At 50.1% G+C, this 70,536-nt stretch overlaps 1 protein-coding gene across 1 annotated transcript; it reads right to left on the bottom strand.

Moving 5' to 3' along the window:
- Positions 1-11,394: 11,394 nt before the first annotated feature.
- On the bottom strand, positions 11,395-43,041 carry TBX5 (T-box transcription factor 5). Its single transcript, XM_056504398.1, has 8 exons — positions 42,870-43,041; positions 41,316-41,410; positions 38,743-38,862; positions 37,883-38,030; positions 35,809-35,961; positions 28,003-28,094; positions 20,249-20,475; positions 11,395-12,057 (listed from the first exon to the last, which is right to left on the bottom strand). The coding sequence occupies exons 1-8, from the start codon at positions 43,014-43,016 to the stop codon at positions 11,486-11,488; spliced, it is 1,554 nt and encodes a 517-aa protein (XP_056360373.1). The 5' UTR covers positions 43,017-43,041; the 3' UTR covers positions 11,395-11,485.
- Positions 43,042-70,536: the final 27,495 nt, after the last annotated feature.

Raw genomic sequence — 70,536 nt, 5'->3', positions numbered from 1 at the left:
TTTTTTTCGTTTTGGCTTTTAAGTGTCTCATGAAAAACACACTGTTTGTAAAACGCCTGCTTCATTTCAGCTTGTAAAAAAAAAAACACTTAGAGAAAAAAAAAATCTATGAAAGCATTTTTAATTTCTATTTTTGGGAAGAGCTCAGGCTTAGCAGCAGCCTGACACAGCCATGCAGGGCTGGCTGAGGCCCAGCCAGCTGAAGGTCGTGGATGCTTGGAAAACTTCCCAGAGACATCCCCCAAAATTCCCTGAGCTTCTCTGCCTAAATGCAGACAAGGTGATACCAAAAAAACCCCAACCCATTCCTGAGAGAGCTTTGATGATGTTTCACAAAAACAGGTCAAGATGTAATCCAAGGATGCTCCTGGAGAACCCTCCCAGCGCTGGGATGTGCTGGGACATCCCTGTGGCACCAGCCGGGGTCACAGAGCCCTCTGGGCACACAGGCCACTTCCCAGTGACATTTGAAGTGCTTGAGCACAGCCAGGGACCTTCTCCAGGGCTGCACGTGGTCCCCAGGCAGAGCCAGGAGCTTCCCAAATTGCTGAGCCGAGCTGGGAGCAGCCCTGTGCCTCCCCCGCCGTGTAAAGCACAGCAAGTGGCACAAATCAGGGGGGAAAAGCCCTTTTCTGTCCTGTATTTATTGAAGACCAAATGGATGGGTTAAAAGCTGGAAAATTGGCGTTTCTCAGCTTGATTAATTTTTTTTCTGGCTGATAATAAAACCCTGCTGTGCACAAAGTCACATCCCACTGCCCTTCTCTCCCCTGCTCTGAACCAACACTGAAGCTGCCTGAAACCCAAAAATCTGAGCCTGTTTAGGATGTTTGAACAAAGAGGATTTCCTAGAGGAAAAAAAAACCCTATAAATCCTATTTCTAAGCAGCTTTAATAGAGAGCCCAGCTCCTCTGCAGCTGAGCCTGTTGTGTCTGAGGTATCAGGCACTTGAGATAGCCCAGGGAAGTCGTGGTCCCTGCCCTTTTTATATCTATTGCCTAGTTCTGGAAAGCATCCTGTGAGGAGCCACTTGGACTTTAATAGGATGAATCATTGTTAAAACCAGCATGTGCTTCCAAATGTTTACATGAAGGGGCCTGAAATGGAGATACCACGAGGAGAAAAAAAATAAATTCAGCTGGAAGCTGAGGGCAGAGCTGAAAGACACTTGTGTGGAAGGTTTCAGATCTGCTGGTTCCTTGTTTGAAATCAAAGGGCCACCTCAGGTAGAGAATTACTAAAGCCTCAGCATTTGGGGGATCTCCAGAAGTTCCTTCCCCTGCTGATAAATGACCCCAGGGCCAGCAGTGCCTGATGCAGAGGAAGGTAATTCCAAAGGATTGACATCTCCTGGCACTGAGGATTATTCACCTGGTGGGAATAGCTCATGGAAGGACATGAACCTGCAACGTGAAGTTGCCAGAAATCACTGAAAAGCAGGAAAGAGCAGGAAAAGAGCAGCCTGGCAGTGCCTGTCCCCTGAAGAGCATCCAAAGCACAGCAATAACACAAATCTCACTCCAGCAAGTGATATTTTCCTCTGCCACCTCTGCCTTTAGGAGGAATTCCCATCATCCTCAATCATTAATCCACATTTTTCTTGCTTTATCTTTCACTCAAGGCATCACACTGGGCATCTGAGATCAATTCTAGCCTGGGGCCAAAGTTTAGGAAACATTTTGAGGCTGTTTCTTGCAGGCACAGGTGTTATTTTTAACCACCACGTGCACCCAGGGTGTGCCAATAGGCTGGCTATGTTTGAGGGCATGGTAAAAAAAAAGGGTTGGGGCTGAGATTCCCACCAAGTCCAGCAGCTTTGAGATCAAACCCTCCAGGAGATAACCCTCAGGCCCCCTTGCAGACTGCTCTGGGATCTGGGAGCTTTGCCCTTGGCTTTGAGACTTTGAACCAGGGCCAAGCGATTGCAGCTCCTGGTTTAGGGGAAAAGGAAACAGAAAGGGACTCCAGGCTTAAAGGATTAGAAGGAAGAGCTAAAAATAAAGTACCAGCAATGCCAGACCCCCAAATTTACTGCTTTCCTGCAAAGAGGATGGGTTTTCCTGTTGTTTCAGTGAGGGGAATCAGCTTTCTGCGTGACTTGGAGGAGCAGGACACCGATGGAAAGCTGAGTGCTGGTACTCTCCAGGAGCTTGTTCCTGCTCTTCCTTCTTCCTGGAACTCATCCTCTAATCACAAAGAGCAAATGGGTCTTGGGGAGCCTTTCTCAGCTGATTTTAGTGAAGGGTTGCAGCCCTTCACAATTAAAGTCATTGGGCATTTCTGCTTGTGGGGGGTCTGAAGCAGAGGAATATCCCTGCCTTGACTTTTCCTGCAGCTCTGCATTGTCCTTCCAAGCTGGTTGTTCCTGTCTTGGAGCCTGGATAATCTTTCTGGGGTCCTCCAGATCCTGTCTCCCACTCAAACCTTTTCCAGGGACCACAGCTCCAGGAGAACAGGAGCAGGTGCCACCAGGACAGGCAATTGAGGCTCAACCAGGGAATTTTCTGGGAATGAAAGGAAAAGTTGGAGCTCTCTGCTGTTCTGAGCAGACAGTTGGCTCTTGAGAGGAAGCCCAACACTCAGCCCTAAAAACTATACACACACAGATATGTTACATATTTATCCGAGGCAGAAATTGGCCAGGAAATGGCTATAAAACACACATTTTGAATAAAAGGAGGGAGATTTATGGCTCTTTTGTGAATCTGAGTCATATCTTTCTGCATCCCCCAGGCAGGAATACTCTAATCACTAACATACCCCAAACATGGACGCACAGTGGGCCGGGAATTGCTTCCTTCTGGCCACAGCTCCAGCTAAAGACGTGATAGGGATTGAGCTACTTTATCTGACAGTTGGTAAATGAATTGCCAATTCATTCTGAGCTCGGAGGGGGAGTTTTTCCCCTTGAAAAAAAAGGGTCCTTTTATATATGTCTTTGATCAGGCAGGGCTTTGACAAATTATTTTCCAAGGAATTTCTTGAGCCCTAATGCCATGAGAAGGAGAAAGGGGGGGTGGAGGAAAAAAAAAAAAAAAAAAAGTATTTGCTCTCAAAGAGAAGCTTTTATGTCTCCAAAAATCCCAGCCATGTAAGGGATTTTCTGCCATTTCCCCTCATCCCCTTGGCTTCCAGGAAGGGAGGCAGGTAGCCTGGGGGTTTGTCCATGCCATGGAAAGCCAGGAGGAGGAGGATGGGGAGGAAGCAGTGCCAGGATCCCAGGCTGATTGCTCCCCGGTGAGGGGGAGCTGGGTGAACTCCAGCACAGGCTGAACATAAAGGTCAGGGCCATCAGTGACACCGGGAAAGAGCCCCTTCAGCAGCAGCAGGAGCCGTGGGAGCAGGGGACAGCTCAGGGTCGTGGCACCAAGGAGCTGCTCCTTGCCACGAGTGCTTTGCAAAGGTTGGGACTCAAGGAGCATCTCCCTGCCAGGGTCACTCCCAAGTGTGAGGAGAGCAGGCTGGGGGGGTTCCTGGCTTTGCCATTCTGTTCCTTTTATCCTACCATTTAATCCCTCTCCTCCAGGCAAGGATCATGTCCTTGATGGAATCCCAAGGGGGTTGCACAAGCCAGGTCTGGACAATGGCTGTGCTTTCTGTTATCCCTGATGTACAAATCACTTATTCCCCTGTTATCCCACTCTTGTGTCCTGAAGGAGAACAGATCCCCACAGCCCAGCATCCAATTCATACATTTCTGCTACACTGAACTTCATCAGGATGGATTAAGCAAAAAAATAAATTTTAAAAAATCCCACATGACTTTTTTTCTCTGATCTAACTCTGCATGGGCTCATCTATAACTTGTCTAAAAGAATATTCCTGTTGGAATTCCCAGTAGCAGCCCCACTGTGGACAAGACTTCTAGCTAAAGAAGAGTTGGTGCAGAGAGTTAAGAGTAGCTTAATTTCCTAAAGAAATGGGTCACTGCAGTTGTCTTTTGGGACCTCAACGTGCAAAATTCAACCACCTTCAACAAAAAAACCCAGAATAATTTCAGGTTGAATGTTGAGGGTCCTCAGTGAAATGCCACTGAGCTTGGAGAGCTTCCCCAGCCACTTCATTCTTTAAATAGTGCCTGTTCAACTTTTCCTGGCTCCCAAACTCTCCAGCTTGGGCTCCAGATGAAGCCTTAATTTAGGTTATATTTAGCCATCCCAGCCTGCTGCACCTCTCAGGCAGAGCTACCTGTCCCAAAATTCTCCTGGAATTCTGTCCTATTGGAAAGAGCAGGAGCAGGATTCAGCTAATGATCCAAGGGAGTTCTGCCCCCACCCATCAATAACTGATCAAATCATTAAAAAAACTTAAAAGCTGCCACAACCAAGTGAGAAAGGACATCTTGCTTTCCTGTACTTTATTAACAGCTGTGTCAATTGAACAAAAATCCAAGCAAACAACCTTAAAAATAATCCCATATCAGGCTCAGGAATGCCCTGGGATGCTGATAATCCTGCTCAGACCCACAGCTCCCTTCTTTATGGGTAAAAACCTTCCAGTAATGGCATAGATGATCCCCAGTGCCTGGAAGATAGTGGGGAAATACTTGAGACTTCATTGCTATTATAAGTTAATATTATAACACAGCTAAGGATGAATTGACCCCTTTTGGTTCCTGACTTCCCCGTGTTTTATTCCTTCTTTGAATACTCTACAGCTGAGCAACAAGCTGGGATGCAGGGGTGGCCAGCAGCAATATTTTATGCCAAAAACTAAGCAGCTCTGATGTTTCCTCTTCTAGGAGATGCTTTGCATAAAAAAACAATTTATTGTTTCAGGTGATTGGATTAAAAATGGAAGGAAAATAACAATTGCTCATTTGTAAGCAAAGAAATGATGTCATGCAAGCCTAAAAGCAGTGTTTTGGTGCTGGTTAAACACACCCAAAAAGCTCAGGTACCCACATGGATCCAACAGTAGTATTTATTCTCCTTTGCCAAGTGTTTTTGGAGGCTTTGAAGGTCACCCAGCAGTGCAAGGTTGCCTCAGCCTAGAGCTATGAGGTGGTGCTGCCTCCCTGCTTTGCTACACAGCCCAGGTTTCAGTGCAGGGCACTTGGAAGTGTCCCAAACCAGAGTTTTATTATTTGCTGCCCACGCAGGCAAGGGCTGCAGCCCCTGCCAGCCTGGGTTTGTCATCATCACCTCGACTGGCACCTCCCCAGTATCAATATTGGTGCCTGTCCCTCTCTCAGGCTGCAAAGTGCAGAGCCACCTTCTCTCCTGACTCCCTGAGCAGCTCCAGACTGTCCCAGCAGCACAGACAGGATCCCCTGCCTTCAGCTAAAACTCTCCAAGTCTGGATTTACCCCTCCTTCCCTGGCCAGGCAGCACCAAGCTCAGCCAGGGGAGCCAAACCTTCTGGACCAGCAGCAAATTCACCATTCTACTCATCTTTCCAGCCAGGCTTCAGCTGGGCTTGCTTTCTCCAGGTTGTGCCTCACAAAAAAACCATCCTGGGTGTTTGTGGGCCACTTTTTTTCCAATTCAAAGCTCTGATGAAGAAGTTGCACCCAGACATCTCAGGTGTGCAGTGATCCAGAGATGGGAAGTGCAGGGGCACTCTCCAGTCTGAGTTTCTGGAGAACATCAGGACCTGGAGCTGCCTTTAACAGTGATCCCCAAGTCCAGACTGATGAGGTAGGGACTGGTAAATAGAAACAGAAAGTTGGCTGGGTCAGCAGGTGCCAAGGGGGATCTGCAGCAGCCAAAATCCAGGTGGTGGTTGGCTATAAGCAGCACCCTCAACAATCAGTATTGACTCCAATGGTTTGGAATAACTTCATTTATTAAAGACTGGGCTGATGGGACAGGACACCCAGTTCAGGAGTGGGAACAAAACACTAGGAAGCAGAGCTGCTGCTCAGATGGATCCCTAAAAACTGGAGAGCTCCCCAAAGGAGTCCCAAAGTCAATCCCATAAACCAGCTCAGGCTGGGGCTGAAAGAAGCTCTGCAGAACAGGACCTGGGGGTCCTGGTGATCACAAATGGGGCAGGAGCCAACCATGGAGCAAAGATCAGCTGGGCTGGAGGAGCCAAACCCAGCCAGGAATGGGATCTTAAAGGAGTTGTTAGAGCTGCACACACCAAGAGCAGGGAAAGAGGAACTGAGATTCCATCTCATTGCTTTTTCAGGAGAATGGGAGGACCCAGGGGCAGCAAACAAATTCCTGATTCATAGCAGTGCAGGTCTGAGCAGCAGCTGAAGTGAAATCCTGAAGCATTTAGGAGTTGGTGACAGGGATATCACACAGCATCCAGGGGGAGAGGCACTCTCCACATGGCACCTCCCAGAAAACAGAGGAGCAGCAGCAGATTGTTACAACAATAATAATAATAATTAATAATAATGTGGCTTGTTGAGCTTCCACAACAAACCCACATTTATGGGCAGGTACCCCCGAGCCCCAGTCCCTTGCTGTTCAAGGGTTCCCCATGCACTGCTGCAGGTGTTTGCCTCTTCCCCCTCCCAGTTCAGGGCTGTACTTTCTGTTCATAATTCAAGCAACATTTTTTGCCCTGAGGCAGATTACAACTCATTCCTTCAGTGTCTAGGAGAGAAAACACCCCTGAGTGAGAGCAGTGCACAGGTGACATCCACAGTGACCAATTCCTGTATTCTCACCACATCTTTTTTTATTATTTTACTCACTGGTGGGAAACCTTGGGATTGTCTCCAAGGTGAAGTTTGAGCCAGGATGTTCAAACCCTTCTGATGGACTGTGGAAGCTGTTGTATCTTCATTTCTTGCCCTTATTTGTCTCAGGGACTTTGCAAATTTGCTTTTCTGTTGTTGAATCCTTACAGGTGCAGGGTGAAATTTCCAAACCTCACAGCCAGAAGCAGACACTGAGTCTGAAGGATTTGACCAAAAAAAGGAAGTAGGAGATATTGGAGCCCCTGCCTGTGATGGGTTCAAGTGAAACACATCCCTCTGAAATGACTTCAGGTTGAAACATTTCCTTGGAAATTTTGAAGGAGTAAAATCTAAATGTGAAGGAAGTTTCACTCCTCTTTGGGGGTGGGAATTCATTCAAACCACTCTCTGAACATTTGCCATTCACTTCAAACTTTGTCCTTTTTATTACTCAAAAATAATGTAGCAAAGGCATTGTTTTTAACAGACATAAATAATTTTAAAAAGTAAAAATTTTTTTTAAAAACCCCAAAACTAAATAGTTATTGGCCTGTGATGAGTTTTAGCCCCACTTCCCCAAGTCATGTTTTCTCTGCCTCACTTTTCTTTCCAGTAAAATTTCCAACTTTACAGTATGTTCTAAAATCAAACAAAAAATCAAAAACAGGGCAGTGGGGGAAAGTCTAAGAATCCTTTGAGAGCCTCATATATTCACTGGTCTCCAGGAGCTGGAAATTTTAAGAGAAAAAACTAAACCACACTTTTCCAAATCACATGAGACCCATCATAAAATTGTCAGAGTTGACAGCACTGTAAAATCTATGATATTGTGGGCTGGATTTATGGACAAGAATCCTGAGGCTTTGGGATATTTTTTTCCCTCAGCCCTCGAGGCACAAGAGCAATTTTTGGGAGGTTGGCTCTGCCATGGGAGCAGCCTGAGGGGTGACTTTGTCCCTTCCAAAGGTCCCTGCCTGCAGGAAAAGCTTCACCAGCACAGCTTTGGGGGCTGCTGGTGGGCAAAACTCATCTCCCAAACCCACCCAGCATCGTGGCTGGTGAAACTTGAAACGTGGAGTGGCTTCTGGGCACAGACAAAGAGCTCTCTGTGCCTCTCAGGGCACCCAAATCCTCCCTGGGTTCAGCTCTCCAGGACTCTGGTTCCATCACCCCTGTGCCCAGGCCCAGCCCACCCCATAAGCCCTCAGTGGGGTTTATGGAAAACCACCAGAGCCTTGTTTGGGAATGGTCTTCCCCAAGTTTCAATGCTTCTTATTAAAGAATTATGGGATGGTTTGTGTTGGAAGGGACCTTAAAGCCCATCCAGTGCCACCCCTGCCATGGCAGGGATACCTCCCACTGGCCCAGGCTGCTCCCAGCCTCATCCAACCCAGCCTGGGACACTGCCAGGGATGCAGGGGCAGCCACAGCTGCTCTGGGCACCTGTGCCAGGGCCTGCCCACCCTCACAGGGAAGAACTGCCAGTTTAGCTCTGAATAGGGGGAACTTTGCAACCTCCTTTGTCCAATTCCTCCACTGACAAATGTATTTTTTCCCCTAATTTTGCTGTTTGTTATTCTCAGCATTATTATTCTTGGCTAAGAGATAAATCCATAAGAAAAGAAATTACATCAGGTTCTTTGGATCATAAAATCACAATCAGAGGGACAGGACAACCTTCTTCTTGACAGCTCCTGGTGTTGTTTTGGACCTCTTGGGGAAAAGGTAGAACAGGCACATCCACATCCAAGCTGGTATCACCTTTTCCTTTCACATCCTGACTCCCCCTAGTCCTGCCCATGGAAATGGAAATGCCATATGGAAATGCCACGTGGACAAAGTGCCTCAAAAGAGGAGGAAAAGGCTTTTTTGGATCCTCCCACTGCCTTTGCTTTGCCTCCATCCCAGATTTTACTGCTGTGACAACTGATGGCCTCCCTGCTCCTCACACCAGTGTGGCTCCACAAGGCTGCTCTCAGGGATCTGCCTGGTTTTCCAGCCCCAAAACCCATCACACAATCTCAGCATAACCCCAAAGAGCCAAAAACCAAACCTGAGGAGCTCTGAGGAAATGAGTGGAGTTGGAAGCTTGAGGCTTTCCTCCCAAAGCTTAAGATGCAATTTTCCACGGGAGTTTAGTTTTCCTTAATCCTGTTTGAGATGCCTGGCAGGCATTTCTGGGGAGACCTCCTTACTGACAGGGTAACCCCTGCCCATGTAATGACATGGGAATCACCAGTGGGCATTGGATGATTCCATGATCAGCAGTGGGAGCTGGGGAAGCACAGAGTAGATGACAGCTAAATACAGAGTAACTGTTGTGTTCCTTAACTCAAAATGCAATTTACTCATCACTCCTGGAGCCCTGCATGTTCTGTGTGATTTAATGTGACGTTTGGGTGATTCCCTGGGGGTGGCTCCACGCAGACAAAAATCTTTGCAAGAATTGAGCTGTGCCCCTGCATCTCCCTCTGCCCAGTGCTGTTGATACCCAGAGTGATCTCCAGCATCACATTTGGCTGTGCCCAACCCAACACCCATGAAATGCTTTGCAAGCACAAGACAGTAAAAGCAGACACCTGAAAGAAGAAAGTTTTATTGGAGGCAGTGCTGGGAGAGGCTCAGAACACCCCATGCCCTCCATCCCTGGGACAGCAAGGTGGGAATATCCCTGTGGAGTGTCCCTGCTGCCTGTCCCAGGCTGGGGACACATCCTTGGCTCCTTCCATGCTCCCCCTGAGGTGCCCCTGGGCTTCCCAACTGCAATCTCTTCATGGCTCTGGAGCTGATTTTCCCACCTGGTTTCCAGCTCCCAAAGCATCTCTCCTCCTTCACTGAGGCTGGGACACAACCCCTGAGCCAAAAACTTCCCTCCAATCTCATTTCCCTGGGAAAAGGGTGGAGTTCCACCTCACTGGGGCTTCCCAATGCCATCCCAGCATCCAGCAAGGTCATTTGTAAATCTTGATGGGAAAGTGACCCCAAGAGACCCAGGCAGTTGTTGAACAGACCTACAGCCCCAAACTCAGCTCAAGCTCAGCCCATCCCTACCTGCCCCCCTGTGATGCTGCACCTCCTCTGCTAAAAAAAAAAAAAAAAATTCAATTATAGGCATCAAGTAGAAGCAAAAAAAAATCAACTAAAACCACCCCAAATCCAAAAATACATTAAAGATAGGTGGGCACTCCCTTGCTGTTGAGAGCGTGTGGTATTTATTAGCCATAAATTGGCACACAAAAATGGGAGAGCAGAGCTCAGTAGGGATTATTTTCTGATTCTTTTTTTCTCCTTTGCTCCATGGCTTGGGATACTTGTCTGTATTCCCTCCCACATCAGAATTCCCACACATTCCCACCCACCTTCCCAGTGGCTGACACGCAGTTATACCTCTTTAGTTAATTAGAATTACTTTTAATTAAAAATATATGTAAATTATATAGTGTGCACAGCTTGGAGAGGAAAAAAAAAAAGAAAAGAAAGCAAACTTCCATTTCAATAAAAGTTTGAACCTCTTGGAATCAGCTGCTTTTGTGACATCCTTGGAGTTATTGGAACTCCCACGTATAAATAAATAGGACCAGGAAACTTTACACCTGAAATATTCTGCAGTAGACATTTTTTCCTTGCACATATTTGCTTTTCCTTCTCTTTTTACATCCACCACTCCCAGCCTCTCATGATCACTTTCTGCCCCTTTTAAACACATTTATTTAATATCTCACTTCACACACCCAGATTGATATGTTTGGGTTTTTTTTTTGTTTTTTTTTTTTTTTTGGCTTTTTTTTTTTTTTTTTTTTTTTTTTTTGGAGAGGAAGCAAAGGAACACGGGAGAAAATGAAAGCCCGGGATTGCAAACACGCATCATCATCGTTTTGGTGAGCAAACTTTTTCCTCTCAGTTCTGCATCCTCTCCCCCTCTCCCCCCGTGGCAGCTGGCTCAGAGCCTGGCTTTCCACACGCTGCTAAAAATCCAGCAGGACTCAAGCTGGGGATGTTTGCAGGCTTGGAAATAACCCCACACTTCCATCAGAGACAGCTGGGACCAGGAAAGACCAGGGGATGGGAAGGGAAGAGGAGTGAGAGAATTACAAGTAGGAAAGGAGATGAGGATGGTTTATGGAATGGTTCCTGGAGAGAATTTTGGGGAATCTGTAAGGAAACACAGCTCCCTGTGGGAGTAATTCCACTCTTGGTGCAATGCCTGGGTGAGGTAGGTACTGGATTTATTTATTTGTGGGTTCTCAGTACCTCTTTGAGTTGAAAAGTGAAGATAACACTAATTAAAAAAAAAAAAAAATAGAAACACCACTCTAAAATCTACCCTTGGTAAAAGAGCTGGTGTCTTTTTTCTTTTTTTTTTTTTCTGAGAAAATGGAAAGAAAAAAAATATATATTATTATTTATTATATAACATTGTCAACATCAACACCACAAAAAAAAAAAAAAAAAAAAAAAAAAAAGGTAAGATCCTAACTGTTCTTGTTCAAGCATTTTGACCGTGGTGAGAAAGGCAGCAGGAGCTTGGTGTCCCTTGGAGAACAAAAAAGAGCAGAGGGGCAGGGGAGGAAGGAGGGTGGTGGCAGCAACACAAACTGGGTGGGACTGTGGAGGGACAGAAGTGTGCTGGGCTGCTGGCTTTTCTTCTGAAACAAAAGAAATCAAGAGGGGGTCAGGGCAAGTCCCAGCGAGGCCGATGGCTTCTGTCAGTGCCCGTCCCTCGGAGTGCTGAACATTCACCTCAAGGAGTCTTGCAAAACGCTTTGTCATCAACAGGGGGACGCTTTTCCTCTGCCTCCTGCCGCTGGCGGGGTTTGCCCGTGGCTCTGGCACTGCCCTGGGCCTGGTTAGCTGTTCTCGCCCCACTCTGGCACCATGCCCACGCCGTGCACCGAGTGGTACTGGTGCGGCGACAGCGTTCGGGGCACGCCGTGGGGATAGAGGAACTCTGGCGGCTGCAGGCTGCTGGGAGGGGACTGGATGCCCGTTTGAGGTCCGCACTGCCTGACGATGGGCTGGTGGGAGCTCTGGTGCTGGAACATGCCGTGGGTGTCCGCGATCTGGGGCGACGTGTGGTTGGCCACGCTGCCCAGGCGCGGCACCAGCGGCCCCGAGGTGAAGTGGGCAGAGAAATGCTGGTAGGGTAACCTGTCCATGGGCTGCATGGCAGACACTGTGCAACTGCTGTAGGAGGGCACGCTGGGCCACGTGTTGCAGCTGATGTCCTCCAGGCTGGGCTCCGTGGGCGGCGCGGCGCTGGCGTACATGCAGGCCTGGCGCTGCGCCGACTCAGTCCTGTACGGCGTGCTCAGGCCCTGCTGCTGCGGGTAGCTGGGCCTGTAGAAAGGGTCCTCGTCCGCTGGAGAGGTCTCCATGTAGGGCTTCTTGTAGGGATGCTCGGTGGTGGAACATTCCTCGTCTGTTGGGAGAGAAAATCCTGGTAGGCACCAAGGGTAATGTGCACGCAGAGGAACCACCCTGTCTGCAGTGCTGGCTTCGCCCAGGACAATCTGACACTGCCCTCCGTGTGGATCCCCATCATTTCCCTGGAAATCTCAATCCAGCCTCTGGAAACCAAGCCTTGCACTTGGCCCTCTCTGCTGGAAGCTCTGGGGGGGAAGTCCAGATGCTGGAGGGATGCTGAGGTTCATCTTGCTCCCTGTCTCCTTTCTGCTGCCACTTTTACCTGAGGAGTTCCATCTGCCTGTGACCTCTGCACCTACCAGCATCCCCACTCCCCCCCAGGAGGCTCAGAGCTGATGCTGTCAACTCAAATCCTTTCCTTTACAACAAAACATTTCCATGATAAAAAGAGACAAAAAAGGAGATCACAATAAAAATCCTCCCAAGAGAGTGATGGTGTGGCTGGGACAATCAGATTTGGAGTTTGACAGCCCCAGCCTTCAGCTGTGCCAAGGCAGCTGGGCACATAAATCCACACAGGGCCGTGTGCTGGAGCCAAGGGGAACAAAGGAGAAAAGTAAATTTCACAGCTAGAAACAACAAGGCACATCTTGCAGAGCCCTTTGTTTCCTGCAGCATCCCAGGCGAGCAGAGGGAAGGAGATAAACAATTTAGGTGAAATCTCCAGGGTGAGGCCAAATGAATAAATGAATGTGCACTTATTTATTCATTCACAGGGTCATCAAATGAAATCCAGCTCTGCTGGAATGGATGGCAAAATTCCCAGGGATGAGCGCTTCACCAAGAGATTTTAAGGACAGCATGGCAAGGGAAGGGGAGCTGTTCTGACATGGATTAACTTTGCTGCTGCTTCAAAAATAAGATTTCTTGTGCAGGCAGGAAAACATCCCACTTGGTTAGAGCTCCCCTGGCTGCACCCTTTGAACAGGGGTCAGATTTGAAAGAAATTTAGAACAAGTTACCCATTACAAGTTTTCTCAACCAACCTGTTTTGAGGTGTAATTTTTTTCACCCCCCAAATACAGTGGGAAACAAACCCCAAAGAGTTGCAGAGAGAGGAGGATTGAGGACAGCATGTGTCCCACAGGAGGCACAGAGGTGCTGCTGCCAGGCTGCCATGAGGGGAATGCTCGTGTTGCATTCCCCCTCCAGGAGGGGCAGGTGGGCAGTGCAGGCATCTTTTGTTTCTTCTCAATACACACATGCACGTAACCCTTATAGCTCTGAACAGCCACTGGGGCTCTCCTGGGAGCTGTGCCCTCTCTGCATGTAAAATAACCCATTATTCCCACCCAGGGCTCTTCCAAGTCCAGTGGAACAGCTGCTGCTGTTCATCTTGGTCAACAATGCCACAGAGAACAGGTACTGAGGGACACTGTGGGGACATTCCCAAAGTGGCCTTTGGCTCTGTAGTACCATGAATTCAGCTGGGAAGCCACAGTCCCATTTCTTTCTTCCTGACAACCTCAAAGCAACTTTTGAATTTTGTTCTTTCATTGCTCCTTCCCCTCAGCAATGCAGAGCCCTGATAATCAAGCCTCTCCTCTGCCTTCCCTGTAAATTGGGGTGGGAAGCAGGATGAGATAAATGAGCAATTCCATCCCATTTTTAAAACCAGCTGAAACAATGAGCAGGGAGATGCAGGAATGTGTCATCCTCCTTCATCCAGCTCAGGTCCAGCTTAGGTAGGAGCAGGGGAAAGGATGGAGGCCCCTGAGAGCCAAAAGCTGCAGGCACAGCTCTAACCTCCCTCCTGATCTCAGCTCCATGACAAGAGGGACATCTGGAAGACAGCCTGAGCTGGAGCTTTTATGCACAGTGCAAAAAGTTTGGATTCCTGACCCACCGCTGAGTAATAAGAACACTGGGGTGGAAAAACAATGTCTTGTAAAATGCAGCATTGTTCTGCTAATAAAGTTTTCAGCATTAAACCGCATCACTCTGCTGGCACCAGAAATCATTGGCTTGGGGTTTGACTGTTTATTTTATTTTGATTTTTTAAAATATACAACACAAACCAGTCAAACTCTGTTTTTCCATGGTGTAAAACTGCCTTACAACCTGAGCTTGCTGATTTTTCCATTTAGCCCAGGCATTTCACAGCCCAGCTGGGCAGAGCTGCAGTGTCACTGAACCACTTCCAGAATCCATCACAGGTGAAGAGAGAGAAACAAAGCCAACCAGGATTTCAGTGGAAACCCCAAAAGTGCCCTCTGTCCTTCCGTAAGCTCTCAGGATCACTGTGCTGGTCCCTCTAGAGCCAGGTTTGCTGATGTTTTATGTGGAAAAGGATTTTAAGGTGTGTAAGGACTTTGTTCCCATGTCCAAACAGGAGCCAGGCACTAACAAAGGATTCCAGCCTGCCCTAACAGCTTCTGCCTGTCCTCCTGCCCCTCTTCCCAGAGATTTTCCACCTATGGAGCCTCCAAGTGCCAGAGAGGGAAGAGAATGGTCCATGTGCATGCTGAGGTGGATGGTGCAGAGCAGAGAGCCTCAGCTGGTGCTGCCTGAGGGATGTACAGTGGCACAGGTGGTCTGGTCTTGTCCCACCACTCCTCACAGAGGAGCCCAGAGCCAGCACAGAGCAACATCCCCAGGGTGTGTGGAGCAGCTCTAGGGCGACAAAAGGAGCACAAGACAAGCAGGTGTCTCATGCAATGCCAAAGGCTGCAGTTTCCATTCATCCTCACGGGCTCTGGAGCCTGGGCAGTGCAGCTCAAGGCCATAACCCTGTCCCTGGAGTTTCTTTTACCTCAAGGTCAGCAGGAGATAGCAACTGCCTGCTCAGGGTTTGGTTGCTGATGTTCCCTGACAGCAGGTCCTCATCCCTTCCCAGGTGCCACCGAGCCCCCAGAGGAGCTGTTGGCTATCCTGGGAGATATCCTGACCACCCCCCAGTGCTGTTCTGGGAGGCCAAGGGTGGTGATCAGCCCCTCGGTGCTGCACAACCCTCAGAAAGCAGGAGGTGCTGCCAAGCAGGGGAGCTGCCAGCACCAGGGAGAAGCTGCTCTGAAGTGAATCCAAGGAAAACGGAGCCTGAAGAATGGGGTGGAAACTGGCTCCCTCACAAGGAATTTGATGATCTATCTAATGAAGGAGCTGGAGCGAGAGCACGAGCGCGTCCAAGGTTTCCGGTATTTACTGCTTCCAGCTGGGCTGTGAATACCACGCAAATGGCTTTTTAAATGGAATTTTCCCAGTTCCGAGATTCGGGCCACGTAGAATGAAATGCAAACATGGAAAGCCTCTGGACTCCAGGCTGCACTGGGCCTCCCTCTCCCCCCTGGTGTAAATCAGAAGAGTTCCTTCCCCACACAACACTCAGCTCCCCAGGAGGGAAGACAATGAAGAATGGGGCACGACTTGTTTGGTTTTCAGAGCTCACCCACATTTCCAGGGCATTACAGGAGGTGCATCCTGACTTTGTGAGGGAGACACAATGGGTGATTATCACTAACTCCGTTCTTTCATCCAGTCTGGATTCCAGCATGGATCTGGCACGAGCCTGAAGAGCCAATACCAGGGTGCAAGAGGGACAAAGGTTGTCCAAGAAGACAAGAGCAAGGCAGATTCAATAAAATGAACATCTCTAAAGGACAAATAAGTCCTAAATCCTAGGACATGGAACCTAAGACATGCCAGCCATTCCAGCTATTGCACTGTTTGTGATATGGCTGTGCTGTGTGAACACAACAGGGCTGTGGGACAGGGACAACCCAACCCCCAAAAGCTGGAGTCTTTCCCACAGGCAGCAAGCTGCCAGCATTCCCTGCAGGGGCACAGGAGGCACCTCTGACAGGAGAGGGGGATCAGGGAATGGGGCAGGTTGGAAGGACCACAATGGGTTATCTGGTGGGATATACCTCCCTGCTCCAGCAGGGTCATCCCAGAGCACAGGACTGTGTCCAGAAAATTCTGGGTTATCTCCAGTGAGGAGACTGCATACCCTCCTGGGCAGCCTGGCTGGTGCTTGGCCACAGGAAAGTCTTTCCTCATGGGTCAGGTGGAACCTCCCAGGCATCAGCTGCTGCCTGCTGTCCTGTTGCTGGACACCACCTGAGCCTGGCCCATCCCCTGGCACCTCCCTGCAGACAGTGACAGGCATTGATGGGACCCCTTTAATCATGGCCCAGCTCCCTCTGCCTTTCCATCAGGGATATGAAACTGCAGTGACAGGAGCATGAGCTGGGTGCACCCCAGCTCCCTGAACATCTCCTCCCCAGGCAGGGAGTCCCTTCCTCACCCTCAGTGTCCCACAGCCATCCTGCTCTGGCTCCACTGCATCTCTGCAGCACAGCCCAAGCCTTGGCCAACTCATCTCATCCCCAAACATCAGCATCGTGTCCTCCAAGACATCCCATGCCTGGATTCTGTCCTACAGATTCTTTGAGTGAAAAAACCAAGTTGGGTGGGTTCAGTCAACAAAGAGGTCTGTCCACACTGTCAGTGCCTGTTCTTGAGAAGGTGGAAAGGCATTGCTGTACCAGCACCAACTCATCAGAGCAGGAAGGAGAGGGAAGATAAATCCTTCCCCAGGGCTCTGTCCAAGTTAGGGGGCTGAAGGACACAGTCCTCACTGGTTGGAGCCAGTGGATTCTGCCACCTCCCTCTTCTCCCTCAGAGTGCCAACTTGACAACTTTTATAACATCCCCAGGGAGAAGCTGTTCCAGTTGCCTCCTGTTCAGCATCACAAGCATCCCAGAAATCTGCCAAGTGGTTGGGATTGTGTAAGGCTGGGAGGGAGCAGAGGTTTAGAGGGATGACTATTTAGTCCACAGGATATCAGAGAGAGAGGATAATACAAGGGAAAACAAGGCCCAGGATCCTGACTGGGATGTGGGGCTAAATGGAAGACAAGGCAAGCTGCCTGCTGGTGAGTGAGGCCTTTTGGGCTTCTCCAAGCACAACAATGGGAGAGGTGGAGAACAACCAGAAAAAAGACAAAGCTCCAACTGTTCTTTGTGTCAGCCTAAAATCCACATCAAGAGCTGAGGCCACTCCTTGATGAGACCCAGGGCTGGAGGTAGTCAATCCTCTCAAGACCAGTGACTGCCACATGCCCTCAGCAATCCCAGTGTGGAGCTGGGACACGAGGCAGGATGATCCTTGCATTCCCCACTCCTGGAACAGCGACCCCATTGCAGCACACCAGGACATTCCCAGTGCTGTGACCCTGCCCTCCCACCTGCACTCCAGGAGTGGCCAGACTGGGAGCTCTGGGATGTGTCCTTCCTTCCTGCCTTCCTCAGCCAGGAGAGCATCACCTCCCTGAGGCAGGGGAGCCTTCAGAGATAACACCCCCTGGCAGCCCTGCTGCTCTCCCCTAATGCAATTCCATATCAGATCTCCACAGTGAATCCATCTTGCCTTGACAGCTAAGAACAACACTGCCAAGCACAGAGAATAATCCTTGTCTTAGGTCACCAGGAAAGCAGGAGTTGAACAAGGTTCCTTTGGGCTGGGTGAACACAGACCTGTCCCTAACTGAGCCTAACCCAAGGCTTGGCTCTGATTGGAAAGGATGCAGAGAAACATCAGGAGATGTCAAATCTGGAAGGAGACTGGTTTGGAAAACCAGTGGTGGAGTTCACCCCAGAAGATGCAGACAGCAGCTGGTCTCAAGCCCAGCTGAACTGGCCTCTGCCCCCAAGAGCATTTATCCATAACCACAGCCTTGAGAAAGGAAATAATCCGCTTGAGATAAATCCTAGGCTGCCTGAGGAGGAGTCAGTGCTTGGGGAGTGGATAATCCAGCACAATCAATAAGATTTCCAGTCCAGAAAATAGACTGAGGCACAGTAGGAGCAAACAAATGCTTGTTTTTGAGTTTTCTGTAGGAAAGCAGGAGAATTATGAGGGAAAACTCAGAAATGAGAGGCTGGAACAGCAAAAAAAAAAAAAAAAGAGGGATATCATACATATTTTCCTATGCCCACCAAAGATCCTTGCTGGTGCTGGAAGGAAGCTCCATGTTCAGTGACATGAAACCTTGGCCCACACTCTGATTTATCCGACCCAAATCGCTCATCTCTAGTGAATTTTTTTTCCTTTTAATTAATTTCACTTCGCAAAGAGCTGCTTGGCAGCTCAGCCTGGCTCTCTGGTTCCCATTAACTGTGTGTTTCTTTCCTGTAAGCCCTGGTGGCTGTTTTGGATTTGCCAAAGGCACGAGGAGGGGAGGGGAGCGAGGCTGGGCTGCGGGGACACCCAAGCTCACAGAAGAAGCCGTGGTATCGGGCAGGACACTGCTGCTCTTTGATTAAAGCCTTTGGCTGCTCTGATAAAAGGCCCTTAACTGCTTGTGCCACTCCAGCCATGGCAGAGATAAGGAGGGGCCATCGCTCCTGCAGGCCAGGCTGTCCCCCTGTCCCCTGCACTGTGGCCAAGAGGGAGCTTTATTCCAGGGCAGATAGCCGTGTCTTCAGTGACAATAAGAGGAAGTGAGATAATTGGGGGATTGAGGGAAACCACCCATGGAGACACCACTTAGCGGGAATCCCAAAACTGGAAGGAAACCTCTGTTGGTTCCTTATCAGGTTACAATGCGGAGGCGAATGATGAATTGCCCCGCGGGCAGGGACACGCTGCAGCCAGGGATTGTCCCGAGGGCTGGCTGCCATTTGGGACAGCTTGTTTTGGTTAGTTTTGGGAAGGCGGAAGAGGAGAGGTGAGAGCACTGAGGAGCTGGGAAGGACTCCCAGGAGCCGCAGCTGAGGAGGGATGGCAGGCTGGGACCTTCCATCTCCAGCAGTGGGACTGTGCAGCACCCAAAACCTCCCAGCCACAGCAGCACAGGGCTGAAACAGGCCACACTCCCCCTCTGGCCTGGGGGACACTTTGGGTGACCACTGCATCTCTATTCCCTGCCTTACAGCCATCCCCATTTCCAGTCCCTGCTCTGGCAGATCCTATGGTCAGCTGGAGGGGACAGAAAATTCCACCTGTTTTCCACTGTTTACCTCAATCTCAGGAAAATATTAGGATTTCTCAGTTGTTTTTTTGACTTTGCATACCTGCATACAACCCTTGTGCTCCTACAACATCCGAGGGATTTGCCAAGGGCGTGGGAGAGGTTTCCACTGCCCTCCTGCCTCCTGTGCCAGCACTTCCCAGCCTTCCCTACCTTAGACTGTGTGTCTGCACATCCCAGTGCTCCAGGGGTTATGTTGCTAAAAATAATGACATGTGTCTGACTGATAGGGTCGTGCAGGGAAGTGGGAAGGGATCTGCTGTGGGGAGAAATTCCTGCTGCACTCAATGCCCTGGTGCTTGCTGCCTTCTGGTAGCTTTTCCATAGAGTAAATCCTGAGGGGTTGGCAGAAATCAGCCCCTGCCCACCCCTTGTTGCATCCAGCTCTGGAAATCCCCTAGTTGTTTGGGTTTTTTTTTCCCCAAGTAAAACTGATCTAAAGCTTTTGTTATCTCAGTCCTACAAGTGGTGCTGCACTGAAGCACTGCCATTGCTTTGGGAGAGGAGGGCAGAGACCACAAACCCCTCACTCCTGCCCAGAACAATCATCTCATCACTATCAGGGGGCTCTTCATGCCAGGATGAGCCCAGCAGTCAGTGGAAAGCCCTCTCAGTTTGATGCCTAAAGCTCTGTCAAAGCAGGTCAGTGGCAGCAGAAGGGAAGGAACATGGATATCATGGGTTTACATCCCAGGCACCCTTCATTAGCCCCAGCATTTCTGCAGACAAAAACTGTGTCCCAGCTGAGACAGCCCTGAGTCACAAACTGGGCAAAATGCAAACTGTCAAGGTATCTCCACTTGGAGATTAACCCTGTCTGAGGGGCTGCAGATCAGTCACCTTTATCTCCAGCACCAGCTATCTTTCCAAATGTGGATTCACAGTGGGTGGAAGGCACTGCCAGCCCTCCAAACAGCTCATTCCCAACCCTGCAGAAATAGGATTTGAGAGTTTCCCAGCCCAGCCTGGGGGAGCTGCCCACAACTCTCATGCCTCACTCATCCTCCAGCATCATTTGTTGCGTGCTATTTTTGCCAAAAAATCAACTATTGGAGAAGGAAGACAAAGGAAAGTATTTTCTCACTGAATATATAAAATATTCTTTCACTTTGATGTTTTTCTGCCCACAAAGGCAGCTGTCCAAGGGGGAACATCAGGAAACCATGCTGACAGTCGTGTTAGGAGGGGGAAAACACCAAGCAGCCAAGCTCTGACCTTTTCTCTTGGTGCAGTGGTAGATCTGGCCGTGCTCCTGGGAGATGGGGTAGGGGTTGGCAGGAGGCAGCAGGTCCTGGGAGGTGCTGGACACCCCGTTCTCACACTGGTACTGGGAGCCCAGGTTGGAGGAGGCAGACAGGACCCTGCTCTCCCCGCTGAAGGGACTGTGATTCGAGGACACTTTTTGTCTCACTGTGCTCCTGGGGACAACTGGGTACTCCTTACTGCAGGCAAAGAAACAAAAGAGAAACAAGTCAGCAAAGCAATCAATTAATAAATAGATCAGAGGATTAATAAGTGAAGGCAGCACATTAGTGTCATGGAGTTTGTTTAGGCTTTCAGGGAAATGGAGATATCCCTCCCAAGGGGCTGCAGCCCTGTCACACTTTATCCATACAGAACTTGTTATTCCCTTTCCTTTCAGTCCACTTCAATTCATGCCTGTTCTACTGCCACTATTTTATACCCACACATAAAATAGATAAATGCAGTTTTAGCAAAATAGACAAGATTTCTATTTACATATTGTAGCATTTATAAGCTATATACTGTTTGTAATTTATTTCCAATATGCACATGCATGTAAATAAAAAATATCATTTCTGCCAAGCTGAACTTGGAAATTAATTAAATATTTAGGTCTACTTTTTTTTGCTTTATAGTTGTTGTCCCCATTCCTTTTGCCTGGAGTCTGTCAGCCTGGTTGTCCTGGATGGGGGATCCCTGCACCACAGACCAAGCTCAGAAAGAGAAATAAATAAATCAGCAAGATTTGATGCACAGCAGAGCCAGGATGGGAGGGAAAGCCTGGATTGTTCCCTTGCCCCCAGATCTGGTTTGAAGTTGGGATGCTTTGCCAATACAGGCTGGAAATCCCCTCTCCTCAAAGTCCCTACAGTGTTTTTTGGAGATGTTTCTCCAAGCACATCAGCAATGTGGCAACCCCAAAGGTGATTCCTGCTCTGCAGGGAGAGCTGAAGCTCAATAGGAGGTCTCAGACGCTTCAGGTGAGGTAAAAGTCTCCTCCTGAACCCAAAGACTTGCCAAAATGCATAAAGATCAGGTAGGACAGCACCCCAAAGTGTCACCAGGCTCAGAGCATCCACCAAGTGCTGATTCCAACACAGGTTTTCTCCTCTGAGACCATTGGACCAAGCTGGCTTTGAGGCACCCCCCTCACCTGTCCAAAATCCTTGTGCTGGAGCAAGGACAGCTCCTCAATTGCCATCCACAGGCTCACCTGGCCATTTCCAGGCAGAGGAGGAGCCCTGAACCTCCAGTGACACCCCTCAGGGATGTCTATCACCATAGAACTCAGGACTTATTTACAAAATTTAACAATAGCAATCACATAAACCTACCCCAGCAGGGAGCTTTCATCCAAACCACTGCTCTGAAACATCAGCAACCGAGCTGGAACAGAAGGGAAATCCACCCAGGAGCTCAAACCCAAAGAAATGTGGCTCTGGTTGGGCCATGAAAGCTTTCCCAACCCCAGGAACTGGGGGCTTGCCAAGGAAAGCCTGTTCCAAAGGTAGGGTTTCATCCCCTGGAAGCAGCATTTTCTCAGAACTAAATCCAGGCTGTTCATGAGGAACAAAAGAGAGATGGACCAGGAGGAAGCAGAGATTGATCCCTTGGATATTCAGGGCAGCAGTGGATACGTGGTGGGATGCAGAGGACCTGCCTGTGGACAGCCAGCACTAACTCCCACCAGGAGATTTAGCTGGAGGGCAGTTTTGGTGCCTTCTGGGGAAGGTCAAGGGCTGTGCCCATCAAACCTCAGGGATGACCCTCAAATCTTCTGGGTTCTGAGGGATCTCCCAGCCTCCCACAGCTGCTGTTCCACCTTCACACCGTGATGCTCAATGAAAATTGTACCAACACAACATCCCTAAGCTGCATCCCCAGCTTGTTTCCCTTCCAAGGAGATCATCCGTGAGGAGCTGACTCCTGGATGTGCCCTTAGCTCTCCTTCCTGGGGAGAGACTGCTCACACTGGCTGGGTTCAGCTCTCAGCCTCACACAACCAACATCCAATACCCAAAATCTGACAGAACCTCGTTTTGTCTCCCAGTGGGTACCTGAGAGCTCAGGTGGAGGAGAAAAGGGACAGATCATGGCATGATGCCAGGCCATGTCACACTTAGGAACACCTTTCACTTTGGCCATAGTGGGGTTGGACAGCAGCTCTGCAGAACTTTCCCAATAACACTCACATCCCACTCCAAATTCAGCATTTAACTCCCCACCCTTCACATCAGGCCTGACAAGTGAATCCCTCCTGCAATTCCAAATCCCAAATCCCACCTCTGCCAGGGGGAATTACAAACTCAGTCTCATTTTCTCTCATGACAACTTCCCTTTTCCCTGGCCAAGTGATGCTCTCACCACGACAGACTCAAGAGTTCTGTAAAATCATTTTTGCCACAAACTCATGGCCAGCAAAGAATTCAAAGCAGCAAACTCAAGATGATTTTGCAATCTCAGAATCAGAAACCTTGTTGGCCACTGCAAATTAATAATAACTGGGAAAACTATAAATACAGATCTGCACAGAGCAACAGCCAGTTCACTTTCTTGCTTATTGCTACACTCTAAGAGAATTATAGTTTTCCTTATATTTTCATGTGCAGACCTGAAGTTTCATGATGTACCAGCCAAGGCATAGTAAATGCAGCTCCCAGATAAAAAACTGGTTAAAAACCTCTTCAAAAATCCCCAGTTTAGCATCAAGAACTTCCTTCATTGAAGCATCCAACCCCTACTGGCTCTAAACAAGTTATTTTAGAAGATGTTCCTGATTTTTCTGCAACAAAACATCAAGGCTTCCCAGAGATGCTGCAGCTCATGGCAACAAGGCTTCAAAAGACTTATTAAATGTCAGATCCCAAGGATCTGTTGGAGGTCAAGGTAAAGCACAAGATGGGAAAGGATTTCCTTTCCATGCTTTTACAGCAGCCTTGGAAATCCCTGAACTGTCTGAACCTTGTTCACAATATCAAATCTTAGTCTAAAACCTGACCCAAGGTTGAACACAGGGATTCCCCTCCCCTCTTTCCAAATTTCTGGAAATTTTAACTCCTCCTTGGGCAGTCCCAACAAAAGGACAAATATTTGTCACCCTAACAGTGCTGTCCCCTCTACCCAGCACAGAAACAACCCCCAATTCCAGATGTGCAAACACAACTCAATGGCTTTGGGGTTTATAGTTCCCAGGCCACCAATTGTTGTCCTTCCTGCTGAGGCTCAAGAGGAGGGAAGAAGTGGAAGTCAGCCATAAAAGACACAGCAAAAGGAAGAAGAGGGAAAAAAAAAAAATGTCTGGAATAAATAGATCATCTCTCAGGAAAAAAAAAAATAAAATTATCAAACCAAACCAAATTGTCAGTGTGCATTCATTTCAGTTGATTTCCAGCATATTGAAATAAAAGTGAAGCACTCTCAAGAGGCTGGCTGGAAGTGGATAAACTGCAGCAGGAAAGGACGTGGTAGGAGAGGAATTACTGAGAACTTCCTGCAGCCTCAGCTCTGATTAAACACGACCCCTCTCTGTGTGGGGACTGCAGAGAATAACACTGAGACTGGATGTGCAGCAGCACAAATCAAAATGTCCTCCAAGGAACATGGGAGTCTGTTCACTGCCCCATTCTCCTCCAGAATAGGTTTAGATTGGATATTAGAATAAAATCTGTCCCTGTGAGGTGGGCAGGCCCTGGCACAGGGTGCCCAGAGAGGCTGTGGCTGTTCCTGGATTCCTGGAAGCGTCCAAGGCCAGGCTGGACAGGGTTTGGAGAAACCTAGGATCATGGAAGGTGTCCCTGATGATCTTTAAGGTCCCTTCAACCCAAACCAGTCCATGATGATCCTGTTAGCAGCTCCTCTGAGCAGTGCAGCCCAAAGCCATCACTGCAACCAACCCAAGAACCAGCAGTGAAAACAACCAGGGAGACACCAAGAGCTCTCATTAGCAGGCAAATTAAAAGATAAACTTCTCCAGTTTGATGTTGGAGTAAGAGGAACACAGGAGCAGCTGGAGAATGGCAGCACCTCATCCCTTCATGCTGGGCTGAGCTGCTGCTGCTCAGATCCCCCAAAGGAAGGTCAATGGCAGAAACTGCAGCTGCCCTGTGTTTCTGGAGTGGCTTTCTCACTTCAAAAAAGCTGTGAATAAGTGAGGTCTGCCCAGCTTCCTTTTGGATTCCATCTGAATTCTGTCAGATTCTACAGAACACATTTTCAAGCCTGCAGTTCCCACTGGGACCAGGAAAATTCCCTGGGGGATGTGTGCTGGAGGAAAGCATCCTCTCCCCAGCAGATGTTCTAACATCAAGTCTCACACTGAAAACGTTTCAGACAGAGGGTGACTCCTGGGGGATTGCAGTGACAGACCTGGGAAATGGATTAAAGATGCAATGAGAATACACAGGAATGAGGTGCTTTGAGCAAGACCAGGGTGCACAAGTCAGCCTGGTGCTAATCAGTCCAACAGGATGTTGGAATGCCAGGGAGCACCAGAGGCTCATCCATTTCTTCTGCTGGCACCCCAAAATGCACTGTCATCTCTGTCACACTGGCTCTGACTCACAGAACTGAATTTGTGTCCCCTCTGTCTGGCCCTGTTTCTGCTCTCCATGACACATGGGAATCTTTGGAATAATTCCTTTGGAGCCAAGCAGATTGCTGTGGATCCGTGCCAAGGCAGCAAACTGGCTCGTGATCCTCGATGGAGAAAACACAGCCACATCAGTCTGCACTGTCACTCTTCCCTGTCACACTGTCATTCTGCATTTTTGGTCACTTTTCAAGTGCTCAGAGTACCCACTGAGGGAGGCAAGAGCCACCATTTCAAGGCATCATCATCCCCCTCTTCCCAACAGAAGCTTCAAGGGCTGAACTGCATTAATTTACAAAATTAATTAAATGGCAAAATAACCAGGGGCTTCCAGAAGCTCCTCAGCCCCACAAGAACCACCACAGACAATGGGATGAGCAGATGAGCAGCAAGAATTGGTTACAGGGTTGACCAGAATGGCTCCCCCACAGTGCTCCAGACCCACAAATGTAGTAAAACTCACATCCCTCACATCCATTAAAAATTCTTTTTAATGTTTTTGGGGTTCTTCCCCTAATCAATAAAATAAAAATCTCAATCTCATGCTCAGAAACTTGAAAACTTTGAAAAACCTCTTCTTCCCAGTGGGTCCATCCTACCAAAGCAGCTGCTGAAGGCACCTCTTGTGCTTCAGGAAAGAAAGGCACAGGGAGGAAAATGAACATTCCCTGGAATTTGGATCTCCCTGGAGCTCGTGGCTCCTCTTTTTCAATGAAATCCTCTTCTGCTGAAAAGCTTCACATCACTCCTGAAAGAAGTTCTACCTGGACTGACTTGTTAACTTTTTTTCTGGGAAATAAGAGGAATAAAACCAATGTGGGAGGCCCCTGGAAGGAGAAAGCCATGGAGAGGGATGGACTCGAAGCCATGGTGAATGTCAGCTCAGCAGTTTCTGCTACAAAAGGCTGTGCACTGTCAGAAAATGTGGGGGTTCTCCAGCTACTTTTTTCATAATGAAGGAATAGCACTAAAAATGCATCCCACCATATTCTCCAAGGGCATAAATGGACATCATTCCCCTAAAACCAGGATAGACTGACTGGTCTATCACTGGGAAACAACGTCATAAACATGCATTTATATGTTAAAATATATCATATATAAATTTAATTACATTTTAATATATATTTATATGTTGAATCTGTATAAACCCACAAAAGGCAGGGCATAGTTCTGCAGCATTCTCAATCCTGAATGGTTCTTTATCTCATAGACACAACCTATTTTTTATGGCTACAATTTATTTATATATATTTTATATATGGTTTTATATATTTTCATATATAATTTTTGGATATATTCATATATCTACATAAAAAACCCACAAAGGTGGGCACATATTTGCAACCTTGAATGGGTCTTTATTTTACTATAATCATCTTATCCTTAAAAAAAATGCCACCTTTGTAAAGGCACACAACCATTCCTCAGCTAAGTTATTAAAATGAACATCAGAAATTAATCCTGTAAAGGCAACGATTTTAACCCTTCCAGTCCTGAGTGGGTGTATTTATATATTCCAAGTGTTTCTGTTCCCTGGATCCTCGACCGCAGCCCCTACATAAAAATGCCAATCAATTTTTAGCACAGGCTCAGTGTGGCTTGATGCCATGCTCTTCATATGGCACTGAGCCCTTCCTTAGAGTCCTCCCTGTTCCACCTCCTCCCTCCTGCTCCAAAAAAAAAAAAAACCTGAATCCAAACCTTCAAATCCTTCCAGGGGCTATAATGAAAGGGTGGTTTGGCAGCAAAAAAAAATCTTGGGGGGGAGACACGTCATCACTCAAGTTCCAGTAGAAGTTGGGAGACTGGCATGGGGTGGGGGGAGCTATTTCAAGGGGTAGTGCCACCATAAATAAATAAATATTGACAGATCCTGCCAGGATCTGTTGGAAAGGGCAGGCAGGGAACACAGGGCACATTCAGGAGAGCCTGGAGATGATTTCGATGCAGCAGATTAAGTGTCACATATACATTTTTGGCTTTTCTGGGGGTGAGGCTGAACATGTTTGTACACAGGAGGACATTTGCCCAGTTTGAGGTGGGTTCTGGGTGTGTTTGCAGGAATTATTTGGTGCCTGACAGCACAACTTTCCTGGCTATGGAGAGCCACGCTCAGGTCATCAACTACAACAAGCAGAAGTGACCACCTACAGCTGGCTCCTGGGTGGGCAGTGGGAAAACCCTCCCATCAGAAGGTCCCAAAGCTGGTCCCTGCAGCAGGAGCCAGAGAATGAAGGATCCCAGTGGCTCCTCCCCTGCTGGAAAAAGCTCTATTGAGAATCTCCATCTGTCTTAGTTAGAATCGTGGGTATGGCACCATTCCTGCAAAACATTTGCACCAGGAAGCAGCCTGACACATGGAGAAAGTTCCAAGTGAAGGAAAAAGCACAAAGTTAATTACCAGCAGGACCTGACATTTAAAAAAGGACATTAAACAGGATTTTCAAACAAGATTTAGGCTTGCTTTTCAGCTTAAGTACTTGCAGCTAAAGCCGAGATTCAAAAAGGTTTCCTCAGCCACCTGGCCCTGGAGATCCCAATGTTTTCTAACCTTTCCTTCTTCAACCTGAAACCACCACACCTCTGCTCCTGCTCTGCACATCCAGAGCCCAGCAGGCAAACACTCCCCTCCTGCCAAAACCCCTCCAAAGCCAGTAACAACAGAGCACAGGACTCTCCACCACCATCTCCAGAGGCAGCTGGAGCAGGCTTCAAAAACCTGCTTCCAAAACAAGGCTGGGAGCTCTGTCACCTGGGAGAAAGGAACACTCAGTAGCCTGGTGGCCAGAGCTTCTCCCAGCTAGTCCAAGTTTTTAATGGGTCTAAGAGCACGTGCAGCCTCAGAGATGAGAGTTTAGCACAAAGCTAAAGGGTGTTCTGGATGAGGACAGGTCTGAAAGGAATGGCCAAGACAGCATCCCACAAATGAGGTCCTGCCTCTGCCATGCAGCAATTAAGAATTCCCCTAGAAGCAGAAGGGCCAGGATTTTGGCCCCATGTCCTGGGAATGTTCCAACACCCTGATGGAGAACACCCATGCAGATGCCAAGGCAGGGAGTGCTCAGGGATGTGCCAAGCAAAGCCCAGGTGGCTCTGGTGGCCCTGGGAGGGTCCCCAGAGGTGACAAGGTTACCTCTGCATCCTGGACATCCTGTGCAGCTCCATGTCGTCGCTGCCTCGGAAGCCTTTGGCAAAGGGGTTGTTCTCAATCTTCAGCTGGGTGATCTGAAAGGGAGGAAATGCAACAGGGTCATGGCCTGGGAGAGAGGGACAGTGCTTGTTACACCCAAGGCAGGTGGGATGGGAGGGAAAATACAGCTTGGAGGAGCTCCAGCCATCCCTCAGCTCAGGCACTGACCGCCCCAGATGGGCTTTTCCCTGGAATGCTCCACTGGAAAATTCTCCTGTCAGCAGCCTCTGGCTTCTCCCAGGCCTGTCCCATAGCTCACATGTGGGACTGCACACACACATTTTTCTCTGGAGAAAATCTGCTTTCTGAGAGTTCTTACTTTCATTTTGCTGTTGGGACAGAAAGGGCTTCGCTGCACAGAGGAGCAGGGATGGAATTTGGGTCTGAACAAATCCCAACAAGTATTTTCTCATCAATGCACAGCAGGACCAAAACCTCACCTCTCAGACCCTGCACCCTCATTGTCACCCTCTGGGTGTTTCACACCAGCTAAATGAGCTCCATATGCTCTGCATCTGCCATCCTGCCCCACTTCTGGAAGCTCTGCATGGACTAATTACCTAAATTATTTTGAGGGCAACTTCACCTGTGACCATCAAACCCTGGAGGGTTTTTTGTCTCCCCATCAATTCCAGTTTGCTCACTGAGCTACCTTGAGAATCTGAAGTTTAGCCAGATGAATCCCTTCAGACTCAGCTCTGGTCCTCTAAAATATCTCAATTTAATATTTAAAGCAGCTGCTGGACAGACCATGCCCTTACCCAAAGGGACTGTGCTGCTCCAAGAGGTTCTATCCCCTCTTGCACTACTTTTCCCAAGTTTTGGTGAGCAAAGGCTTGTCATTTAAGCCAATATTAATTGTGGATCAGCAACACCCTCAGCTACCCTGTGGATTTTGTAAAAACTCACTCTGCCATGAAAATGCTTTGGTGCCCTGACAGAAGAGGATCGAGCCTTGATCAGGTGTGATGTTACTGCAAAGCCCCAACATTTGGGCAGAAGGGGAAAAATTCCCTTTTATTTTTCCTCTTTTTTCCATCACTACCTGGCAGTCTGAGCTCTCAGCAAGGAATCAGGAGAGACACTTGCCCAGGAGGAAAGACAGCCCCGTGTTTGGCACTGCAGGAACCTGACACTCCCACATTTTATGGAAACCCCGTCCTTCCTTCCTATTGAAAACTGGCCAAGGGGAAGGAAAGAGCTCAGGATTAAGGGAGGGAGAACAGACAGAGGTTCATGTTCACCAAGACAAGCACAAACAACCAGGCCCACCTCCCTGCCAAAATCCAAAGAGGAAATTCTGGCTCGCCCAGTGTCAATAGCAAACCTCGCCAGGTGTATGCACAACCAGATTATTTTGCTCTTGTCTTTTTGCATATTTTTTTCCAAGGGCCGTTTGTTTATTTGCCATTTTTGCCTCATTCAGCCCCAAAATTCTCACAGAGCCCCCCACCACACTTACACTCCTCTCCACAGGCATTCCTATTAAATCAGGACCATACTTCAGCACATAAACAAGCCCTTGGCACTTTTTTTGGTCCCTCATTTGAGATTTCAAAGAGAAGGGTAAACAAACAATCTTTTGGGGTCAATTTGCCAGTTGAGCCATTCTCCAGCAATAAAACAGAGGCTCATTTTGCAATTAAAAGCCCTGAATTATTACACAACCAGCTGTGTATTTTGCAAAGCAACTGCCTATCGGTTGGAAGGTGGTGACTCTTCTAGAATGAATAATAGGCATTATTCAACATTTTGAATGCTCCTGAAGCCCTGTAAATGTAGGAGTTGTCCTGCCTCGCCGACCCCAATGGCAATATTTGCTCATATAAGCGAGGTCCTTCAGTGAGGGAGGATTTACAGGATTGGCACCGGCACACAAAGGCACAAAGGGCCGGATTCATCCCAACCTGACCGAAGGCATTTGAACCAAGGCGCCTGCACTGGGAGCCTGGGCTCCCTGCTGGGATGGAGGGAGGGAGATGGGGGCTGCCAGAGGGCTCTGGGCTGGGTGGCAGTGCCTTCACAGCTCCTCAGTGCTCTCTGCCCACTGCAGGAGGAGCCAGGGGTGCTCCAGCCCCTCCTTCAAGCACCTCAGTTGAATGCCCCGTTTGATTCTTCAAGCTTTTAATCACCCGCGAAATAGCAGCCAAAATATCAACACGGGCCCTCAGGATTGCCGATCTGCTGATTTGGGAGTAGAGAAGTCCCCCATCCCACACGAGGAACACACTTATGAGCAAAAGTGTTGATGCTGGTGGCCAAAAGCCCCAACAGAACCAGGACCAACTTCAGCCTCTTTAAAATGAAGGATCTGCTGGATTGAAGGCATCTGAAAACCAGGGAGTACAGGTTTAGAATGAATTCTTAGACCTCTGGTGTACTTCAGATGGACTGGAGCTTCCAGAGCAAAGTTTCCTTAGGTGACAACTCGTGGCATCAGCCACCACAAAGCCAGGAGAGCCCAAGCCAGATTTAACAAAGCTGTACACAACAAACTAGAAAACAAAGTTGGTGAATCCCTACTTCAGCAAACAGCCTGTGGAAGATATTTCGTTTGGCCACTTTTTTGCCTGGCTTCCAAATTATTTCAGAGGTGGAAAAGCAAACGCAGGGGTGGAAATAACCTTCTTCTGGATCAGCTTTGCTACAGCAAAACTGAGTTTAATTGACTCTAACTCATGGGGGAGGGCAGGGGGGAAGAAAAGCTGTCAGAAAGTCAAATGACAATTACCTCATGAAAAATAAAACAAAATACAACGTCCTGCAAGGTCATTAAGACAGAGTGCCCAGGGCTGAATTGTACAGCACAGGTTCAATAAAACTGAAGGGCTTTGTTTGGGGTTTGTTACTGATGGAAAGCAAAGCTCCACTGGTTCCTGAAGCTGTCACAGACCCTTGGAGAGCAGAGCTTTGCAGGGTGAAGCCTCCCAGATTCCCACTTTTCAGGGCTTGTCTGACCTATGGGTTCATCCTCACTTTAATGGGAAGTGACAGTTCCCAATGGAATTGGGAATCCCAGAGGAGTCCCTGGGCTGCTCCCCTGTGCTTCCTTCTCTGGGCTAATTGGCCACAAAACTCTCCTGCTCTTCTTCAACTACATCTTTGGTCCCAGCATAGCAAAACTTAGCTTTGCATCGAGTTAGGTCTAGGAAAGGTGCTTTACTTCCTTTTCCTTTTCCACAGGGATTTGTGCCTAAGGGCTCATGAATATCATTATGGCCAAAATCAAAACTTATTATTTTTTTATCAAGAACTTGCCGCAATAAGATTTTTCTCAATTGCTTCTCACTTTAGAAGTCAGAACAAAGTTAAAACTTTGTTAGGGGTGATGTGCTCCACACCAGGTGCTCTGGGCTCTATTTTATTTACTTATTCTGGTATCAACAGCATCTTTTTTAAGCACTTAAGCTAAGGGAAAACATCATACCCTGATCTCTTTGGGCTCTTCTGAAACTAAGAAAGGTTGGGCATTCTGGAAAAGGAAGGGCCAGGAGGAGGGAGGAGAGGGGAGGTGCTGGCACGGGGAGAAGATGCTGAACCCAAAGGCAGTGGAGGAAATGGGAGGGACTGGGAGGCTGGTTGGAGGTACTGGGGTGAGACAGAGGGGCTCATTGAGGAGGCTGCTGGCTGAACTGGGGCACGAGCATGAGGGATGGGAAGAGAGACTTGGCACAGGGTTTTGGGGGAAGGAGAGGAGTCTGCAGCAGGAAGAACGCTGGATCCAGAGGCTGTCTTGGCCAAGCTGAAGGAGAGGGGCTGCTCTGAGGAGCAAAAGGGTCCAGGGCTGGCAGGGAGCAGGGACAAGAGTGGGGACAGAAGGACACAAGGCTGGTTCAACCACAGCTGTGATGGGCACGAGACCTCTGGAAGGAAGTGCTGCCCACCAAGGCCTGGAGCAGCACTAAGGGTGGGAGAGCAGAGAGGTGAGGAGCCCCAGAGAGGGTCAGGCACAGAGCACTCACTGCATCCTCAGGTGCCCCAGGTCTGCTGACAAAGAGCAGCTCCTTGGTCTCACCTTGCTTGACCCCAGCACCTTGTCTCTCTCAGCAGCAGGGAGGCACTCTCCCTCTTTGGAGGGGAGTCTGCCCTGGGTGAGGAGAGGGGCTGTCCCCTCTTGCCAGAGAGATGGAGAAACACAGGGACAATGACAGGTGGGACAGAGAGAGCTTGGGGGCTGCACAGGGGAACCCCATGAGGTGCCAGCCAGGCCACCAGCTGGTGGCTTCTGCTGAAATGGTGGAGGTGGCCACCTGCAACCTAAGAGAAGGAAAATGCAGCTCTCAGGAGGAGCCACCCCACGCCCAAGGACCTGCCCACCTGCAGCCCTCAGACACAGTGACAAGAATCCAGTGCTCAGAGGGGACAGGCAGCTCTCCAGAACTCCAGAATGGAGCACCAGCTGGTTCACCAGCAAGATTTTATCTTTTCAGGGGAAGGATGAACCTCTGAGTTCAGAAATCCCACCAGATATCTGAGAGTGAATCCAGTCTTCAGCCATGCCCTGCTCCTCTGCTTCACCCTGGTGCACACAGCATTTCTGGGTGCCTGTAGCATCCCACCTGGGGCTAAAGTTTCCTTGAAAGAATTTTGGCTACCAAGAATGTTAAATAAAGTAGGGTGGGGGGGGGAAAAATCAGCATATAACCGGATATCCTGAGGGGGGGAACCAATATAAAGCCCAAGTCCAGCTAAGGGGGAAAGTAGGTTGTAAAAATTAATGAGAATAATTGTTGTGAATTCTTGTTTTTGAAAGAAACCCTCGTGAGGGCAGAACCTTAATTATTTCTGTCTATTAGGTTCATTTCCTGGTCCTAAGCAGAGAGCTCATACCTAATAAATACGAGCCAGTAACACAATGATTTAAGCTACAGCAAAACGGTGCTTAACTGCAGGGGAAGTTAATATTTGGGAATCAACCCGACTGCAAGCACCCATTGTGTAAATAGCAAGGAAATGAAATGTGCATGTGACCTTTTTTAACACCTCGATATTTCTGGGGTGTTTTTAAGGCTAGCAGAGAGGGGGGAGGTGACCAATGGAGCTGCTGACAACCGCCCTGAAAACTTCACCAAAACTCTCCTCATAGCTTAAGCCTCTTTTTGGGGAGTAGGGCTGAGGAGAGGGAGATCCCAGGGTGCTTAAATATCTTTTCAGGCTGCCTAAAATATCAGGGGAAATAAGCACAAGCCCTGCATTGGGATTGCAGCTGTGCTCTTGAAATAAATTGACCTATCTGGAAGCAGGCAGGTATTTCTATAAGCTGTGTAAGCATGGACCCAAATGCATTTTGGAGTGAGTCACACAATTAATTCTGTAATAGAATTCAGCTATAACAGAGCTCTTGAAACCTAAACCTCATGCAGGGATGAATTTGTGTGTGTGTAAAATACATGGGTGTATAAAACTCTGTGCAAAATACATCAGAGTCTGGGTGGGATGGATGGGAAAGATTGCATGAGGGATGAGCTGCAGGTGAGGGGTGAAGGTGAGAGAGAAAAATGGTAAAAAAAATCAGCAGTGCACTGACAGCAAGAGCTGGGGCTGCCCCACTCATCAGGGGGCTGCCATCCTTCTTGGCAGGGGGTAATACAGCATTGCAAGAGGAAAATCTGCTTTTCCAAGCAACCTCTCAGCTGTGAAAGCTGAGCTCAGGTTTCCAACTCAGTTTCACCCACATCAGCTAGAGTGTGTTTCTCCTCACCAATATCATCCCCATCTGCACAGGGGCGAGCTACAAATTCCATTCCCTGCAGGGAGACGCCCTTTGGGGAAGATCATGGCTTATTTTTATGGTTCTATTTTTCCCAATTGGGATTTAATCTTGGGGCTACAGCCACTCTTCCTCCGTTCCCCCCTGACTGCAGGCAGCACAGGGAGCAATGTGTGGCAGGGGGATGTCAGAGCCTGTAAAACGTGTCAGAGGTGTGTGAAATGTCCTGGTGGGTGCAGAGTCTGCTGGGCTGGGAGCGTGTGTGTCTGTGGGGATTCCTGCCTGTGTCAGATACACAGATGTCACTTCTTATCACACAGATGTTGCTGATTTACTATCAAATATTCCTGCTCCTCCTAGCATGGCAGTTTTCCCAAACTACTGTACTTACATGTTCCTGCTTTGCTTTTGTTTTATTTGCATGATCATTTCTTTTCCTATAAAACAGCCCCGTTTTTCTTCAAAGCAGAGCAGTTCCATTCACGTCTGTTTTCTCCTCGGGAAATGCCTTTAAAGCAGGCAGTGTGTCCTGTTTTATTAACTCCCACTTCTATTAATATTATATTCTTTCTCCAAATCCATCAAGCAGAAGTTAAACTTGATTTTATAGCATCCACAGTGGAGTTATAATTTAAGGCATAATTTGGCAAGGACTCAATTTGGATTCGGTTTGCTTGTCCCAGCCGTGCCAGCAGCTCCTATTTTAAAGGGCAGGGAAGTATTTTCCTTTCTCCCTAGTTATGGTGGAACACTCTTTCTCCTCCAGCCCAGCTCTGCTCTCTGCATCTCTCTGGTCAGCTGATGGATGGAGGAAATGCAATTATTTCACACAGGTTTGGGAACCTGGAAAGCATGCAGGATTTCTTTAGGGTGCTAAATGGCTTTTCTGTTTGAGAAAAAAGGAGCCATCCTACCTGCCTGTAAGTACAGGTTTATAGTAAGCGCTTTTTATGTGATTTAGAGAGGAATTTGTTGTTTTGCTGAAAGAAATTGAGTTTTCACGGGGCTGAGGGTCTGTGGACGGTGGCAAGAGACAGTTGGTGGAGGACATCCCAGATTCATCTGTGGAGAACCACCTTGCCCTCCACCTTCAGCCTTCCTCCTCCTCCTCCCCTGCTGCGTGGGGAAGCCCAAACCCAAGCAGGGCAGGAGCAGCACAGAGGGGCAGCAACAGCCAAGAAAACCCTTCTTGCACCTTTGCTGTTCCAGCAGAGACAAAGCCATGCCGTTATTTTCCCGTTATTCCGTGCTTTGTTCGCCTCTCTCGGCAGGCAGCCTCCCTTTCCTGCCGGGCCCCCCGTGCCGAGCCCGCAGCCCCCCGTGCGCAGCCGGGTTATCAGCGCCCGGCCGCGGAGGGGAGCGCCCGGCTCCCTCCCCCAGATTAGGAGCCTTTGACCCACCGGGAGGGGGGAGATAAAGCAAACTTCCTCGGTTGGTCGTCTCCATGTGAGCAAAGCATCCTGGTGAGCTCATTCCCCCTCCCCGGCTCGCCCCGAGCCCCGCTTTGGATGCTTTGTGTGGCCAGGAATAACAGAGGCGATGGGATGGGGATGTGAGGAGAGGAAAGGGGAAGGGAGAAGAGGGAGACGAGAGGAAGAAAAAGGGCAAGGGAGGGGAAAGAACAAGAAGAAATGACAAGGGGACAAGGAGAGGAAAAAGATGGGGACAAGGAGAAGGAAGAAAGGCAGAGAGAAAGGAGGAAGGAAGGAAAGGAAGAGGACGGAGAGGGGAGAGGAGAAGAAGAAAGGACAAGGAGAATAGGAGAAGAAAAGGAAGGAGACAAGGAGAGGAAAATTTAAGGGGGAAAGGAAGAGGAGAAGGGGACAAGGAGAGGAAAATTAAGGGGGAAAGGAAGAGGGGGAAGAGGACAAGGAGAAGAAAAAGGAGGAAAGGAAGAGAGAGGAAAGGAAAGAAAGAGAAGAAAAAGAGGAAAGAAAAAGAAGGGGTAAAAGAAGAAGTAGAGAGAGAAGAGGGGCTGAGGCCCTCAGGAAGAGCCGCGGGAAGAGGGAAGCAGCGGGACGGGGCCGGCCCAGCCTCACCTTGTGGTTCTGGTAGGAGGTGACGGCGATGAAGGCGGTCTCCGGGAAGACGTGGGTGCAGAAGGCGGTGTTCTTGGAGCCGAAGCCGTTGTTCTCGTCCGCTTTCACGATGTGCAGCCGGGGCTGGTATTTGTGCATGGAGTTCAGGATGATCTGGGCACGGGGAGAAGGAGAGCACACGCCGTGGGAATGGAGGGGACACAGGACAGGAGGAGGACAGAGACCCGCAGGAACCCGCAGCCCCTTCCCCAAAACCTTCACCCTTGCCAGGACTCCCCTCGAGGGGCAGACTGAGGTGCTGGGCTGGTGGGACAGATTTCTCCAGACACCCTCACGCAGGAGCCCGGCAGGGCCGGGAGGTGCTGTGGAAGGTGGTTCCCCACCTGCTGCCCCCTCCCCAGCCCCGCTCTGCCCACACAGACCCCTGAGGGGCCAAAGCTGCTCCCCCAACACGTGCTGGGGGCGCCGGTATCTCAACACCCCCAATCCCATCCCAGGGGGGTGAAGAGTGAAGAAAGCACGAGGGAAGCGAGCTGGAGGGATTTGGGCGTTTAGGGACATCCCACCCGCACAGGACGGTGCCGGAGCCGGGAGGGCTGAGCGCTGTGCTCCAGATAAAAAGCGGGCCCTGCTCGGTACCGGGTTAATCTCGGGGGAAGGTGGGGGGCGGCGGAGGCGGCGGGGGGCCGCTCGGACCCGATAATGACTGCCGGACCCTGGCGACAGAGAGACGCAGCGCGTCCCGCCGCCGCCTCCCCCGTCCCGGGGGTTTAAGCAAATTGCTTTGACATCCAGGAAAGTCGTAGACATCAACGGTGAACGATCTAATGGTTTTTAATTTCATTACAGCGACTCTAATTGAGAGGCTCCTGGCGCAGCTCCTCCTCTGAAGTCCCTTATTGTCCCCTCAGCGTCTTCGGTTTGTTTAGAGGGACTTTTTCCCCAGAGCCGCCTGTTCCCAGCGGGGATGCCTGGCCCCTTCCTCCCGGGCCGGATCCCCCCCTTCTCCCCAGAAGCACCCCGGGGGTGGGATGGGTTCCCCCGGCTGCGCTGCTCCCCTCCCTCTTCCCTTCAGGAAAGTTCCTGATCCCTGGGAACCAGCCCTTTGCCACCAGCTCAAGGTGGGATTAAAATAAAATTCGAATTATAAAAAGAAAAAGGAAATCAACCCCCGCAAATGGAGGTGCAAAGGAGAGCTTGTGAAAGGGTGCTCAGCACTGGGGTGGGCTGGGGGCTCTGCTGGCTTCTCTCCCCTAAACCCCTCTCACTTCTTGGCTACACGTGGGCGAGGATTTAATAGCACAAAATTTATCACTAAAAAGCAAAGAAAAAAAAAAACAGCTTGGAAAAAAAAAAAAAACGAAACTGAAGTGTTGAAACAAGACTGGAGAAAAATCCGCTCTTGGAAAGGGCTGGCGGGATCTGAATTCACATATTCCTTCAATTATATATTTATATATATATATATATTATTCATACATGCATATATATATTTGCTCGGGGGAACTCTCATCTTTGGAGACCTTCGAAGGAGGGCTGTTCCTGGCTACAGAATTCACACAAATTTTCACGGCCCCACAAGCCTCGCAAAGACCTTTTTAATGCCCGAGAAGTCCTAGCGGGGCTTCAATTTTACTAATTTTCTTTAATTATTGTTACTTGGGGTTTTTTTTTCCCCCCTAATCGAGAGATCGTTTTCGGTCCTATTTCCTCCTCTAGTTATGCCTGATTGATTTTACCTGTTAGGCAAATTCCCGGAGGCAGCGGGCAGATTTTAACTATGCGGGACTCCCCACGCGATTAAAATCAGGTACCAAATACTCAAGTAAACCAAGAGAGTTTCACCCACTCGGGAACTCCAGGCACGGGAGTCTGGAATCAATTCCCACGAAACTATCCTTGTTTAAGGTTTATGCTGCTATTTTTTGGGGGGGTCCTCAGTGAGGCTCATCCAGCTCTCTCAGGGGTGAAAATACCACCCCAGGATTTGAGGGGTGGGCACGACCTCGGTGCTGGGGATACCCCGCGTGGGTGCTGGACACGCACGATGCCATTGTCCCACCCTGGTACTTACATGTCCGAAGGGATCGAGGTGGTTGTTGGTGAGTTTGAGCTTCTGGAAGGAAACCAGCTGCCTCATCCAGTGGGCACCGGTGGCGGGGGAATCGGGGTGCACGTAGAGCCTGCCGGGCATGGCCGGCTCTGCCTTGCCTGTCACCGACCTGCATGGGGACACGGGGCTGACTGCGGCCACCTGGGGACGGCCCGTGGGCTCCTGCTGCCCGTCCTTCCCTTCTTGGGGCTCCTGCTGCCCGTCCTTCCCTTCTTGGGGCTCCTGCTGCCCGTCCTTCCTTTCCTGGGGTCCCTGCTCCCCGTCCTTCCTTTCCTGGGGTCCCTGCTCCCCGTCCTTCCCTTCTTGGGGCTCCCGCTCCCCGTCCTTCCCCTCCCGGGGCTCCCTCCCACTCAGGTACCCCGTGCCTGGGGAGAAAAGGCATTTCCAGCACCGCTGGCTCAGGGAATTACTGAGTTCCTTGGCACCTTTCCCGTCGGAGATGGCTCTCGCCGCTTGCCCGTTTAACCCCATCCTTCCCCTTTTCCCAATTCACAGCCCTCGAGTCAGGAGCAAAGAACCAGTCCTTAGAGATCTTCCTGCCCGGAGATATTCCCTTCCTTAATATAATTAAACCATCAGCTCCACAATAGCAAATAATCTCATGGCCAAACAGGATTCGTTAATTGCAACAGGATTTCTGCGGTTTTTCCTTTTTTTGGATGCATTTCTCTCCCAGGGGCTGTAGGAACATCCCACTACGCTCAGGTAAGGCTCCTGCAGCCCAACACTTTGCATGGGAAAAGGACGAGCCGCTGATTGAAGGATTTCTCCCAGCCGGGCAGCCCGGAGGTCTCGTCCCTCTCTCCCCCACGCGTGCTTACCATTTATTATCCGCGAATTTGTATCTGTGGTCATCCGCCGGTACGATATCCATCAACAGGATGTACTTCGTTTTTGGATTGAGTCCAGTGACCTTCACTTTGTAACTGGGGAACATTCGCCTGTTGAAGAGATAAATAAATAAATAAAGTATAAAAGCAGAGAAAGTTTGCCAAGGTGTGCGTGTGAGCGAGAAGGAGACATTTAACAAAAGGGCAGCGTCACATTCCCAGTTGGATCCTCCCGAAAGGCTCCCTTGGGATGTGGGACAAGTTTGAGTGGTGCTGGGACCCATCCGAGGCGAACCAGATGATTTAGCAAAGCAAAATCAAAATTTCGAGGCTGGCGGGCTTGTTTATTCACCTCCTCGTCTATTCGTGTTTTTGCTAATTATTTATTTCACCGAGGTTTTGAATCTCCGTTTTTTGAGCCAATCTGAGCGTGAGAATTTTTGGAAGTAAGTTACATCCCTCCCTCCATTAACCGCTGGAACAGGAGAGGAAATTTGCCAAAAAAAGTTTTATTTTAAAAGTTATAGATACTGCTATAAAAATTATATTTATATATCTCTCTATAAATGTATATATTTCTAGAAATACATTCTCATATATTGTATATATAGAAATAGAAACATTTTAAAATACATTTTTATGAACACCTTGAGGTTCTACGGAGAGATATGGTGGAAAAAAGCCCTGCATGCACTCAGGTGTAAAAGAAAATCCGTGAACAGCCGAGACAGCAGCAAACACACCTGACAAATCCTTGGAAACCCTCGGATACACACAAGGCAGGGGCTTTTCGAAATATTTTCCATTACTGCAAGGCAGGCACTTAAACCACTGCTGTTATTTTAGTTCGAGCTTTCCAAATATTTAAAAATAAAGCAGATGAAAATGGAGCCCTGGACTTAAAACACGCATAAACAACATTAAAAAAAAAAAAAATCCAAAAAAAAGAAAAGAGCCCCACACCTCTAAAAATACCGCGCTCTTCTCCGAGGCTCGGAACCTTATCGCTGCCGTGGGGCACCTGGGCTGGGCTTTAATTCGGTTCTAAAAAGTTGAAGGGGGGCGAAAAGCGCCCAACGAAGGAAGCGAGTATTGAACTTTAAGGTTTTAAAGGGAGAAGAAACCAAATTGCACCTGGAGATTCATCTGTAATTCCATCGAAAACACCTGAGCAGCGGGACCAGGGACACGGCAATTCCATGAGTGAGGAAAGCCAGCCCGCATCTCCCCCCGAGCCCCTGCCCTGTAAATGTCTATATTATTGCTCTGCAGATGAGAGCTCTGTCCACAGAGATTTTTGTTTGAATTTCTGCAAGGTGGTTTCTGTCTCCCTTTGAGAGTTAGAATTTTTTTTTTTTTTTTGTCCCTATGAACATGGGGTTTTTTTTCGGGCGATCCCAACACCGACTTCATCCCCCATCCCCTTGGCCACAAACCCCTTTCAAATCCATTTTTGCAGCAGCGAGGTTCAAGGGGAAGGCGAGATCTATTCGCTAAAACTTTATCCAACCAGCTCGATATTTATTTTTCCCCTCCCTCTTCAGGCAAATTTTGGAAGACCACAACAAATACCAGATGACAGAGCAAAATGAAAGTTTGACTCTGTCTTGTTGATTGTGTCCCTACAATCTAAAATTATTCGTACACGTGGAGGCTTTGCCCCCTTTTTCTCCAAGGATTCTAATTGAAAATCACAACGAAAAATCCTCCCTCGGGCTGCCCCCAATTTGTTGATAGGACTGGAGAGACTCTTTTACTGCTTCTCGCTGGCCACTCTTCAATGGAGCAACCCTCCACCACATTAAAATCCAGGAAAATGTAAAATCCCCTCAAAAATACCCGCGTCCGCATAGCAATATCTGCGGATCAAGTTTACACAGCCGGTCATGGAATCGATTAGAACCCCAATAAAGTTGGATTTGCAAGGCTGTGTATTTTCCCGCACACCCACGCAGATAAACCCCGCACAGAAATACACCCACATGATATTTATTTGCGGACGCATCTATCCCTGCATCCAAACAGCTTTGTTATCTCTCTATAAACAGTAGCTTAAGACCGCATAGACTTTTAAAAGGGGTGAAGTGGCTGGGCTGGGAATATTCGCCCCAGAGTGAACAAAAATAAATAAAAAACTGTAAAACGGCGTAAAACTTGGGGGGGGATGGGGGGAAGCAGAAGAGCCAAATTACAATAATAATAATAATAATAATAATAATAATAATAATAATAATAATAATAATGGCCCACAGAGCTGCTCTAAACAAAGTTTGCTTTTTGGCCAAGTGGTTGCAACTCGCGTTCGCCTGGAAAGTTTCCAAAGGCCTGAAGTCGGAATTAATGATCCAACTGTTCTGGTTAAGAAAGAAGCCAGAAGAAACAATTTCTGCCGCGTCTCTCCAGGCAGGGAGGGCTCTCCACGGCCGGGCAGTGGCACACACAACACGGACACCAGAGATGTGACCGTCCCCGTGCCAGAGACGTGCCCAGAGCCCCCCATCCAGGCGGGTGTGTCCCCCTCGTCCCCGCAGCCACGGAGGAGACCGCGGACCCCCTGCTCTTACCTCCCGGCCTTTGTTATGATCATCTCCGTGCCCACTTCGTGGAACTTCAGCCACAGCTCGCGTTCGTGCAAAAACACCTTGATGCCCTCCATGCCCTGCGGAGCGGGGAGGCACAGAGTGTCAGCCCCGGGAGGAGCGGGGACAGCCCCGGGAGCGGCTGGGACAGGCTGGAGCGGAGGGGAACAGCCCCGAAAGGAACGGGGAGAGCACCGGGAGGAACCGGGACAGCCCCGAAAGGAACGGGGAGAGCACCGGGAGGAACCGGGGTAGCCCCTGGAGGAACGGGGAGAGCACCGGGAGGAACCGGGACAGCCCCGAAAGGAACGGGGACAGCCCCGCCGCAGCTCGGGGCTCCTCACGGCCCCGCCGGGGAGCTCGCAGGGGACAGGCCGGATTCCCAGGAAAGCCCTGCCCCAAGCTGGCCAGACAGGGCTTCCAGGGCAGCTTAAGGCAGGCCTGGAGCGGGTCCTGCGGGCCGCGGGGCTCGTGGGGCCGGGAGCCGATGGCAGGGAGCTCCCGGAGCCGGCTCCAACCGCATCCTCCCAGAGAAATCCCCCGGTGCTCCGGCACAGCTGCTCCCAGAGCCAAGCGGAGGAGATTTACACCCTCCCACGAGTATTTACACCTCCCGGCTGAGCTCTGCAGGCTAGAGAGGTGTGGGGTGTCCCCCTGCTCCCCGAGCCCCCTGATTTTCTCTTTCCCACCCAAGACCTGGGAGCCCTACGGCTGGGGCAGATGCCACCGTGGGGACAGCACATCCGTGGGGACACCCCCAACCCAACCAAGCCCTTCTCCCCCTCACTAAATCTCAGCCGAAGGGCCCGGTCAAATTTCGGGGTCGCTTTCCGAACCCCTCGCCGGTGCCTGCCCCCGTGGGGTCCATCGGGGGCGACCTGCCAGGGGACAGCGGGGGGACTCCACAGTCGGGATGGCGGTGGGAAATCTTTGCCCGCATTTCTTCCCCTCCGCTCGCAGGGCTCCCAGCAGGGAAGAACCGAAGGTGGCTCGGGTGCGGAGCCCACGCGTGTCCCGGCACACGCAGCGCCAGCGGGACGAGGGCTCAGGGGGGTGAGGGACACCCCAAACCCCCCGTGTCGCTCTGGGGGTGGCAAAATGACAGCCGGGTGCCCGCTGGGGTGTGGGTGTCCACCTGGGTGTCCAAGGGGCGCATAGGGATGTGGATATATATATATATAATATACATTTATATCTGTACAAAGGGGTCTCCACTCTGTGGGTGCTCGCCAGTGCATTTGCCCACTCAGGCGCGAACACTCGTGGGTGTGGGGGTGCCTCTGCAGGGCGGGATCCCCTCTCTCATATTTCGGGTCCTGCTCCTCCACACCCCCAAAATCCTCACGGGCACATCCCCGCAGCTTTAGCACGACCTTGAATAACACTACAGCAGGACGAGGCCCACGGCCAGGTGAGGCTTTGCCCTCGCCTGGGGCCTAAAATAACCCAACCAGGCAGCTGGGGCGGGGGCAGAAAGGAAAGGGGGAAATAACGCAATGAAACGGTGATGGGATGAAGGACAGGAGAGTGGGTGCCTACCTGCTGGGTGAAGGCTGCTTGGGGTGAGGTGGGCGACTTGCTGCTGGCCCCCAGCTGCGTGTCCTGCTTGGCTTCAGCCTGGAGCTCCTTGGCCTCCGAATCGGCCGGCGTGCTGGGCAGCCCGAAGCCTTCCTCGCCATCCGCCATGTTACGAGCTTCCTTCGCCGAATCCCCCACTGCAGGCACACATCGGGAGAGAGCAGAGATAAGAGACGCACAAGTCAATGCTGACGTTTAATAAAATCGAGATATTTATCGAGCGGGGTGGCTCCGAGCGAGCGCGGCGCTGCCCCGACCATCCCGCCACTCACTTCAGCTGCCCAGGGAGGGAGCAAGGCCCTTTAACTTTGGGAGAGGGAGAAATAAAGACTTTTATTTATTATCGCAGCCCGCAAGGGATGATAGGATTTGGGGGGGGCTCGGGGGGGGTGGAGAGGGAGGGGAAGGGGGAGGCGGTATTATTGAATGCATCTTTTGGAAAAGGTAAACAGCGCATTTTAGGGCTGCCTGGCGGGAGCGAGGCACCGAGGGGCTGTGAAACAAGCAGCTCATCGCACAAATGACTCTGGAGGTGGGGAGATTCGAGCTGGGGGCTCCAGAGCCTCCCCCGAGGCTTGGCCACCTCCAATTCCTCCGGGCTCGCTGCGGCCCAGGGGGTTTAAAGTCCAAACTTTCCTCCCAGGGAAGTGGAAACCTTCACCCCGCTGCAGTTTCCAGCAGGAAAACACCGCTGGCACACGAGGCCACTTCTAGCACCCAGTTCCCAAGGAAAATTCAACTTCTTGCACCTCTTACAAAAAATGACAAATTTTAAAAGCCTGTTCTTCTCTTACCCCGGGCGGTTACAAGAAAAGCAAAGGATGGACGAGAAAATTAAAGAATGAAAGTGTAAATAAATCAACCGGACAAACGCTGTGCGAGGTAAAGAGGACTCGGGCTGGTGAACGGGGCGTGGAATTGGGACTGGAGTGAACTAAGCCATAAGATTTAGGATAAAACTGCACCAGCAGACAAAACGAGCTTAAAAATTACATGGTTTATATCGGGTGCGAGTAACCGCAGGGAGTTTTAAAAGCTGTATTTTGACTTAGCTTTAAAGGCTCTATCAGGAACGGTGAAAGTTTCATAGCAACACAAAATAAAACCCCACAAAGATAAAAGCAATTGAATTATCTGTTAGGTTTTTATTGTTCTTAAGGAGTTCAGAGTTTTAGCTGCTTTAAAAAAAAATATTTCTTGCATGTTTCAGAGAAGGGGATTCAGTTTTGGAACCATATGGAGGCAATATTGGGTCTAAATACATGAGAATGTTTTTAAATGAGTTCTTCGCCCTGCAACGATATTCGAAAGCTATTAAAAATCAAGCTGAGAGAGCGGGAAGAAAAAAAAAAAAAAAAAAAAAAAGACAATTCTTCTTTAAAAGCGAAGGAAAATTGGGAGTGGAAAGGAGGGGGGAGAAAATCCCCGCTAGCGGTGGGTAACACACACACGGACGGACATGGAATAGAAAAGGACAAAAAGCGAGGGGACTGCAGGTCCGCACCTCTGGAGCTGCAGCTCGCGCAGCCCGTGGCCGAGCCCTCCCTCCATCCCTCCTTTCCCAAAGGTTCCTTTCCCAGCCGCAGAGCCGAGGGCGAAGCGAAAGCGCGGAAAGTGCGCGGGGCTGCGGGAGCCGCTGCGCCGGGCCCGGGCCCAGCCCGTGGGGGCAGAGCCGCAGCTCCAGGGACCATTTAAGGCTTTTCTCTTCCCCCCTCCTCCTCCTCCTCCTTTTTTTTTTTCTTTTTTTTTTTTTTTTTTTTTTTTTTTTTTTCTTCCCTGGACTGTTGTGATGTCTTGTTTGTTTGGGTTCTTGTTGGTTTTTTTTTTTTTCCCCCTTGGGAAGTGGCGCTTATGCGTTTTTTAATCGATTTCCCTCCCGCTTGGAGCTATGATTCCCCCAGAGCTGGCACGGTTAGGGGGTAGAGCGAGGGAAAATAATAATAAAAAACCTTAAAGCATGTTTATTAAAACAAAGAGACACCCAGCCATGGCAGCGCAGCCCAGCCCAGCGAAACCTCCTCGATGCTCTCCGCGCCCAGACACAATTAAGCAGATATAAAAATAATCATAATTTTAAAAACAGAGGGTGTGACGACAAAAAATAGCCCCATAACTAAGAGCATTTGGCGATCCGTGGCTTCTAATTTCCTTTTTTTTTCCCCTTAAAAGAGCTTCTGAGAAGAAATGGAGCTTGACAGAACCAGGCCGCGGTGGCTGGATGAAAAATGCATCTCGCATTGCTAAAGTAGCGCCGAGTGGGTTTGCGGGAGGAAAAAACACATGGAGGGGGGAGAGGGAAATGAAATGAAAAATAAAATAAAATCACCACCCTCTGCTTTTGTTCCGGCTTCGCCCCGGCCCCCCCAGCCCCACGGAGCGCGGAGGGGGCGCTGGGCAGAGCAGCCCCCGCTCCTCTCGCTGCTCCCCGCGGCCTCGCAGCTCCCGGTGCCCCCGGGCAGCGCCTCCCGCACCCGCACACACAGAGGACAGACCCCGACGGACAGACATGGCAATGGAAGAGCCGTTACCTTGCTCGTTGAATTCCATGCAATCAATGCATCTCCACATATATAAAGTGTGGCTCTATTTCCCCCGTTTGCAATGGAAATTACAATGGGATCAGGCTTCTCGTGTGCATATTTCCTTTTATTTATTTATATTTGCGGATCAGCATGTGAAAACCCAGCCTGGAAGAAAAAAATCTATCCAATGCAAGCCTGCTTCTCTCTCTCTCTCTGTCCTGCTCTCTCCAAACACTTCCAGGTTGTCAGACGCGCTAGAAAGGATCCTGAGACCAAGATAAAGCCCCCACCCCCACCCTTTTCTCAGCCTGATCTGATGCAGTTCTCCCTAGCCCACTCTCACTGCTGCCCACCTAAAAAGAATTTCAAAATTAAAAAAATAGTAATAAAAAAAAAATAGAGAGAGAGAGAGCGAGAGGGCGAAAGAGCGGAAAAAGAAAGGAGCACCCTCTTGGAAAAAAAAAAAAAATAATAAAAAAAAAGTTTCGGCGGGCCGGTAACCCCCGCTCCTCCGGGCAGGTTCGCGGCGCTGCCGCCGTGCGCGGAGCCGGGCGCGGAGCGCGGAGCAGCCGAGCGCAGCGCGGAGGTGACGTGGGCTCGTCCAGCTCCGTTCGCCAAGTGCCGGGACCCACCGCCCAACCAGCTGGGATCCTGCTCCGGAGAGACTCCCTCTCCCACAGCCCTCCCTCCCGCCCCCTCCCCCCCCAAACCTCCTTTTCCAGCCTATTTTTCTGGCCGGCAAACAAGAACAAGGCACAAAGACAATCATCAAACTCCCCAGCAACCCTCCCCCTCTGCTTTACCTCCTTCCCCGCTCCCTCCCTCCTTCCCTCCCTCCCTCCCTCTCTCCCTCCTCCATCCATCTCTCCCAACCAAAGAGAAAATTCAGCGTCTGGGAATATCCTGCCCCCCCAAAATAAATCGCTGGCTCCGCTAACCTCGCACCACCCCCAGGTCCCCCCTCACACCCTCAAAGGCAGCCCAGAGGTGTGGATTTAAACCCAGCTCGAATTTTGCTGGTGCTCACAGAGGCCTTTTATTGGGGGGTGGGGGGTGTTCCCCTAAAATAGATTTTCCTAATGAGTACACCCCCCCAAAAAACCCCGGCGGAGTGGGGCCGAAAGCCCCGGGGGGCGTGCGCCGGGCTGTGGCCCTTGTCCCCGCTTGTGGCCGCATCCAGGCTCTTTCCCCTGCCCTTTCCCATCCTCTTCCTCACCCCTCGCCGCGCTGCCACGGCCGAGGGCCGCAGCCCCCCAGAGCTCAAATAATCAAGCCGTCAGCGAGGAGCGGGGCTGGGGGTTTATCTGCATCTTCCTTCTCTCTTTTTTTCCTTTTTTTTTTTTTTTTTTAATGTATTATTGGGAGGGTAAAGTTGAATAGGTCAGCGCAGGGTAAACAGCCTCCCTGTCGCATTCTGCAGGCTGAAGAGAACCAGATTGGCGAGGCGGATTTTTGATAAGACTCGGAATAAATGGCATGGTTCAGATCTGCTCTGCCCACCCTCCTCCTCCTCCTCCTCCTGCTGCCCCCACCCTCTGCTCGTCGCTCTGTCCCGTACCCCCACCCATCCAAAAAAAAAAAAAAAAAAAAAAAAAAAAACAAAACAAAAAAACACCCTCACTCCTTTCTGTCTCTCAGACAATTTTTTTTTTCTTTTTTTTTTTTTTTTTTTTTTTTGGCGTTTCGAGGAAGTTTTCAGCAAATCCACCCTCGCTCCCAGCTCTCGCAGGGCGCGATAACACCGGAGCCCTCTGAAAGTTTGAGGTGAGGAAGGGGAAAGCCTGGGGGCGAGCGGCTCTTGGGGAGGGGGTGCTTCTGCGGGTGTAGTTTGGCATCTCCCAAATCCTTCCCATGTGCACGCCAGTCCCAACAGCTACTTGAGAAGACACAGCCAACAGTAAACGCTTGCAAATAAGAATAATAAAATAACTGCACTTGCAGCCGCAGAAAATAAGCCAGAGAATGCTACTTAAACAAACAGAGCGAAGCTTGTCCCATATTTCATTATTTTTCGAGGCGAAAGGAGCCGTGGAGCCCTTCCAGACACAAATAAACGAGGCAGCGGAGCGGGCGCTCGTTCCCCCGCGGGGAAGGCGGCGGCCGCAGGAGCGGCCCCAGCCCCGGCCTGGGGCGAGAGGGCTCCGTGAGCCCTTCCCTGGCCTGGGCTCTGCTCCCAAAGGTGCAAACCCGGGGGGAAAAGCGGGGAAAAGGGAGCGGGGCAGGCGGGCACGGCGGAGCGGGGAAGCCGCGGAAACACGCGGGGAGCGCGGCCGGCCCCGCGCCGCACGTGTGCTGCGAGCATCCCCGAAAGGAGAGCGGCTTTTCCTTTCGAAAAGAAGCAAAAGCAACGAGGAGAAATGATTCTGGCAGCTGCGAGCGACAGCCAGCACGAAAGGGACGGAAAGAAAGGGAGAAGTGAAAATCCCTGAAGTTCAGAAGAGCGAACCCGAGCACGGCCGCTGCCTAGAAAAGCACTCACCTCTCCAGTGCCAAACTAGCTCTCAAACACCTTGAAGACAAGTTGAAAACGATGCAAATAAATCGAATTTATTTCCGTCTGCAGGTTGGGGGGGGGGGGGGGGGGAGGAGTGGACAAGGAGGGAAAGCGAAAAAAATTTTTAAAAAATAAAGCAGCTGGGGGAAAAAAAGACGGCAAATTCAGGCTCCCCCAGGACTGGAAGGGCAAGGCGAGGAGCCTTCCAGCTCGAAGCCGGTTTGTGGTCTCAGACAAATTAAATATTACTGTTTATTACCGGCCATACTCCGATAAAATAAAGAGAGTTCAAGGCGATAGCTGCTATCTCACGAGCTTTGCTCCTATAGGACACGGAGACGTCACCAACCACGCAACTGGCCTATTCTGTCATGGTTGACTGCAGCAGTAATGGAAGGTTAATTTGTATTATTCTCCTCTTTTTAAAGCTCTATCAGGGAGATTCCTGCTGCTTTTTTTTTTTCCTTTCCCTCAAAAGAAGTCCATTCGGTGAAATGCAAAATACACTGTGGTTGGGTGTGTGAGACCTCTATATGATGTATGTGTATACATATAAATCTAGATATTCACAAGGCAGACTTCTACATGGGAGAGTGAGGGGGTTTATATCACATGGCAACTTCAGGAAAAACCCACACATCCTCGGAGCAGAAAAGGGGGAAAGCAGAAGCAAAACTCTCGCTACGCCACGAGTTCAATAATCCAACGGGATTGGCATTATTCAGTTGAATTTATTTTTCTAAACAAATAATTCTGTTAGGGTGAGCAGGAAACTTGTCCAATGAACACTCAGGCGCCTCTGGAAGCAAGCACGCTGGGCTATATATAGTAAATGATAACCTGGTTATTTGCACGGATTCAAGTGTGCTTCGGGAACTAATTATTTGCTCTGATTAAATAAATTAAAAAAAAAAAAAAAAAAAAAAAAAAAAGATCGGGGAAAAAAGGAAAGAAAATAAATTGTAGTAAGCCAAGGCGATTATTTGCCAAATGAGATTGACAAGGAAAAAAAAAATCAAAACCTTCCAGATTCCTCCAAGTGTAGCCAGTTGCTGCAGAGATGTCGCTGGAGCTGCCCCGTGTCCCTACTCTGCCTTAATCTGGAGGAATTTTGGGATGCACACGCGGTAGCAGCAGGAAGATTGCACCAAAATTAAAAAAAAAAAAAATCCCAAAAATAAAAAATAAAAATATATTTTAAAAGGAAAAATACACACACAGGCAGAGAGAAAAAGATGCTAAAGTGTTTTTTCTTCCAACAGAAAAAGAGAGGAGAAGGAACAGGGAGCGAGGCAATAAAGAGCAACACCTAAGGAAGAGCGAGGAGCTGAAGGCTGCCAAGGTGAGTGTTCCCAGCGGGCACCCCAGCCCTGCTCGGGGCTGAGGCAGCACCCCGCATCCCGGGAATGAGGCAGCACCCCCACACCCCAAGGATGAGGCAGAACCCCCACATCTCGGCCAGCCCTGTCCGCACCGCCCTGAGCTCCCCAGCGCAGCTCTGCCCGCTCCAGGGGAGCCAGGCCAGGGGGAAAAGCACCAGCGGGGATGGAGGAAAAAAATAAAAAGGAAAGGGGCTTAAGGAGGTATAGCCCCCTTTAACCCTAATGCGCCCAATTTGCTGGATCTTGTCAGCTCAGTGTCCTCCCAAATATCAGGGATGGAGGGAAAAACAACCCGAGAAAAGGGGAAAATCCCACCGAGGATGATTCTCCAGCTGGCCCCAAGTGCTGGTGCTGCCAGAGCAGGATAGGACCTCACCCAAAATGACAACTAAAATATTCTCCCCCTCTCCCGGCACCATCTCCTGGTGTCCCCTGAGGTGTCCCCTGAGGTGTCCCCGCTGCCTCTGAGGCCGCTGCAGCCGAGGGATGGGAATCGCTCCCCGCTGCCCGCCTGGGGAGCGCTCGCTCTCGGCCTCCGAGCCTGGAACAGCCCGGATCCTGCTGCTGCCGGGAATGCGGGACCCAGCCGGGAGCGGGGAGGGATGCGGGGTCAGAGAACCGGCACATGCAGGAATGCAGACAGAGATTCACCTAAATACTGAGATTTAAGTACAGATGTGCATATATAAGTGCGGACACCCCGTTTGCAAACACGCCCCCACACACGATGGCTCTTCACTCAAGCCTTTAAAAAATTTTTATATCCATGTATTCCATATATTATTTATTTGATATCTTTAGACTAAACGTGCAGTGTAACTGCACGAGTGCTGAGATCCAAGAGATCCACGTGAAGAAACGTGGCTGTTTGCACACGGAAATATCCACAGGCACAGACAAATATCCATGTGCGTGGATGTGCAGGTGATGAGATCTTCACAAACACTTGCCCAACAGCGTTTCCGCCAGCTCAAGCTACCCTTGCCCCATCCTCTATTGGTTTTATGTGGATATTTAGGTTTTAAATACGGATTTTGGGGTGCACACAAGCCTTAATCACAGCTCAGTGGGAGTGGGCGCAAATCTGCGCACGGGCGGAAGGCGGCCGAGTGTTCAGCGTGGATGCGCCGCCTATGCACATGCTCTCTCCCTATACATACATAATTATATATTACACAGAAATATAAACCCCTCACACGCACTCTCCAGCAGCCAAGCACCGTGCAGCACTTACCACCCCGAGCTCTGTGCAGCCCTGCCAGGCTCGATCCCGCTGTTTCAGCTGCTCGCCGGCGGCTCCGGGAGCGCAGGACGCGGCCCGAGCAGCCCCGGCCCGGAGGCCCCGCATGGCCGGAGCCCCGCACGGCCCCTCCCGCTGTCCTAGCAGGGTGTCCCTGGCCCTGCAGGTTTCTCCTGGCGGGATTTCCCCGGGACAGCCTAAGGGAGGGGTGGCCGGGGTGCTGGCTCGCAGTGAGGTCGAGGTGTCAGCAGTAAGAAATAGTGCCGAGCGTGAACTCACTCCCCCACCACCCGCCCTCCACACCCCTTTAAAATCACTTTTTGAGTCGCCTTAACCGAATCGAAGAGGCTTTTGCATTTCTCTCGCGGCTCGTCGGCAGCCACCGTGCCCGGGGACAGGGCAGCGCGGCCGCCCGGCTTGTAAAATACAGATACATCAGCACTTGTGGCTTCCCAACGCTCTTTTTTATTTTATTTTTTTTTTTTTTATCCTTCCCGTATTTTCAGAGAAAATCAGCTCCTTCCTAGTAGGGATTATTATTTTTCCTTTCCATTTTTAGATAATTTACTTCCCCTCTCGGACCAGTTCTCTCTTTGCTTTTATTTCCCTTTTGTTGGCCGCTTTTTCTTTGGCGAAATACGCACCTGGGAGCAAACAAGTGTTTAAAATAATTCTCCTTTCTGGAAGCATTTTTGTCCATTCACTTACTGAGCTTTATTTTTAAATGTGTTGGGTTTTTTCCTGCCAATTGTTTCCTAATTTTTCTCCTCAGTCATGGGGGCAGGGATCTTCATTGATCTGAGAGTTGGTATCAAAAAAATATTTGTATAAAAGTCCCGCCAATGCAGTTCTGTCGTGTCATTATTTCCATTACAAAATCCTGCAATTAGTGCTGGGGAATTGCTTTAGACGAGCCTTCGGGGGTAGATACCTGGGTCGAGCTTTTTTTTTTTTTTTTTTTTTTTTTTTTAATTACAGGTGAATAGCGTTTTTTTTTTAAAGTTTGTGGTTTCGGGTGTTTTGGATTTGGTTTGTGTTGGTTTGTTGGGGTTCTTTTCCCGCCCTTCTGGCTACCTTAAGAAAAAAAAAGTTTGCAATTAAGACCTTTTCCCCCTCCCTTCAGCCCATTAATTTCCCAGGCGAGCTGCAGGCTTTAAAATAGTGACGAAAATGAAAAAGCAGGAGCCGGGCAGAGGCAGGGCTTGGCGTGGCGCGGGCACGGCGCTGCCCTCCCGCACCTCCCACGCGTGGGGGTGAAGATCCCTTTTCCTCCTGGCTGCCGAGCACAGCGTGAGGATCCCCAAATTCATCTGGGAGCAGCCCTGGAGCTAAAGGGTTCCATTCTCTTGTCCCTGTTCCCCCCAAAAGGGAGGGAGAAGAGTCCAGGGAGACAGAACTCCAAGCCCTCCCCAGTTTTTCCCCAGTGCTGCCCAGGAAAAGAGGGAATTGAGCTGCATTTCTCTTTCCACCCGTTATCAGCGGGCGGTTTTTGGCCACGGGGTGCCCGTGGGATCCCCGCTCCACTCCCGATCCATCCCGATGCCCCCAGAGGAGACGAGCGCGTCCCCAAAGCCGGCACAGCCGGGCTAATCTGCTCTTCCCAACCAGGGCGTCAATCAGGGCCTTATCTCGGCCCCGAGGAGAAAATAAAAGCTGATAAGGCCTTCGCTCTCTTCTCTCCCTGGGAAGAAACTAAATGGGGACAAGAGGGGGAAAATCCTCCGCGCCCCGCGCCTGTCCCGGAGAGCGATCTTGCCATGACCTTGAAGGGAGGGCGGGGGTGGCAGAAGGAGCCCGATCCCAAGGGTTGGAAGCAGGCGCTGCTAAAAGGCCTCAAAGCATCACCTGAGGATGTTCCCTTCCCTCGCCCTCCCGCCTGAGCCGCGGCTCTCCCGGGGAGAGGAGCCCTGGGCGGCGGGCACACCCGGCCATCCCCATGGATCCCTCACCCCGTCTGATTTTCTTTCTCCTTTTCTCTTCACTCATTTTTCTTTGCCTCTCTCCTCCTTTCCAAGCCCTCTCGCCCCTTTTCTTCTCCCGGTCGCTTTTCTTTCCCTTGCCCTAAATAACGCCGAGCGACAGCGCAGCCCGGCCGCTCTGTTATATCCAGATTATCCTTTGTATTCCCGGCTATCCACGAATTTCGGGAGTGGGAGACGCTCCCAGGGAGGCCAGGGGCTGGCTGTGGGCTCCCAGGACGGGAACTGCCTTAATTCGGCTTTGAACGGGTGTCACGGGCATCCTAAAATCCATTTTTATCTGTGCGGAAAAAATACAGATTACATCAATAACCTTAAGAGTTCTTGGGATTTCTTTTGTGTGCGTCTCCAGGAAACGTTAAATACCACAAAAATTATCACAGGAGGAATAGAAAAGAAAAAAAATGTTCCAGGGCTGGGTGAGGTCCCAAACTATAACTCCAGGGCCCTGAGCTCCCCGAGTGCAGAAGAGAAATCGGTTTTGGAGGGGCAGAGCCCCCTGGTTATCAGCGGTATTTGGGAGCAGTGGGGTGCCCCATCCTGCTTCCCGAAGTGTCAGTGAGTTAATTCTGAGGGTAGCGGGTATCTTCCCTGGAGAGTTTTTCCACACAAGCAGGGATGGGAATCGGGGCTGAATATTTGCGTGGTGTCGGTACTCAGTGTGGTAAACCTGATTTTTTATAAACCCACGTGTGCTTCCATCCATACAATCTTAAATACAGATTTATACCTGTTCCACGGATATCAACAGTTCCTGTTGGATACGTGCCTCTCTGTCCTGTGGTTTTGGGCACAAAGAAATCTTGCTCTCACCCACTGGAGAAAATTTTAGGAGCTCGTTTCGTTCCTGCCTGGGGTTTTTGGGGAGCAGCCAGGCGTGTTTACCTGCCCCGTGTGTGTCTGCAAGGCTGCCACCACAGGCAGTGGGTTAATGCCTTTGCCAGCTCATTTTGGGTTAAAAATCGTTCGTTTCCAACGAAAAATTCTTTTGAGGGGAAAGAAGCGCTCGAAGCTCTGCGCAAAAAAAGTTCCCTCAGAACCCGGGTGGGACCCGCAGAGCCGAGCTCGGCTCCCCCCGCAGGCTGCGGGCACAGGAGCCACCAACCTCCCCACTCCGGGGGCCCGAGGAGCCGCCGTGCAGGACAATGTCTATTTTCTGTCATTAATAACTCGTTTCTTCCTTAAAAAAAAAAAAAAAATCTCGTTTGGATCCAAGATTGTTTTTATGATTCAGTCGGACAAGACGGAACACATGTTAGTTTAAGCAGGTTCATGAAATAGCTGTAAATCAAATAAAGTTTACGAGTTTAGCAGGAAATACTGAAAAGATGAGGGGGAGGGAAAAAAAAATTCCGCCGAGGCAGAGAGCAGCAGGCTGAAATAGTCGGTGGAGTTTTGTCCTGCTCTGTGTTTCTCTCTGTTCTCTTGTGCATCTTGCCGATTAAAGGCCTCGAGACCCCGTGTTGGCGCCAAGTGGCATGTTATTAATCAGTTATCCCGAGGTTCAGTCCACAGAAGAGAGAAATTTAATCACCAGAAACCAGACCCGACATAAAAGAGAAATCTAAAATCAATTCCCTCCCGTCGTCCCGTCTCCCCCTCCCCTTCCCCACCTCCGAAGCGAGCAGAACGAGCAGGAGCAGTCAAGATCGCGCTCCCTTTCCCTCTTAATTGCGGCGGGAGAACCGCAAATTTCTCCGAGCTTTATCTCGAAAAGAATTTAGGGAGAAAAAAAAAAAAAAAATTAAAAAAAAAAAAAAAAAAAAAAAAAAAAAAAAAAAAAAGACTGAAAAAAATCCCAAAGACCCGCAAGAAGTTTGTCCTTGATCTCACTATAAAAACGTGATGGGGGAGAAATATCCCAAGCGGAGTTTTTCATAATGGAACCAGGGGGTGTGGGACGGGGGGTGCGGGTGGAAATCCCATTTATCGCTGGGGAAATGATCTTTGAAGGCTCCCAGGCCTGGCAGGGAGGGGTCCCCTCACCCCAGATGCCCCCCGGCCTCTGCCTCCTCCCCGCAGCCCAGGTTTCACTCCAGGACGGGAATTCTGGAGGAAAGGGGGGTGTCTGTCCCCAAAGCTGCGTGTCCCCCCCAACAGGAGCAGGACGCGCTTTGGGCACACCGAGGTTCTCCCTACGCACACCTTCCTGCCAGGGCGTTTTGGGCTGGGAATTCCCAGGTTCGGGTTAGGGTAGGAAGAGAAATCCCTGGCCTTCCTCCTGGCCCGGGACAGGGCAGCAGAGACGGTGCCATCCTCGGGGAAGGACCGGAGGTGACAGCTGGGCAGAAGGACCAAGAATACCCGTTCTTTCAACAAAAAATAAGCCTGCTCAGAGTCCAGGGGAACGGAGAGTGGTGGGGATCTGTCCTGCAGCTTCCACGCGTGTTCCCGTGGGAGTCACCCCGTCCCCGTTCCCTCCCGGCTGCGGGGTCGCGCTTGTCCCCCCGGGCTGCGCGAAGGGCGCACGGAGGAGCTGCGAGCCGGGCGGCCGCCCCGGGGCTATATTTGGAAAAGAATTTGGAAGCCCTTCCAGCAAATCTGTGCGAAAGGTACCGGGCCCCTTCCCCGAGCCCCCCCAAGGGTCGCCCCACACCCCGTGGCACCGCTGCTGTCAGCGTCCTGCTCGTCTCCATCCGCGTGTTTATTCCTCGAAAGAGAAACGGCTCCACAAAAACCCCAGCTCAAAGTTTTCCCTGCCCAAACCCCAAGAGAGACGACTTCATCCCACGCCGGCCAAGGCTCTCACTTTGTGCCAACCAGATTTGCCTGTTCTGCCCTAAAAAAATTATAAAAAGAATAGCAGGAGAGAGTCCTGTGGGCCTGGGTTTAGGGGGCATGAAGGGCGAGGGGGGAACAGCTGCCTCTCTGCCCTCTTGCCATCCCAGCAAAACTGCTTGGCGTTTTTTGTTTTTTTTTTTTTTTCTAACGAAAACCATATTTTCCCTGCATTTTTCTCTTTCCCAACAGCCTCTCAAAAACCTAGAAAGCAGCGCGAGTTGAGTTGCCTGATGGGTTTCTTTTCCCCCTCCACACTCTATCTGCTCGTTTTCCTACAGCCCAAACAGCCTGGAAACCACAGAGAAAATAATCAAAGTGCAGCATGTTTTCCCACAGTAGGAATTCATGTTAGCACTCTCTCCACGTCTTGATCCTCTGTTTGCGTGTGGGGATCCGGGCGGAGATGCCTTCAGATGCACAGGCACAGATGCAGGAAGAGATTTTAGGGTGTCCAGAAAACCCCCAGCCCCACGCGCGTCTGCCCCACGGGCTCGGGGGGAGGATGGATCCGCGTGGATCTGAGTGTTTCCATGTAAATATGGGAATGTCAGTGGACAGGAGGGAGTGGAGCCAGCTCCTTCCTCCGTGCCCCTGGCTGCCCCTTCCCCTCCCCAGCTCCTCGGCTTCTCTCCCACCTGGCCGAGCCACCCCCCGCGGCATCACACCGGGAAAAAAGGGTGAAAATGAGAGGAAAAGGGAAGATTTGGGTTCCCCATGCAGACAGAGTGCGGCTTGGAGAGCTGGTGGGTCCGGGGGGAAGGGAGGTGAGGGGAGAGGGCTCGCTCTCCGGCAGAAAAGGGTTCTCCAAACCCCCCTGGCTGTCAAGCCCATCCCAAACTCCTCCTCTGTCTGCGGAGCGGCTCCGCTCCCCCCTCCCGGCTCCCGCAGCTGGGCGGCGTAGGTAGCTCCAGATAAGTGAAAGTGGTATTTTTATAGGCTGATAAAAGGGACTTATCTCGGCTTTCCCGAATCTGACAAAGATTCCCTAATTGGTCATTTGCCCACAGCAGCCTTCCCCAGCCCAGAGCCCTGCTGACGCTATTTTCAGCCTCCAACGGGGGTGTCGTGGCCCCGGGACCCCCTCGGCTGCTGCTTCCAGGGCTCTTCCCTCCCCAACCCACGGCGATCGCGTCTCCTCGCTCCCACTCCCGGGGAAGTCCCGCATCCCAAAGAATCTCCGAGCAGCATCATTCCCCAGGGATTGCCCGCCGAGGGTGGCTTGTCCCACTGACCACCCTCGGTGTGCTGGCTGAGCACACCCACAATCTGACTATTCGGCCTTTTAGCGATACCAAATACATTTTATCAGCTGGGAAAAAAACCCTCCTATCACATGCAGAGGCACATTCAAGGAGACAAAAGCTCTGTACAGACAGAAAACGGGTGGTGATGCTCAGTTCTGCACCAAACCTTCCTCCTCCAGCCTCCAGCTGCCAAGATTAGATGGAAATGGAATCCCTGGGATTAAATTCAAAAGGCAAAGCAGAGAGACCTCATTTGCACCACAGCTTCTCAGGCAGCCCAGGTCCCCCTGAAACAGGCTACAACCACCTCACAACCAGACTCTGCTCCACACAGCAGCTTTTCCTTCCAGTGCATTTTAACCACTGGGCTACTAAAACAACCAAACCAAAACAACAACCAACCAAACAAAAAAAAAAAAAAAAAAAAAAAAAAAAAAAAAAAAACTAACCAAAATGAGGAAGAGGAAATGCATTTCTGAACACCCGGAGTTTGCAGCCAGCTGGAACCACAAACCTTGAAGAGATCTGGGAAGTCACCCACTAAACTTATTTCTCATTTTCCATTTTTTTTTTTTTTTTCTCTGTGGAAGGGGGCAGGGACTCTGGGATTAACGGCCCATCTGACCTACCAGTGGTGTTGGGACATGAATCAAACACAATCAAAGGCCCCAGTGTCAGCATTAGCTTGACCCCTACAACTGGCTGGGGCTGGGTTCTGGCCAGAGCAGCGTGAACCTTGCCCAGGGTTATTGGTGCCTGCCCAGGGCTCTGCCCAGCCCAGCCCAGCCCCTGGGGTTGGGGTTGCAGCCACCTCAGCCCAGCAGGGATGGAGCCAGCTCTGCCCCACCATGGCAGGACAGCCCTGCTCTTGAGTGAAAACAGATCTCCCCCCAAACCATCCACTACAAACCATGGAGAAGAGGAAGGGAGGTGTGGGCTTAGAGGGTTTTTTCAGTGATTTTTGGAGCTTTTTTGTGTCTTTGTTTTTCTTCTCATGCTTTTTTCCTTTCCATGATATTTTTGGTCTGATTTCCCTTGAGTGGGTTTGGAAGGAGCAGTTTGGCAATGCCCAGCCCCTTGGGAAAAGGCCAAATTTCAGTCCCACCCTGGGGACTTGGGACTCACATCCCAGACAATGTCTCCAGAGCCAGCCTTGAGGCTCAGCAGGTGCTGAAAAATGCAGGAACTGAGCTTTACCGAAATCCAAATGCTCCATGTCATCTACAGACACAGGATGGCACCTGAGCACACCCTTTAATACCCTTTTCCCATCACATAAAGGAGGAAAGGGGAGCACATCAATTATTCCTAAATGAGATATCCAGCAGGAGAGTAGTTTGTCTGTAGGAGCTGATTTTGATTGGGGTATTTCAGGAAAAAATCTCGTTATTTTTCTGTTCAGTGAACCTTCCCCACACTCTAAAAGGACACAAAAATCAGCAAGGGATCATCAGCAGGGAAAGCTGTTCTACCCTGGCTCTGCAGGAGCAGGCTCCAAAGGGGATGGATGTGGTCCTGTCAAAATTCACCTTTCATTTAAATGTCATTTTTAATGGAAATGGTGCAAGATCCTCTTCTCTCCACCATGCCTAGCATGGGCTATTTTTATTTCTTATATGCACACTTTAACTTAACACTGACTTGTGCTTTTAACCTGCTCTTTCCTAATACACAAAATTTAAATCCCCCTATTAAAAAAAAAAATAGATGCCAACATTCTCTCCACAACACTTGGCTCTCCAGGTGAGCAGACATTAAATCTTGCTGCTGTGCTTTCTGAGCTCCTGGGTGAGGGGAGCTGCTTTGGGAATCCCCAGTGAGAGCTGGGTCTGCTGGATCTCCCCAGGCACAAGAAGGGAGCCTGCAGCCAGACTCCCACCAAAGCCAAGCTGCCTGAGAGCTCAGCATGCTCAGAAATCAGCCTGAGAGGGAATTCAGAGTGGGAGTTCCATCCAGAGTAGATTTGGGGCCAGGCAGGACTGGGAAGCTGCAGCTGCCTGAGCCAAGCCCTGCCTGGGATATCACTGCTGCACAGTCAGGGATGCTGCAAACACCGTGCTGGTCACAGCCCTCCCTCTGCCAAAGCTTTCCTGCCACCAGCTTTCACTGGAGATTGGATTCCCACTGCCTGTGAGACACCTCCTGTGGCCAGAGAGGCTCTCAGCTCAGGCAGGACAGAGCCCAAGGTCACTGGGTGGAGCAGGAAGGACAGATCTCCCTGCAGGATCAGCACCTCACCCTGAGCAAGCCTTCAGCCAGGATCATCCTGCCCCTAATTTTTGTCCATGGCTTTGCCTACAGACATGAAACTATCAGTTCTCTGCATGTGTCACCAATGCCATGACATAAAAGTGAAAAAACCTCAAGAAGATTTGGTGTCTGCTTCAATTTCAGTGGGATGCAAATTCCCACATTTCTGAAAGTTTGGGAAGCCCTGGGTGTAAGAGCTGCTGCTCATCCTGTCAGCAGATTCCCAAAAGGATCAGTGGTGTCTGTGCAGTCCCTAGTGCATGAGTGTCCTTATTGCACGTGTCCTCAGGGCCAGCAGCACATCCCACACTTCAAATTTCCCAAATCAGTATCCAGTCCTGTGAGCCCTGATTCCCTTCCTAGGAAGGGCAACTTTCCTAGGTCCCTGAGAGGAAATTCCAACACCTCTGTGACTTTGACCCTTTTTTGAACAATTGTGAACATACCTGTTAAATGACAGAATAGTCTGATGTTTTTTTGTGATGCTATTTGGATGGGTCAAGTGCTTTGAGATTTCATGATGGGCTCATCCTCTATGAAAATAAGAAATTTATCACACAGCTCTGGAGAAGGACAGGAAGAGAGCAAAGCAATTTCTCTTCATTCCCTCTCAACCCCTCTTAATTCCATCCAGAGCAGAGAACTGGCTGCTTTAGCAAGACTGGAAGCTCTAATTTGGATAAATCTTTCTGGCAAAGGCTCTAAAATCCATCTGCTTCCACAGACACGGTGGAACTGCAGCCTGAGAAGGCTCTGACTGCTGCCTGAACTGAGAGCAGAGGTGCAATCAGAGATGGGAAAAAGAGAAACAGGGTTGGGACTGCAGGAAACAGAAGCAAATTTGCTTTAAGCGCAAGTCCTTCAGTCTCCTCAGTCAGGTTGAAGGGGTGCTCAGGACTTTTACAGCCCTGAGATCAGAGAGGGTTTCATCAGAGGCAAGGAGTGCTGCTCTGTGCTCAACCTGCACGATGGATGCTCCAACCCTGAGCAGGTTCCCCAGGCCAGGACCTTGAGGAAACCCTTGCCAAAGCTTTGTCTCACTTTCAGGAGGCTGACATTGGTTCTAAGCCATCAACCCAATGCACTGCAACTGATGGGAGACTCCTGCAAGAAAAAAAAAAAAAAAAAAAAAAAAGCAGCTCCAGCGAAGTCAAACCTCATTTCCCAAAAAATCTGGGGTGTTCCAGGGGGTCCTCCCTCTAGCACCAGCCAGGCTGTGAGGGATAGAGGTTCCTCATTCATCCCAGCATCTCTGCAGCCTTTCCATTTCTCCTTCCACGGAAAGTCCTCGGCACACATTTGGCACAGTTTACAGGATGATGATGACAATGTGTTTCTCCTAAATAAAATCCATTTTTAAAGAGTACATATGCAATTACTTTGAGTTTTGGCCTGTATTCAGGAAAGAATTTCCCCTCGGGTCAGATTTGGCAGGGACTGATGGGGTTTTCTTGCTTTTCCTCTGTGGGGTGGGCCTTGGTCCACTTCCTAAGATTGTCTGGACATTTTCACCTCACAATTTCCCTGCTACTGCTGGGACCCAGGACACTGGCAATGCCCTTGATCTCTCCTGCGTGTTCAAGGTTTTGTGGCTTTTGGTCTTTTGTACTAAGGGTCTTAAATTTGTTATAGGGTGTTGGGAAGTGTTTTATGGCCTGCAGCATGCAGTGGATGTGCTGGGGACCCCTCTGGACTAAGCAGCTCTTCCGTGGTCACCTGTAATTGCTGGAGCCTGTGCTCCATGAGGCAGGTGGTCCCTTCCCAGGCTCTGCCAGCCCTCCCAGCTCCTGCAGTAGCAGGGCTCTGACATCTGACTGCCAGGAATTCCATCCCCAGCAGGGTCAGGTGGGACATCTCCCCTTGCTCTCATTTGAGGTGTGACGCTTATAAACCAAGGTGAGAGGGGGTATTGGGATCATAAACAAGGTGGAAGTCCTGGGAGTGGGAAATTACAGAACCTGGGCTCTGCTCCTGTCTTGCAGGACACTTCCCTCCTCACTCCTCCTCCACCAGAACACACTGGTTATCCAGGCTCACCTGAAGTCAGAAGAGAGGGGTTTGATCTACTTTTGGGACAGAGAGTCCTGCATAGCTCGGTCCTAAGTTGCTAAATTTCAGCCCAGGCAAAACCAATCTCTGTGGATCAGGGAGAGTTTATGGATGAGGCATCGTTCTAAAGCTCATACCTGCCTGATCTGGGTTCTTCTGCTGGTCATGTTTCATTTATATCTCACCAACAACAGCAATTTTGTTTGAAGCTCTTTCAGATCCCTACAGTCCCCCACCTAGAGAAGCTACAGCTCCAAGATCACCTCCAGAAACACAAAACTTCCCATGGATTTTCCTGCATCTGTCCAGGATTGCTGGTGGGTCTGCTTGGGATCAAAAGCTGCGTGTTCAAGACCTTGGCCATGTCCTGAGCTCCACTGCTCAAACTGCTCTGCACAGCCAGGAAATCTGCTCCAAACTGGCACCAGAAACACCCCCTGCTCCCAGACCCAATGTGCAGCACAGATCCATTTCCTCCTAATCCTCCAATGAGAAAAACAAACAAGCACACAAATGCCAAAACATTAACTACTCCCCAAATTACTCAGGCTCCTGCTAATTAGTAGAAATTTACAGCAGCTGCACTACTGGAAGTGAGCTCAGCCTTTAGCCCTGGAAATTACTGGGGAGGATAATTTTCTACAGTTTTTCTGGACTTACAGAAATCTCCAGGAATGTTCCAATATACTAACTAACTTCAGCAGCATTTCTAAGCCTTCTTTATTCTGCTCCTGCTGGGGTAACTGTGAAGCTCCCAGGCATGAAATCCACAACTGCCTTCCCTCTCAAAGACTCCTGTGCACAGCAAATCCAGGGCTGTGTGTCCAGAGAACCACAGAGGAGCTCCCTGCCTGGTGTTTGATGAACACCTCGTTCATCAGCTCTTCCTGATCAGCACAGACCAATGCTTAGAGCCTTCCTCATGTTTGGGTTTTGTGTCTGTTTCCTGGTGGAATTAGCAAGCAGTGATTCTCTGTGTGCATCCTGAAGGCTGTGTCTAGACAGAGCACAATGCAATGGGGATTTTATTTTTGGCAGATCTGTTTGCCACTGCTCTTTAGAAAGCTGGAAAGGTGCTCTGGATAATACAAGCCTGGATAACACAATAATTCACCAGGCTGAGAGTGCAGCATCCATCAGGGTTTGCTATCACCCACCTGCCTGATGGGTGTCAGCAAGGCAACAGGGCTTCTGTATATAAACACATAAATAAAATATAAATAAAATATAACCACCCATCTGACATGGCATTGCCCAGCAGATCATTTGGCCACATTGAGTCCCCAGCTAGGACATTCCAACAGGCTTTTCTCACCTATTTAGACCCCACTCCAGAAGGGGAGACCAGCTCAGAAGAAGCTCACGTGTGCTCCAAGGTTGGATCCTGCAGGACCAGCAGGTAGGCAGCCAGGTGGACAGACAGACAGACAGACAGACATGATGATAAGCCATACATCTGGCATGTGAGGATCATGGCAGTGGAATTACCATTCCCCAGCCAAGTTTCACGCTTTGGGGAGTTGTTTTGACATGCTGTCAATGCTGCACCAGAATAACCTGATTTATTTCCCTCGTTCTCTTTGAAAAGGTCTATTTGGTGCCATTTATTTTGCACTCACTTACTCGCCATCCTATCAGGAGGCGGGAGGTCAGCAGGGTCACTCCTGAGAGAGTATCACGTTCTGTACAGAATAGGGAAAACGCTCCAAGTTAGTGGGAAGGGAAGAATTCATGCTGGGGCCTCCTTTCAGCCTCTGCTCTCCCACAGTGGACTCAGAGACCTCTTCCCTTCCCACATCCTTGCTCTTCCTTTCAGATGGAAAAGCCAGGTCCACTGTCACTGATATCACACCAGTATCAATCCCTCCTCTGCTTCAGTTTTGCTTCATTTTCACCTCTGCTGATCCTTGGTTGGGAATTCTCTGTCCTTCATGCATCACACAATAAAACCCTTCAGTCTTTTCTGTCTTTGGGTCTGAAATGGATGTCGGGTCCCAAGTGGCTGTGAGAGGAACTGGAGGCACAGCAGCAAAAACAAGAGAGATGCATTGCTCATTTCCACAGAGATCAGGATCATTACAGCAAGCTGAGGCATTTTCAGGGATAAAATATGTGGTGAATACCCATACTGGTCTACACACACTTGGAAACTCAGTGCTCATGCTGGTGACCAGTGTGTGTCAGTGTCCACACTGGTTTTGCTCTGGGATGGCAAATCTCAAATACCTCCAGGTCCACCTCAACTAGGCAGGAACAACGGAAGTAAAAAACTGTTGTGGCAACAGATCTGGGGTTGAGACACCTGAACCCACCGAGCATTGCAGCAAAATTATCTCAGTAATCACAATGCAGCAGCTTCAAAGGCAGGAGACAGCAGAGAGAATCCATCCCTGAGTTACAGGACCTTTTTCTTCTTCTGGAGCATGATGTGGGTGAGCCAGGAGTTGAAATAGAGCCTGGTGGATCCATCAGCAGCAGAAGGAGCAGCCCAGGGAAGCAGAGAGAACAGGCAACAGTCCAAGGCACTTGAGTTGAGCAGCAGCAGCTCAGAGCTGCTCGGTAGCAAGGCAGGGTCTCCCTCCCTCTGGATAAATCCTGTTTTATCATGCCTCCCGCACACAACCTGCCTTCTGCACTCTTCCCATCAGTCAGGAAGATTCCCTACACGAGTGCAGTTAAGGCTCTAACAGGACAATTTTAACTGGAGGCTTCAGCTGGCACCTTGGCTTTGTTTAGCTCGTTAGCTGGGGGAACATCTAAGCCCAGCACGAGGGGGTGACGGGCATTAGATCATGGAACAACACGAGCTCCGTGCACAGCTGAGAGCCAGCACTTGACACTTGTCTTCTGCCATCCTCACAGCTCTGTGCTCGTGCTGCTCCAGCCTGGAGGCCTCCATCCAGTTAATCACCCTCACACTTGATAGCTCCTGCCTGCCCGGCTGTCCTGGTGTTTCCAAACACGCGGACCTGGTCCTCCCCACCGAGGAATGGGCAGCTCACAGATCAGTGGAGCACTGGGAGAGTTCTGTATGGCTGAGATAAGCACGGAGGCAAAGGATAGACATTTATGCAAAGATCTCCTTCCTCTCAGCAAAGAAGAAAAGGTGACCTCATTGTCAAAAAAAAAAAAAAAAAAAACCAAACCAACCCAAAACAAAAAAACACTTCATTAAAAATAAGAAGACAACAGTCAAAAATAGAAAGAAAATACTACTAGGAATAGAATTTTATTTATATTTTTAGAAAGACTAGCACCCCAGAAGAAGCAGTCCAAGAACCCAGGATCATGGTCTAAAGTAACATAAAAATAGCCACGGAGTCCAAGGGAAAAGAGGGAGATATTTCCAGTCTGCACACTGCAGAATTCCCTCTGGAAATGCAGACGGGTTTGCTTCATTTCCTCTTTAGCTTTTGCTGAAATATCAAGCAGCACAAAAGCCCCCTCTTTGCACAGAGAATACAACTGTTGAGTGCATAAGCTCTCCCCACATCACATCAGGCACTTTTCCATTCAGCAACCAGCCTCTGACTCCCATCCCTGTGTCGAGAGGACGGAAAGCTGAGCAGAGGAGCTGATTTTGACAGTCCTTTATTTGCAAATCTGCTTGTCTTTCAAAAGCATTTCAACTACGAAACTTCAGTGAATGAGAGAAGAAACCCCTCAGCAATTCCTGCATCCGTCCAGAGCAAGGACTTCCCCAGAGGAGGAATGGAGCTCACGGAGGTTTCTCCTCCTGTTCCCTGCTCTTTCCCCGTTCCCACTATTCAGCCCCAGCTCTCCCACATCCTTATGTAAAATCCAGCTGCTCCTCCAGTCTCTCCTACCCAGACCTGTCTCAACTTCCCTTCACAGAGGGCTGCTCGCAAAGCTGCCTAAAGACCATTTCCTAGTTCATGTGTTCCTCTTAAATTAACATAGTGGCTAGAAACAAACCAAAAACATTAAAAAAAAGAGAGGAAAAATGACAGCTGTGCTTACAAATGAGTTTTCAGGATATAAATTGAGAGGCAGGACTGATAACGAAGGTTTGGTTTTACTGGGAAGAGAGTTGTGGGCAGCTCTTCCTCCCCATTTCACAGCCCGAGGAGGAGGAGGGGACGACGGCCACGTTGTGGTAAAACAGCCAGGCTGGTTGAGATCCCCAAATCAATCTCTTGAAGACAAGAGCTGAATGAATACTTCAGTACCCTCCTAATTACTCCTTTTATCATGGTGTTTTGGTTACCCCAATGGAGGCTGAGAGGGGATTAGTAAATAACGCTTTCCTTTTTTAAACTCTCTGTCTGCTCCTCGCTGCTCCGACACCCTCCAAAACCAACAAGAAAGCACACGAATAAATAAAGGCTTCATTAGCTGCACGAGGTGTCGAAATAAGAGCGGTGAGAGAACACCCCCAGGATTGCATTTACGGGATCTCCTCCCAGCAGGTCCCACAGAGTCAGGAGAAGGGACCGCTGGATATTTGTCCTTCCTCTGGCAGGTCGACAACAGCTCCTGAGAGATGCAGGATGGATCTTTGCCCTGCCGAGGAGAACACATCCATCCTCCACCTGGCCTCAGGGAAAGCTGGACCGGCTCCTGCAGGAGCGCTCACCCTCCTGGTGTGATCTCAGCCTTTATCCACCTCCATCTCTCGGGATGAGCCGCTGCTGCAGGTTGTGAGCCGAGGCAGCACCAAGCCCACCTCATCCAGGGTTTTTTTATCCACTCCCCACTCTGTATCGACATCCCAGCCCCGCTTCTTGCCAGTTTGCTCTTCCCTGTAGCGAGGGAAAGAGGGAAAAGGGAGTTTCAGTGCCCAAACCTCAAGGTCCTTCTGAGAGCTCTCTCCTGCCGCAGAAAGTCCCTTCATCATCCCTGAGATTCACATAAAAGCAGTTGAGGTTAATAGTGGAGAAGCCAAACTATAAACTGAGAATTACGCTTTAGCCTAAATAAATCATCGCCTCCGAGGCCGGGTCTGCGGCTGGGTGGGAAGGGAGGAGGGGAAGCCCCTCGGACTTCCCGGGGACTGGGAGACAAGGGATGCGGCTTTTAGGGGCTGAACACTCAGAGGCCTCGTGCACTTTACTGGGATCACCCTCCTCGCTGTTCCCCAGGGGGAACCTGCGCTGGTTTTAGGGGCTCCTGCAGGGCGAGCCTCCCCCGGCACCCCGGGGCCGCTTCCTCTCTCCCTGAGGGAAATGTCCCTCTAATGATTCCCCTGCCCCGCTGCTCTGCAGTTTGTCAGCCTGCCTGACTTCAAGCCATCCTGCATCTGTTTCGCCTAGAGAGCCACGCTCGCCTACATTTTAATAAACCCTATAATTTACACATTTCCCTCGTACCCTGTAATTTCACCACCCCGAGACGCAGCGAAGGGAGAAAGCGCAGAGCTGGGAGCAGCTTGCAGAGAGCACTGCCAGAGAATCAAGAAATAAGTAGAAGGGCTTAAATCTGCAGCAGTAAAATAATCCAGGGGAGGGAGCCAACAATGACTGAAAAATAAACATCTCCCCCTGCGAAAGCCCGCAGCCAGCCCCGCTCCTCGCAGCCTGGCGCTGCCAAGAGATCGGCTGCGCTGGGAAACGCGCCTGAGGACTCCAGGAAAAAAATGGATGTGGGTTATATGGACCCCTTTTATAAGGCAACTGTTAGCGGTAACTAAGTTTAAATTTATATGTTCAATAAAGTCTCTTTCCCCCCCACCACTACCCCTTTCCAAGTGCCAGAACCACTCAAGGAAGCCGACACACGCTTCCCATTTGAAAATGTGTTATTTGAGCATTTTTATTCTCCGCTTTTGTTCTCGGGGCTGCAGCCTCTGCGAAGGCGAAGGGGGGCATTTCTGCGCCGAGATCAAAGCGGCTCCGTGTATACACACACTCGTGCAAATTATGTATTTGTGATCAAGTAACGCAGCATCAGGAAAAGCCAGGCGGGCATGTGGGAGAGTGAGATATTTACACAGGCCTGGCCAGAGGCAGAGGCATTATTTTAAGTGTTTTTCGCCGGTGCCAAGTCATCTGTTCACATATCCGTGTGTGCGCGTAAAGATGATGGAGAGAGCAGCTCGCCGGAGCCAGGAAATTCAGCATTAACCCCCCCAATTCCCAAGTGTATCTTGCCAGGACTCCTGACACGCTCCAAATCTGGGTGTCCCGGTTCAGAGCCCCTGTCCCAGCGAGTCACGGCCGCGCAGGACCCAGCGCAGCTTTATAGCCCACATAAATGGATATATATATTTCCCCTATAAAGACACGACTAAGCCAAAGGATCTCGGGTTCTTCGGCATAAGGGAGAATAAAAATTAAAAAAAAAAAAAAAAAAAAAAAAAAAAAATCTTGTGGCACGCTCCCCAAACGGGAAATGAAACTCTGTCCCTCGAGCCTTGGGTTGGAGGGTAAAAAGCAGAAGGTGAGAAGGGAGCATTGCGGGATCTCACGGGCCCGGCTCTCCCGGCCTGTGAGGGATGGGTCCCTCTTGACGCGATTGTTCCCTCCTGTCGCGATTATTCCCTCCTGTTTTTGCCAGCTGGACGAGGAGAAAAGCTCCCCCCAGCCCCCGCGCAGCGCCCTGGGGTGCGGCGAGCGAAGCCCATCCCGGGACAGCCCAGGAAAACCGGCACGGGAAAGAGGAGCCAAATCTGGCTGCGTGTTTACGATGTAAAATTCCGATAAAACTTGCACTGAAATGATTTCGAACTCGGGTCCGGGCGGGAGGGGCTCGTATCGATTGGAAATGTCCTTTCCAGATGGGTGGCTGCCGGAGGAGCCGGCGGGAGGCTGGGTGGGGAGAGCTCTCCCGGGGATTGTGAAGCAGAAATCTCTGCTCGGAGCCAGCACGAAGCCTGGGAGGCGCAAACACAGCGGAGCAGCTCCAAAATGAGCGCAAAAGCGTGGAGAAACGGGGAGTGCTCTGCGGGGGGAAGGGGACCCCGAGGACCCCGATTGGCAGCGGTCCTGCCTGGGACAGGGACACGCAGCCCCGCGGAGCATCCCAGGCCCGGCTTCTCCCTCCGCTTCCCCCTTCTCCTTCCACTCAATCCGCATTACTATTAGCAGTATTTTATCCTAGGAAAAACAAACGTCTCCCTCCCTTCCCAGCACACGCCGGGTGGAGGGTGGGGGTGAAGGGGTGGCAGGCCCAGATAACAAAGCAGCTGGTGTGGAACGAAGTTGTAAGGAAATAATTGATATGTAATAAGGTTGAGTGAATCTATCCCAAAGAAAATATTGCGTAAGCGGTTATGATTAAACATGCCCGGGCGAAAGGCGCTCTCATAAAGGAGTAATGGAGCTAAGGAAACAAATGATCATTGGGAATGTTAAACACAGAGGGGCATTTCATCACACAAACATAAATTCAGCTTGAAAGAGACTTAACGGGAAGAAAAAAAAAAAAAAAAAAAAAAGAAGAAGAAGAAAGCCCCTTCCCCCCGCCCCGTTACCCTCAGGTTGTGCGACGGACGCTGTTTGAAGATGCTGGAAGTGCGGGAGGGGGAGAGAGGGAGCTTGGAGATCCCGCTGCAGAAGAAGGACCCGATCCTGCCTCATGTGTTTAGAGCAGAGCCGAGTCTCCATCCCCGGCCGTGTGACCAGCCCGTCCTTCCTTTGGGTCACCCCGAATCGGGCTCGGACCCTTCCGCCAGCAGAGCTTCCTCCATCCCCCAACCACCCCATTCCCCCTCCCCACCACGGGGTATGTCTGACCAGGCAGCGCATCCCCTACCGGATCCCGGGACTTGCCCTATTTTTATTAAAAAGCAAAAAAAAAAAAAACGGGGAAAAAAAAAAAAAAAATCAATGTTACCCCGGAGAAACGAGAAAAAAATAAAGAAAAGAAGACAAAAATAAATTGCCAGAGCCTGGCTTCCTTTGCACAGCGCTCTCCCGACCGGATCGATGCCGTTTGCAAAGCCAAGGAGCGCGGCCGCACGGTGGGAAAGTCGCAGAGTTGGTTCCAGGGCCAAACCTCCGCCTTTGCAGCTGGCGGCTTTACAGGCGGCGGCGTGCGCTTGGCCGCAGCCCTGGGCACAGGCACAGCCAGCCGGCCTCGCAAACTCGTCAGCTGAGAAATAATTCCCTGTCCCGACTGCTTTTGGGGGAATTTTGGCTCAGGAGAAAGTAAGCACAGCTCAGCTCCCACCTGGCTGCAGCACAAGCGCTGTGCCGGCTTGTTATGAAGTTTTTAAACCTATTTAAATTATTATTGTCATTTTTCTCCCCTTTTCTAAGCCCAGCTGAGGTGGGTGTTCGCACCCACGCGGGGCTGCAGGACGGGCCTTGCTGTTTCGCCACGTCCGAGCTGTTTTTGAGGCTGCAGGAATTTGTTTTCGTTCGAATTAAATCCGGGAAAGGAGAGAGGCGGGAGATATTTGTATAACAACTTGAAATAATTTACCCGAGAAAAAGGAAATCTGGGCAAGAGTTTATCAGGCCGTTCCCTTTGCCAGCATGTTTAAAATGTATAAGTAATTTTAAAGTGTGTCTTCACTTAATATATTTTCCCCTTTCTCCTTCAGATGACAAGGAAGACCAGTGATTGCAAGATGTCTACAGATAGCGCCCTTTAAGAGTTTCCACATTGTATGGTTGGGGGGAAAAAATGTGTTTGCGGTTCCTCCGTCCCTGCCGACAACTTTCTTAGAGTCTGGGTTTACGGCCCCTATTGTTCGGGCTGAAGGGCGGATTTAAATTACACCGCTCCCCCCAGCCAAAAGCGGGAGGGGAGAGAAATTCAGGAGTGTTCTAACGGGAGAGAAAAAGATTGACTCTGGAAAAATGGGGGAAGAAAAGGAACAAATTCCCCCAAACTGCGTCCGAAGTGACCCCCCATAAATCCGGGTTTAACGGTGGGGCTGGGTTGGTTTTAATGAGATATTTTTGGGGATAATTAGAGAGAATCACTGAAAGCTTCGGGGTTTTTCGAGGGGAAATAAAGCGGTTTTTAGGGAATTTGAGCAAGGCATCTCTGATCTTGGAAGACGAATGTTGCGAGGGGAAGGAGCTGCTGGCCTCGGGCAAAGCCCGGCTTGCCTTAGGCTCGGGATTAAAAACCAGCGATCGCTACTAAATTAGAGACGCTCGTGAGAGAAATTAAAACAGAAAAAAAACCCAAACTCACAACTTTTTCTTTTTACCTTCCCTTTGGAAAAGGAGGCTATTTGCCTGTTTTCCACACAGAAAGCATTTCTCGTTTCCTCTCTACCTAACTGAAATCACGAATCTCTCTCTCCATGCACTTGCCGGGACAGACCCGGCCGTGCTTTTGGCCAGGGAGAGCTCCCGGCGGGACTGAGTGTCTGAGGAGTTTTCACAGGACTTTCCCCATCTCGGAGATGTTTTATTTCTGATTTCCCCCTTGGCTTTTCAAAAGGGGGTGCGGGCAGCGCCCTCCAACCACCCAGAGCTCAAATCAAAGCTTTGAAACAACCTTTAAAGCCAAAGGAGGAACGGGCCAGCTCGTTCCTTCGGTTTCGTGGCGAATATTAAGATTATCTGGGGAAATTAGCCGGAGTTTCTGCAGAACGGAGGAGCCTCGCTAAGAGAAGGATGGAGAAAATTGCCCTGAACTCCAGGAAAATCGATTTTCTCGGAGCAGGCAGCAGCAGCAGGCAGGAATTTGCTTGGGCACAAGTACCTACAGCGGGATCAGGCAGGAGAAATCGAATTTCGGAGATGCATTTACCCACGGCTTTCCCAC

The sequence above is a fragment of the Oenanthe melanoleuca genome, chromosome 15 (genome assembly GCF_029582105.1).
Source record: "Oenanthe melanoleuca isolate GR-GAL-2019-014 chromosome 15, OMel1.0, whole genome shotgun sequence".
Classification (NCBI taxonomy): domain Eukaryota; kingdom Metazoa; phylum Chordata; class Aves; order Passeriformes; family Muscicapidae; genus Oenanthe; species Oenanthe melanoleuca.
Note: the sequence above shows the minus strand (reverse complement) of the source record. Positions and strands in the feature narration are given on the sequence as shown.

Excerpts from the sequence above, each read along its gene's own strand:
- TBX5 (XM_056504398.1), bottom strand. The coding sequence starts at position 43,016 with ATGGCGGATGGCGAGGAAGGCTTCGGGCTGCCCAGCACGCCGGCCGAT. Across the intron at positions 38,863-41,315 it reads ATCATAACAAAGGCCGGGAG|GCGAATGTTCCCCAGTTACA; the intron begins GTAAGAGCAGGG and ends TCTCTTCAACAG. Across the intron at positions 38,031-38,742 it reads AAATTCGCGGATAATAAATG|GTCGGTGACAGGCAAGGCAG; the intron begins GTAAGCACGCGT and ends GTCCCCATGCAG.